This window comes from Mugil cephalus, chromosome 19 (assembly GCF_022458985.1).
Source record: "Mugil cephalus isolate CIBA_MC_2020 chromosome 19, CIBA_Mcephalus_1.1, whole genome shotgun sequence".
NCBI classification, from domain to species: domain Eukaryota; kingdom Metazoa; phylum Chordata; class Actinopteri; order Mugiliformes; family Mugilidae; genus Mugil; species Mugil cephalus.
In genome coordinates this window covers 20686289-20738667 of record NC_061788.1, presented here as the reverse complement: position 1 = coordinate 20738667, position 52379 = coordinate 20686289, and the positions used below count along the sequence as shown (strand labels likewise).

Genomic DNA, 52379 nt, shown 5'->3' with positions numbered 1-52379 from the left:
TATCCATGCATTTCTTGGTTCCCTTGAGAACCGACTTTTCAGGTTTTGAACCTGTTATTTTTTCGGTCTGAATGCAGCTGCCGTTTCAAAATTTGGTTTGGGAACCAGAGCCGGAACAGAGCCCTGCTGGTGTGAAAGCCCTATGTGGGAAGTGCTCAACCGTACAAGGTGCCCAAGGAGTCATTTTAGGGGACAGGTGACTCACTGAAGGTCCATGGATATAGAGCAGAAAAAAGAGCAGACTTTACGCACGTGCCTTTGAAAAAGGATTGGATTTTATTTACAGTGATTTCATCAGAATTACAATACAAATGATTTATAGACCAAGTCTCCACAGACGGAGATTATATTCAGAGCTCGAGGAGGACAGCTGGGCGCTGTGTGTGTATGTTTGACAGTTTTGTGTGTAGTAGCTTTGGCAGAGAGGAAAGTCCTTGGGATGCATCTGCGACCTCGTCCTCTTTTTCTTCTTCTCCTCATCCTCCCTCCCCTTGTTCTCACATTCAGTGACTCTCACCTTTCTTGCCTACAACCTGCATGACAACAAAATCATTGCATCGTGAGTGTGAAACAGAGACAGACCTGAAGATAAATCAATAAAGGCAGCCGCTACTGCTCCATACCCTTTTGAAGTCGCTCATGTTGGTGGCTTGTACTGGAGTACCTATGAACGTCAGGTAGTTGATTTTTGTTGTCTCCTCATCTCCTTGGTTCGACTTGACAAACAACTGGTAAGAAGGGTAGAAAACAAAATGCCGTTTATAATCAAACTAAAACATATTGAAATGGATTCATTTCAGCTTTTCTAAAGGCAACATGTGAGTATGGGTTGATCCCTCACACTCATTAATATCTAAACACAACACAAGTTTCCCTTGTTGAGCTGGACAAAAATGGCTTTGAGACTTACTGTAGTCATGTGCAGGCACTGCACTGGGTGTGTGAGTGACTCAGCAGCACAGCCACACACACTATAATACAGTCCAGTGCTGATTTCCTGCATGTCCAGTAAAGCGGACATTTTTGGGGAATTTGCTATTGTTCCAACTAAACTGTGTAAATCAAGCGATACTGAATCACAAATGCATGGACACAGGCTCAGACACACTCAGTATCAGGACATAAGGCATTCAAGATAAAAATAAAACAATCCAAATTATACAACCACGTACATTTTAGAGCCTCTTTTTCAACAAAAAGTGTGCAAAATAAAAAACAAGTATCTTATTTCTGGGTATGTTGACATGAAAGCAAGAAAATGCATGTGTTTGTGTACGGTGGCTTTGATATACAAACACACAGGATTTTCCATAGTATTACCATTTGCAAACGATAACACAACCTTCATTTAAAGCTGCTTTCTTTCAGTTTAATTTAATAAAATGAGATTACCAGATATTGAACTTCAAGCTTTTAAAGCTGAGCATATAATTCAGGTTGACAGAATTACCATAGTGGGCACTTTATCTCCATGTAAACATTTACTGTTTGGTATTTTTAATCAGTTTTTACTTTTGCTCTCAAATCAATTTAGCTTCTGGTAGTTTCCAGAATTAGTTTTTTTTTTTTTTTTTTTTTAAATCTTTTGTAAATGTTTAGTTTCAGTATTGTTATTAGAATGTGGGAAATTTGCTGAGAACCGTTTTTCATCTCAACAACAAACACTATGGTTTCTGTTTTTTTTTGGTTTCATTTCACTAGAATTCTTTACCAACATAGTATCAGTTTGGTTGCTTGTTGGCTTTTTAGCTACTTCACAATGTACTGTTGGCAGATGAATGAGATCTCTCTGATTGGCTGACCATGTCAGAGAACCAGTGCATGAGAAGATTGAAGAAATTATGAAAGTAGATTAAAGTTTAAAAATGGAACAAACAAAGAGCTCTGTCAATTTACATTTCGTTAATGACGTCTGTACTTTTACAGTCCCTCCGTCAGTAGAACTGGCTACAGGTTATCTCATCCTCAGTACACAGAAGTCAGGTCTCTGAGCTTTTCTTTTTAATTCTTTGACACTTTCACTTCAGTAGCCAGCGGCTACGATATATGTTCAAATACTCTATGCCACAATATCGTTCCTGTCTATCCATTAAATGAATTAATTCAGATTTAATTCTTCATACATGAATGTTACCTGGTATGTAACACCAACACATTCATCTGACAGTAGATTAACTAGAGGAGACCATGAACCAAATGCAGCTGGTGACTGCATTTCAAATTCTATATGACTTTATCAATCTCAGGACAAGCTGTGCTCAACAAGATTGTTGCTAAACCGGTCCTTACCGTAACACTCTGTACATTCTGAAACTTGACGTAACGCAAAGGGACCAAGCTGTCATCTTTGTAGTCTTCCTCCGACAGCTCCAGAGTCTGAGTGGCCTCACTCCGTTCTGCATCATCGAAACCCATTGACCGAGGCAGATTGATGAACACCTTCACCACCTTCGGGGCTTGAGCTGGCAGGGAGAAAGACAGACAAAAGCCAAACGTAAGATATGAGGGAGGGGAGTGGAGGGAAAGGAGAGAGCGTGCTAGTTAAGAGGAGGATGAAAACTATTTTGGTGCTTTACCTCCATATGAGAGTAGCAGAATTAAACTCACCAAAGTCTGAGGACTGTAGCTTCATAGAGAACAGTTTCACTGGCTGGTTGAAGGCCATCGTTATCAACAACTGGACAAGATAGAAAAAAACATGGAAATATATTAGAGAAGCCAACACATGTAATAAATTCTGCTCATCATAAAGACAGAATAGTAATAAATCCTTAAATTGGACTAAAAATGATTGACTTGAGGCGACAGAAGAGAAGAAAATTCATGTTTTAAAAGCATGAATGGGATGAATGTTTTTCTTGGTCAGACACTGAAACATTTAAGTGTTAAGTGTCTGAGTATGATTTTAGGGCTTTTCCACAAAGTGTGTGTTCTGTATTTCATTGCGATTCAGGGAGAAATGGAAACAATGATACATGTAAGCTTGATTTGGTTTGTATTCACGGGGCAATCAAGACAAAATTCTGACAAAATATCTCGAAAAAAAAAAGAGAAAGAAATAGAAATAGAAATAGAAATTTAATCATTACCATCATTAGTGTGACACTAGCTTATATTGCTGTCTATGAACAACATGTTCAGTATGACCGAGCATCTAAAAACATGTATTTATATATGCTGAAAGGGTTTTCCTGCTGCTGCCAAACAACAGTGTAGACTGAGACCATCCCCTCTAACCGGCCTCAGCTCGGTTTCAGGATGGAAATTCACTGCTGCAATCACACTTACCAACCAACCTGACAAGGAAACAGTCAGTGCGTTAACATGCACGTGAAAAAAAACTATTATTGCCGAATATTTACAAATTATAACAGGAGAACTTAAGTGCATGTAAACACGTTACTCCGATTAAAATCAGAGTTCGCTTTATCTGATTGAGACACCCAGATAATGCGATTGGAAACCGGTTTTCTCCGCCATGTATACGGTAACTGCAGTTTCCCAATCGAAAAATGTGTGTGCGCATGTGACCCCTGAACAAAAATATCCAAGAAAGCCAGTCGCAGAAGAAGTTTAACGGAGCCACTATAAGAACCGCAACTTATCTGCACCAGAAATAGCGCAAACATTATGTACGAGATTAAAAATGGACTATTGTTCCTATGGTTGTTGTTTGAAATGCCGGTCTGCCACATGAACGACTCTTGTTCATTATATGACGTTATAAGTCAACCTAAAAACGGGCAGTATTAACATGGTATTATCCCACTGAAAAGACAGGTATCGCCACCTAGTGTGGAAGAGGAGATTAGTTATTTGATTTTCTTGCACTGCATGTAAACTGGGACAAAGACTGTAGTCAGAAAGTCGAATTTCAGGCATAGCTCGATTAAGCTCTGCATGTAAACGAGTCTCCGTTTCAGAGCAATGATGTAGGTGTGAAAGCATCCCAAGAAATCTTTACTGTGAGCAGTTTTACTTACAACACATTCTTCTGGCATCAGAAAGGAGAGAAGGTCTGAAAACTTGCTAAATCTATTTCATGGTAATGGCCTCTCATATCTTTTAAAAACCCATCAAGCCATCGTTCTAGCTTCTACCCGTGTTCATGCCATCAGAGTTTTGTGAAATAAACATCCTCACATTCATTTTCTCAACAATTAAAAAATTAGGAAGAAAGTGGTGAGAGAGACTTTTTTTCTTCAAGACAAGCATCTAGAAAAAAGGCTGGCTTCTAGGAATGTGTCAACAAGTCACCTGTTCATCACAGTCAGACTCCAGGTAAGAGGAGTCTTTAATTAAGCAGTTGTCGAAGCCACAGTCGTCGCTTTCGTTGAGGCACTCGCAGCCAGCCTTGTTGACAAATGGCATGAGGTCCATCTGAAAAATAAAGCAGGCAAGATGAACATTTACTTGTAGTGTTTTGTGTAGTCAAACATTTTTATTTTGTTTTCCTGTCAGACATTCCTCAAGCTGGCCTCACAGTTGATGTGAGGAATCTACAATACGACTCAGTGTCAGATTTCTGCTGTTGACAGCATCTCAACAATATTGAATATTGTGCTTTATCTTAATCAGAGTGTTTATATACTTTAATTCTTTAAATGGCACAGCGTAAGCTACACACTGATTAATAGCACTGGAGCTGAAGTAGTATCTGTCTAGGAGACTATGGCATCGGAGTCACTGCGTTCATTCATTCACATGGAGCAATGATCACAGTTAGCTTAAGTGCTTGGCTTTTCAGAATATTTGTTAGTAAAAGGAAGACATCTAATGACAGACTTTTCTCTTGCTGTCGCCACTCTCAAACTCCACCGAAAAAATGGAAACTGGAAGAAATCCAGCAATGCTTCTTCAACAGGGCATGGGATAAGTATCCATACTTATATACAGTGTAAGCATACACACCACCACAAATACAATAAAAAACATTCAACATAACAATAAAGGTTGTCAAAAACACAGTTCACTCACGTATCCCTTTGGAATGTCAGAGTCCTCATTGTTTCCCGGGTCGTTCTCTGTGTGCTGTTTGATCTTCTCCTCCAGACCTGCAGCGTCCGCCCCCTGGTACTGATCCACCCGGACTCGGTTCCTGAAGAACAAGAATGTCGGTGTGGCTGAGATGTTGTTGGCTGCTGCTGTTGCCTGACAAAAACAGAAATAAATTGGAGAGATTAGCTTTGCAATATTATTAGAATTTATTAAAACACTGTACGGTGTGTGCGAGACAGGAAATGCTGCAGCTGGACATACAGACGGTAAAAAACACAGCTGAGAACATAATTATTTCTGTTCACTTGACTCAGGCACTGAGAAATTCAATGCCTAAAAAACCTTTCAGCAGGTCAGCAGGATTAAAACTCTGAGGGGGACATGGCAGACATAAGACGGTAAGACTCACCGGACAGACATGAACATCTACTTCAAGGAAGACGACCTGTGGGTACTTGTTACTCAACGTGTTGAACGCTGGAGCTATTCTGACGCAGGGCCGACACCTGAGCAGGGAGAGGATGGTAGGTTAGTCTTCTGTAAAATGCAAGTAGTGCTGAAATTAATATTAGATACTACACGTGTTATTGGAGAATTCCATAAGTAGGTACACCAGAGAAACCAGACTATGGGAACTTCTGCACTGTCCCCTATTTACAAAATCTAGTAAGTGTTCAAAAAATGTTCTGATACACCAGATAAAAAAAGTACCTCAGAGTAAGAATGATACTATAAGATCAATGGCTACTTTGTGTTAATGACTATCATCGCCAGAAGGGGGAGACAAAACTTCTAAATATAGCTTTAAAATTTCCATGAAGACATTTTTTACTGCTTATAGACTGCCATTTTCAGATAAAATGTATCAGCAAAAACCCATATATATATTAATCTTGATTGCAAGCAATAAACATGACGGACTCACTACTGCAAACTTCAACCCTTCAATGTTATATCGTCAATTTTAAGCTACATGATCCCCACAGTTACTTCATATAACTCTATTCCAAGGATTTGGTAGTAGGAGCGAGGTTACATATATTACATTTATTGTAACATGCTAAACGAGCTTTTAATTTCGGGTGTGTATACGGCATTTGGCTCTTTTTTAAGTATCAGTGATTTAATCAACTTAATGGGCAGATAACAAATCAAATAGAACCTCATAACAATTACTTAACATACTGTTACGATGTTATTAGGAAACGCAGCATCGTATGTACTGTTTCCCAGGCTATCATTTAAGTCCTGGAACACCCCAAAAGACAACTTACTGTAATAGTGCCATGTCATTCTAAGCAACGGGGCTAGGTAGCTACCGTCTGCTAACGTTAGCGTGCTAACACGGGTTTCACAAGAATGATAGTTGGTCCTGGCCGATAACATGACCAGCTCCAGCTCGCCGCACCTCTACACAAAAAAAAAGACTTAACGACGAGCTCTGCGTGTTTCCAGTCTCAATGCTACAAGTAGAGCCGCCATCTTAACCACCAGGCCTCGCAGCCGGTTTGAAGAGCTTACCCAGCCATTGTGAACTTCACCACTGCTAGCCTGGAGCCGGCGGCCGCTAGCTCTGGTTGGAAGTCCGGGTCGCTCCCGATCACTTTAACACCGACCATGGTGCAGTTTACGGCTATAGTGTAAGCTGGTTCCCCAGGGGACGTTCTGAACAGGAAACTCTCCAACCGAATAAATGTAAAGTTGTTTGTTTTTAGCTTTCTATCAATATATTAGCTAACTGGATATCCGCTTCTGAACCGCACTACTGTTACAGTGAGCTGGTACAGGATGTGGACTCCTGATTGGCTACTACGCAACGAGAAAGGAGGAGTTCCTTTCTTCTTTGCCTGTTGGTAGTTTGGAAGCTGGTGGGCGTTGTGGTGCCATCTACAGGAAGAAGGAAGTGAACTTCAACGAGTTTCTAGAAAGATCAAGAAAAAACTCGTAGAGGCCTACACTAAGTATAAATAGTGAATTTGGAGGCCAGGTCAACACCATGCGCTGTTCTTCATGTTTTTTGAGTTGCTCCTAAAGCGTTTTTGTATGCGTGTCTTTGTCAGGCTGCATGCTTCCGGGGATGGCTGCTGCCCTCAAGGGGTGTCATTGCTAGGGGTGGGGGTGTTTGGTCTGGTCTAGGTGGGTGCTATATTTCTAGAACCACATGAATACCAGGTACAAAGGTTTCCCACCAGAACAAGTCTGTCAGTAATTTTAAAGTTGTGGCGCATTGGTATATGTTTGTATTTCCAAATTGGTCAAGCAGAGTTTAGTTATGACAACTAATGCTAATTAATACTGCAGATTGTTACTGGTACATTCCCGAGAGAGGCTGCAAAAGAACCATTACTATTGTTACAATAATTATAATAGGTCTAATAATAATTTATACTTTTTATACTGTATTGATCCCACATGGAAAAATTATTTCTCTGCAACCGACCTATCCATTTATTCACACAGTGTCTACGCAGCAGTGGGCTGCCACTTGTGTAGCACCTGGGGAGCAATTTAGGGATTAGGTGCTTGCTCATGGCACCTCAGTCATAGACACAGGGGAATACGAACCTGTGACCCTTCAGTCCCAAAGCTGCCTTTTCCCTTTTCATTTCCGATAAACACATTACTATTTAGAGCATGTGTTTTGTTTTAGTAAGATTATATCATTATATGATCATAAATCAATAAAAACTGATATGCATTTCCCTTCTAAAACTAATAAATAGTAAAATTATGTTTTTTTAATCGAATCGTTTGTTATTTCCTCTCTCTATAACTTATTTAAGTATGGTAACAACTGTTTTCAAATTTTCAGCAGAGTTCGATACGACTTTATTGATCTCCAGGGATAAATGTGGTAGAAATATAGACTAATACAGACTACACACTAAATGACTGTAATGTATTTGAAATCTAATTGTGTTATTAATAAGGTTATTCCTAAAAAATATTTTAACAATAAGTTTTAAATATGTTTTGCTAAATGTATTATATTATACTGTATTTTCCAATGCAAGTAACTGAGAAAGATCCATAGGTGGCGCTGCTACTCAACCAATGGAGTTAGTGACAAGCGAGCAAGATCTATCTATCTATCTATCTATCTATCTATCTATCTATCTATCTATCTATCTATCTATCTATCCCTGAACTGTTTGTCTATTCAAACCAAGCTCATATTTATATTTTTTAAACCTGGGTTAGATTTTGAAAAAAAGGACCCCACACCTACTAAATTAGACCAAATTAATTGAAATGGACTGTATGATGACTGAGTTGTACCTGTTTGCCTACTTTTTTAATCTATATTTTTACATTCTACGTTCCTTTTAGTTTAGCCCTTTTCAAACATGTTCGTATGTATATCTTTAGAGTCTAGTTTCATAAGAAGACCACACATACACAGCACTTTTATAAATGCTAGGCCTACAGTACACACCCTTTAATTATTTATTCCATAAGATGAAGAACCACCTTCTCAAACTTTCAAGCTTTTCAGGCGACAAGTTCAATGCTGTTGTCTTTTGTTATTTAATGTATTTAACCACAGTTCAAATTTATTTAATGGAGGACTTAATTTCACATCTACATATTAGGGTGATATGTTCTTCTCATACCATTAACACGCGGAATAAGTCTAAATGAAAGCGGTCAAATGGCATGCTCAGTCTCCAGCCAGCCCCACCTGGACTAATTAACAATTTAATAGGCCCACGCGCGGGTACCTGCACGTCACGTGACCAGAACACCTCAGCGCCTACTTCCTCCCCCTAGATGCCACGCGTAGTTTTTAAACTGGCTATTTATTGTTGTTTTAAACGGTGATCACGTCGGACCGGTCCGGCAGGTTTGTGTGGGGCTGAACAGGTGAGGCAGCGGGGGAAGAAGGGCGGGGAGCCGCCGCAGGAGACTCTACAAGCAGGAAGAAGGAGAAAACATGGTGCGGTGACAGAGAGCGTCCCGGACACCCACCGAGAGCGAGATTCACCTTGTTATCCTGAATTATTCTGAGGAGAAGACACTTGGGGGGTAAGTGCAGACAAAGATGTACACTTTTGGGGGGTTTAACTTTGAGTATTGGGCTTTGTAAGTGTTTAAAAAACATCATGAACAGGATCAGTGGCTCACCTGGGCGGTTGCTATACTGAACTCACCTTTCCTCTCTCAGGAAACTATTGTTTTGTAGTCTTCTACTGAAACCTTGTTTTAAACGCTTTGGGTTCAGAAAACTCACATACAAGTCCCACTGATTCTGGTTTAGACTAGTTGGTTTATGGTTATATATCGTTTTGTAATGTTTTAAACTGAAATCCTTAAAATATCCAAAAAAAGCCAGTGGACTTCTGTTATTTGTAAGAAAATGCTACTTTAAAATCAGTTCGCTGGCCGACATGGAAACTGAATGTGTTTTCAAATTTTACGTGTTTGGATAGTTTCCAAATAATTAGTTTTTCTTGTACTTCCTCCATTCCAGTAGATCCATGAAGGTATGCTCCTGTCAATCAGTACCACAGTGCCATACAGTCGATTAAACAATTGAGCAAATTTGGATGAAAAAACACAACATGTCAAGTTTTATTGATTTCAGAGCACAGTTTATATGTTCTGTCAACATTTGCACAATGTCTCAGCCCAATGAAAGGCTTGTCTGTGTTCTACAGTGTGACTTTTGAATTCTACAAAAAAAAAAAAAACATACCCCTATAAAAGTTAGTACTTTATTAGTACACTGTTACTTTGCTATATCAAAAATGTAAATTGTGGTCTCAACTGGTGCTCGAATAGGTTTGTTCATAATGTGCTTTTTGTACTTGCAAATTACTGAACATGTTGAAATTTGGTGTCTAGCCCGGAGCATCCTTGTTTTCTTTTTTTGTTTGTTTTTTTACAATAAAAATTTCTAGTTAAACTGGTTGCAAACATAGATTCTATCAAGGAAGTAAATATAGCCTCAGAGATGTAACGCATTGGTGTGTTGACCATCCTTTTTGAAGTCAAGAGACTGCTGTTTCTGGTCACTGCCATATAGACTTTTTGGAGCCAGAGGTGAAGACAGAGTTGGACGTGAGGAGAGCAAGAGCTTGATAGAGAGTCCATCACCGCAACTGAGCGTCGTGATGTTGAATTTGTTAACAACAAAGCATGTAGAGGTATTGGCGGAAGCAGGCCCCATCATCAAATCCAAATGACGTGTTACCAGACTTGTATTCTGATAAGAGTTGAGGAAGGCTATTTCAGGCTGGGTGTCGACCAGAAGGGCTAAGGCATTGTGTGTATTACCACCCGTGCACACCACACCTTAGTAATGAACCAGTTTATTGGTTTCTTATTGCAACAAAGATAAGGATCCAGGTTGTGAATTGTCTATATGGATGCTACAGACTTCCTTTTGGTTACAGTACTTGAAATATTCTACAATAACTTTTCTTCTTTCCTCTAGACTGTTACTGACACAACATTGTCAATGCTGTTATCTGTTCATAAGCACTACAAATTTCCTACAGAAACTTTGAGAAAAACATTTGGAAGTGAAGCACTAAATCTAGCTCCTACATGTACTAGTAACGTAGAACAGAACTTCATGGTGGGGCCTGAAGCACAAAAGAACAACCTTGCTTGCTGCTGGTGTTGTGTCTGAACACAGTGGCAGCTGTTTTTCCATAAACAGCAACGTGTTGCTGTTGTCCTGTGCACGAAGAAGGTACTAGCCTTTTTGATTAGGGAAATGTCTGTTTCCTATGGAAATGTCTCACCTTGAGAGCAGTCAAGGAGGATTTGAATTGTGACTTGAGAGGCAAATGGACTGCACGGTCTGATGTGAAGGCATCATGCAGCTGTTTCAAATTTGTTAAATGTTTTCCATTCGGGAAAGCAGACAGATTTATGCAACTCATTCTTCCATCCCATTCCATGTCAGTTTTCTTTCTCTTTCATTCATGGCTTTGCTTTCAACGTTATTGTATAATTTTCCTCTCCTAGTTGTGTACCACAATGTTACTCCTTCACTGCGTAATGAGCCAGTTTAACATACAGGCTTAGCTCACCATTGCTGAAACTGATACAGCTAAGATGTTTTAAAACACTGAATGCATATATATTTTGAATGATCAAAACATTAGCTTAAATCTCAGTTTAATAAGTCATGGAAAATCTAAACGTCGATTCCTCGGAGTAGACAGTAATAATCATGTTTTGCTTATTTATCACTTGTGCTAATATATTCCTGAACAGCTCATTTTTTTTGTCATTTTCCCACCAATGATCGTGACTTGAGGCATTAATTAATCAGCCTGTGTATAATTCAGCCCAAACTCAAATCTGTAATTTATTTAGACAAATGAGGATTCGCCTGATATTTCAGATTGTTTTTTTTAAAAAAAAAGTGTAAATGTGCTTCAATCCTAGCTAATTCCTTTATTAATCTGTTGAGTTGTTTGCATATTTCCCAAGCGGGCATATGTCGGGCAGCCCCAGTCCCCCAGACCCCTAAAAGTAGGACGTTCACTGGTAGTGTTATTTTCTTTTGGTAATTTAGTGACCAAGATATTGGGAAATGTGCACCACCGGTTTACAGCATTCACTGAAATAGGTAATGATCTTGTTTAGGGTCCATGTGTTAATGAGGCCACTTGCAGTAATTTTTTTAAGTCACTCTACCTAAAACCACTTCTGTAAAAAGCATTTTACCCCAGAGGGCTGAGGGTTCAGCCATCCGTACATGTTGTAAGAACAACACAGGCAAATTAGACATCAAACACGATTTGACTGCATGCAGAATGTTGGTAGTGTGCATGCTTGCGGTAGGTGGAAGATTCCAGGTTTCCATTATAAACGAAGGAGTCATTAATTGTGATTTCTGAATCAGCTAAAGAACACCCTCTAATTCCACAGAGCGACAGAGCTTCTACCTCTAGTGGTGCTATCACCTTGCAGGGGTTCTGTTGTTGTGGGATCACACCCTGCAGTGGCAGCTGACACCTCTGCAGACTGACAGTGCACGTTCATTGTCTGGACTCCAGCTGTGAGTAAAATACAGAAGAAGCTCGACTCATTAACCTTCATTAAGCTCAATTACTGGCAACACACACACACACACACACACACACACACACACACACACACACGGAACACAGTGCAAACGAGGGAATGTTTCTATTTCTGAGATCACAAACCCAGCAACTGACAATGGCAATGGCAATTGGCAATGTTTGCCCTACCATTATATTAGGGGGAACCCCCCCTTAAATGTCAAGTTAATTATTTATTTTATTGTCAACGCAGTGCTCTTTCTTATACAACAGGTCTATAAAAAGCTGTAAACCTGAATTTGGAGTTATTGACAGTTGTAGCCCCTAATTTACTCTTATTATAGGAATACGCATTTCTCCTTTCGCCCCCCCCCCCCCTCCCCCATTTTATTGGTCAAATAAAATGGACTGAAGGCATGTGGTGAAAGGGTAATTTCAGTTGAAAACACAAAACCACTGTCTACTCCGTTTTCCACCTGTTTATTACAGACACCGGCTCCAACAGATTCCCCTCAGGTGTTGCAGAAACCCGATCAGCATCAGTCTGACTGATGGCATCTGTTCTCACAGTGTTGCAGGGCTTCAGAGACACATGCTTTACACTGATGTCTGCTTTAAGATCTTATATCTTTAAGTTCCTTTTACAGTATATTTCTTTTGATAGCAGGAAATCTCAAAACAATGTCAAAATCGGATTTCTGTCAAAATAATCAGAGTTTCGGTTTAGTGGACCTCATAAGACCACAAAGAGGCCATTTACACAACGGAAGAAGGAACAGCCATGCAGTCTCTTCAAAGGTACCGCCTGTTTGAGAGGGATTTTCCACATATATTTCCATTATATTCATGAGGGACTGTCCCACCAGAACCAGTCACATCCTTTTATTTACTTTCCTCCAACTTACTCTTTTTTTACGATGTGGATTTCTCTGCTCTACATCCCATATACACAGACTCAAATGTGAAAATATTACTGAGTGAGGAAAAAAATCCACAGTGCATGCCGAGCATAACTCCATCTAATTGATAGAAGTCTGATTGGTGCACTGCAGACTCTCTCATTAACACATGAGGATTTCAATGATACATTCGAAATATAGTTAGGCATTTATTACTATTTAACTTTGGTTTAATTGTTGTGAATCTACAAGGGCAGACCTTCACAGATCTCAAAAAGATTCAATAAGGATGTCAAATGTAAATTTGTAGGTAATTATCTGCCAATCACTAATGCGGTTTCGGGCTTACGTCCGGGAAGTTTTCCTTTTTTCTTTTTCTTTTTTTAATTTTAGTTTCATTTTTCTGAAGTCCTCGCTTGTTTACCCAGGCTTTCTGAGCTCAAGCTGCACCTCTTCCCTCTTCTCAGGTTTCACTGTCGTCACTTAGGTATGTTCTTCTTCCGTCCCACTCAGTGAGACTCTCTTCCCCCTCCCCTGCTCCCTTTGTTACCATAGGGATGCTGCGGGCTAGACACCAAAACCTGTTCTACGAGAAGGGTGATCCTTATAGTGCTGCTTCTCTTTGTCACCCACCCAAGAGGAAAATAGATGATGTGCATATATATATGTTTTTAATTTGACTCCTTTCAGGGTTAGTGGATGTCAGGGCTTGTTGCAGACTTTTTAAACTAGCCCACATAAGTTGGTTCAACATGCTTATATCAGGGCCTCTCAGACTTATTAATTCAGGCATTCCCTTTTTAGAAGCTGAAAGTCCCATTTTTATTTTTCCCTGCAGATAAAGTTAGGTGAAAGAGTCAGACCAGCATGAAACTTGTCTGGGGAGAAGAGGCTGCTTGCTATAACATAACTTAGAAATGTTTCTTTGTTGCTTTGACTTGTCTCTGGATGACCCCTTGAGAAGAGCACCCTGCTTTGCAACTCAGATCTAGAAGCAAAATAGCAATGATTGAATTTTTTTTAACACATTTGCGTCTCACTGCCTGGTTTGCATGGGCAAGTATTTCTTCCTTATCAAAACTATGCATATGTTGCTTTCTGAATAACACTTGCAAACCTGAATCTTTGCATACCAGCTTCAGAGCAGTGTTTGTTGTGTTTTTTGTCTTCCACCGTGAATCAGACCCCCCCCCCACCACCATCCCAGCCAGGGTTGGGGGTGTTGGACTGATCTGAATTCTTATCAAAGAGTGGAAATACACCATATATAAATATTCTAGTGTTTTATGTTGATATTGTAAAAAGCAAACAATTTGTGCCAAAAGCGGAGGATTAAGATTTCCCATGTTGCGTTTGTGTAGAGCTGATGTCGGCTCATTAGATGTCTTAGTATGGTGATTTGCTCAAGGCGCAGCACGCCTTCAAAACCAAGGAAGAACAATTCCCATGCTGTCCTACCCACTTCCCAGAATTCCTCTTGAAGGGACAGGAGCAACTGAAATCCAATGTTTCAAATGATAGGTTATCTAAGGGCCTACATAAGTGAGTGGTTTAAGATGAGTAAGAATTATTATTTGAGGCGTAGAATAAAGAGAGTTGAAATGAAAGCAGTGATATAAAGCCTGTTTGGTTATTTCTGCCACCAGTACCATCAACCACAAGAAGAACCACTTAGCAGTCATGCTAAAACCGGCACATTTACACCCATGCTCAACGCCTTATTCAATAAAGAAATAAATTCAAATTATATTGTCTTTACATGGGTGATTACTATAAACACAATATGCTGTGAGCATAATCACTAGAGGCAGGTCAGGGGATTTATTTTACTACTGAAAGAAACCTGGCTGATTATGCAACCAGGTAGACTATGGCTAACAGTCTGGTCGGCTCACTAATGCATTCAGAATCGACTGTCCAAGGAAACTTTTGACCTTGTTGGTCCTGAGTCAGAAGTCACAACTCCTCTCATGAGGGCTTTCCAACTTACTGCCAAGTCCTTCATTCAGGGGTCAGTGTTTGTTAGTAGGTTCCCTGTTAAAGCTTACCGCCTTTGTGGTCGGGTAATGTAAACGTATATAATACATGTTTAATGAATTTGTGTAGGGTTTACAGGTTTTGAGTGTTGACTCACTGTCTAGTATGGCTGGGTATAGCTAATGATTTCTTGAATCACGGTTTGTGGTATTTTCACGTTATTTTACTTTTATTTTACTGTTATTCCCTCACACTAATCTCGTGAGACTATATACAAGAAGGCAAAAGAAGTAATGAGAGGTTCCTGAGAGAATATCTGGATAGAAGTTGGTGAGGCTCGGGGCTTGATTTGAGGTTATGTTGTACTTTGGTGTGACATGTTGTTGGACAGTTTTGCAAATATTATATCTGTTTTGTTTTCAATATGTGAAGACACCTGATACTTACTCTACTTAATATCAGCTGAAAGGCATTTAGTACTCTGCATTCTTCATTTCATTCCTTTCGGTCCTCAGTCCCTTTTTTTTCTTCTCCTCCCGCCATCCTGGCTGAGGTTTCATGCTCAGACTTGTGTGACCCCACAGAATTCTCTCAAACTGTAGTTTCTTTAAATTGTGACTCTACCTTAAAGCACTCTGTGTGCAAATAAACTGTTATCATCTGGAGCTCAGTTGAATATTTTAACAGCTGCTGTCTCTGATGGATCTCCAGAAAAGAGAGCACCGCTGTTTTATGTGTGTGCGTCACAACTTGGGCATTTTATTGATCTCTGCTCTGACGTTTGTTAGACCTGCACAAAACTTCTATTCACGCTGTAATCTCTGGTAATAAAGGTAAATAAACACCCTTTGAATGAGGAAATATGTAATTCAACTACAAGCAGCTCCACAGCAGATCAACAATTGACCTCATGCTGATACATGACAGAATCACACTCCTATACTCATATTAAATCATTTGATCTGTAAATTCTTACTTGTATTTAATAATTTTTTAGTTAGTTAACCGCTTTAAGGATAGAATATTTTAAAAGGCTCTTATTACTCGGCGATATCGATCTGATACCCATACTTCGTGTAAATACCATTGACTGTAAATACAACAGTTGTGCATTTATTTATATTAAACTAGCTTTTAGTAAGTATATTAAGTTTGCAGCCTCATTTACTATATAGCTGAGCTAATATACAACAAAAAAAAAAACAGAGGACACAATCATACAAATGTGTGAAAATGGTGTTTCAAACACTAAATAATTAGAGAGAGTAGAATAATAAGACCATTAAAATGAATTATTGTTTAATTATTAAGAACTACTATAAAAATGAAACCTTTTCTGTCCACCGCATCATTAATGCCTCGTATTCTGTGTTGTGGTTTAACCTGAGGTGTTTCCAAATGTTTGTTGTGTTGCCACAACTCAATAATTTAGTTACTTTCCACTGTGTTCCTGTTAATGATATGCATTACCTCAAATGACTGAAGTATCAAAAGTATTGATATTTCGATTTGAGAATTGGCTTTAGAACACGAAGTTCTGATGTCGGAAGTATTGATATTTTAGTACTGAAATACATCACTAAGCTGTCTGCTGTCCATATTGTGACTCAGGACGTGCTACGTTAGAGACAGGACCTCTTAAAATGTGCCCTTGATTAGGGTGACCAGACGTCCTCTTTTTCACCGATATGTCCTCTTTTTGGGACCTATGTGTCAAACTCAAACTACTTCAGACTTGTCAGGGATTTTGTTCTGCTAGAGCCTCAAACATGTTCACATGGAATTTGCATTTCTATAATTTCTGTTGTTGTTTGTCCCACACTGCTTATATTGGTCACACTGAAAGGAACAAGCTTTTTAATCATGCTATGTCACTACCTAAACTGATCGTGTACCATGAGTGTTAAACATGTATTTCCCCATAGTCATGTCCCAACATGAAAAGCATGTGGTAATGAACTCGTGGTGGAAACGCTCCTGCACCTGTAGGTTAATGTTGTGAAATATTGTTGCGGCCGTAAAAAGAACACAAAAATGCAGTACAAAGCCATGGGTGTGTCCCATACTCACAGGCACACAAAGTGAATGAACCTTTACCTTTAGAGCTCCATAATGGAGAGAAAACAATGAGCCAGCTCAGACCACCACTGTGCCAGTTTCAATCCAGGACACACACCTCCACACTTCCCCTGTTTAAAAAGTCTCAATGTTGGGGTTCTGGCAAAAGAACCTGGATTCATGTTTCAGCAAATTCATGCGACAAACTATAGTATTTCTATGCTAGTACTGCTAAAGTATTTTGTTACATTGATTCTAGAGATAAATCAATTGTTGGTGTGCTAATGTTTCTGAGGCACAAAGTCCTGACCACCAAGTTTTTAAGGTGTGGAGTGCTGTTTTATGGCGTCAGATGTTTTCTTTGTGGTTGAACAATTACTCGTAATGATACACAAAACATCCATGGCTTCAAAACTTGATAATCATGTCAAACAGGTGGATAGGAATTTATCTTTGCGTGGCTGACATTCATTGTTTTTCCACAAGAAACATTTTGGTCCATCATACCAGGGAGGGTTCAGGTGAAAATGACAACGCTCTTTTCACAAATGCTCTATTCTATTTAAGTGTCGCAGTAAGCTGTGTCTTTTGTAAAATAAAAAGTGGCAGGTTTCAAGGCAACTAAATGAACTCAAATGGACCTGCGCCCTCTTTGTCTTTTTGTGTGTGTCTTTCTTGGACTGTTCAGTCCTTTTTAACTGTGTGTGTTCTTGGAAACTGGACTAATGAACCTTATCGAGTGTGCTAATGGATTTCTCCACACCATTAAACATTGAGTTTGTGGGAGCTGCCAACCTTAACTTGGCACCTGCTAGCCAGGAACAGTTAGTCAGATGTCAGACAGGGATTTCCCACGGAACAGCCAGTTCATTACGTCGTCTGTCTAGAGTAAGATCAGTCTAACGAGTTAATGTTACCATTAGTTTGGAGGTGCTAATGCACGTTCAATTACTCTTTGTGCTACTAATTTAAATTGAATATTTCTGGCTTACTTCAACATACCCTTTCTCCATCTGATCCACTGCCAATAACAAGAACTACAACATCAACCACTTCTAGGAAAGTCGTTGATCCCCTGACTTTTCTGGAAGTCGTGGATATTGTAGTTCTGGCAATCTGTACTTTTAGAAAAGGGAGAAAATGTTATTAGCACATATTTTTAGCAGTGAACTGACTGGGTCAGACTCCTTTATCTGCAGGGTGGTGTATGTGAGATTGGACCTGTGTGTCCAGAGTCTCTTGCCATCCTTCAATCTGAAATAAGACCCAGGTTTCCTGTTCACACTGACATGGTATCAAGTTACTGTTAATGACGGACGCGAAATCAGCTGAGTGAAGCTCATGCAAACAAGGTGACGATCTACAGGGTGTGGGCTCAATTCTCATACATATGCACATTGCAAGGCATTTCAAACCAACACACTGATGTCACCACACATGCATTGTATTAAATCATAAGCTTTTGTTTGTCAAGTCAGAGAGAAAACCTGAAGTGTAGGTCTATTTCTTTAGCTCCATGTGTTTACTTTTTATTGATAACTGGTACAATACAACAGATGAAAGTAGATGTTCAGTTTTAATGAAGAGGATATATACTATAACTTTTTTTAAATACTTTTAAAGCTACTGAAGCAGACCTTAGTGTTACTATTCCACTGGTTGTGTTTACGAGTTTAGTTACTTGACTGTTCTAAATATGTATTTCCTGATTCACCTGCATTCTTCTTTGTGTTCCTGTGGCAGATGAATGTTGCAGGACATACTTGGTACTAAGTAAAGTGTGTAATTTGTGAATATGACGAACTTGATGCGGCTGTGATGACCCTAATCAGCTGACTATCTTTTCATCCAATTCAGTGTTTTTTTACTTTTTTCTACCTCATTTGATAAATGTCTAGTATTCAGTTTATCAAACTAGATGAATTCATTTTTGGGTGAATAGCCATCTACTGAGGTTTACTATCATTACCATGGTGTGAGTTTGTCGAGTCATATGTTCTTTATGTCCATATGGTTGGTTGCTATACCTGAATCTTATGTACTGTATGCTCAACATCCTTAGAATCCAGACAATCCTTAATAACCCTAGCCTGGCATAGCAACCAGATAGTCCTACAACCAATCAAGACGTCCATACTTGACAGTCCAGACTTAACAAGTTGGATTATGAAGTGCAGACTTTGTTGGACGGATGGTTATCAGTGTACTTGATGACATCCTCCACAAAACAAATGTACATCTGGGTATTTGGATTGTACTTGGTCAAGAGGTACTTTGAATTAGATCAATAAGATTCAAATTCAAGTCAACTGTGCTGACCACATCCCTGTTACCCATCTGGCCATCACCGCATAAAGCCCACCCAAAAACTTTGATTGGCCTGGCAGATGCTGAACCAATCATTTCCTAACAGAGTGGTTCCAGACCAGTATTCAAAACAAAATTGTGGGCAGGGGAGTTGGTCTGCCTTTGGACTTTGAGGCTAAAAGGACCCAGTATGATTCCAGTGAAATGGCTTGTACAATGCAGGGGTGTAGGGCCTTGCTGATCACACAAGAGCCTTCCTGCAGCCAAGTCTGTAGTGAAAATGAAGAACGGTTGAATACATTTCACACTTGCCAACTGTTGAAATGCAGCCTTTTCATATGTCCTTTCACAGAATAAAAGCCTCAGCTGTGACCATGATATGGGCGAGATGGCATTCATCATTGGTGTACATCATTGTTAAATATGACCATAGTTATCTAGTTTTTCAGTGAAAGTTTAGTTACCACTATGAAATATAGGAAGAAATGGATTTATTTTGACTATTGGAGCAATATTGAGTATAAAATGTCAGTTTGGGCATGCTGGGCTATGTAGATGCACATATATAGAAGTAATGACCACCAACCATTCAGTCAAGCCATAGTATTTATATTATGTCCCCACCTGAAAATTCCATAGAAAGGGTATTTGACCGATCACAACACTGCTGGTGAAACTACAGTCACAGGAAAATGTTGGTGAAGTCTGATGGTTAAGAGGAGCAATGGCAAAACAATGTTAATGATAAATACTTATCGTTACTGTCTATCTTGTGATCAACTGACACTCAGGGACAGCTGAGGTGCAAAGATGAGTCGGCGGCGTGTAGACTCCCAGGGTTCCCTGGAACCTGACGATGAGGTCATGCCGTACAGCGATGATGAGACGGATGACGAACTGGAAGCGAGCTCTGAGGGCGAAACAGATGAGCCTCCAGGAACCTTGTCGGCCCAAGTAGAGGCAAAACCCAGTGGTAAGTCACGTAAGACGTATGAATCATTTCTTTATTGTTTTGGGTAAGGCCTTTTTGTTAGCCATCTTTTTCAGTCAAATGTGTAGATTGTTTTGTCAGGGTTCTTGAGCTTAGTATACACACTGGAAGCAGGGGAAAACTGCTCGCATAAATCCCTCAAAATGGACAGAATATATGTTCCCATATACTGTATGTTTCCAAAAACTGCAGAGCTTTCTTTAATTTGTTGAATTATTTAGCAAAACAGTTCAGCTTTTTTCATTTTGTAGTGACATATTTAATTAATTTTAAGGATTAATGTTTTTTTCTTCATATTTTGTGTTTCAGAGATGGGCTGGAAGGTGAAAGCCAACGACCGTCCCTATCATCATCTCCCAGAATTTCAAAAAAAGGTCTTCTTGTGCATCAAGAAAAGCAGATACTCTGTGAGTTGAACAGTTTAAATAAATGTACAGTATAATGTACTTGTCTGGAAGTGCATTTGTCCTTTTTCTTATTCCTGGTATAAATTGAATTTTCCATACATACATGGATACACTGAAGCAGTGGGATTAGACTTGCAAAATACACTCTTTCCCAGCGTTCTGATGCTTAGTGTCATCAGTCATTGCATGGGCTGAAACTTGATCGACCAAGTGAAGCCGACCTGTATCTCATCAACAGACACAGTGAGATCCACTTAAACTAAAGCCAGTAGATGTTAGAAATGACATTAGAGCATGATATTGAACAGTCATCTAGTGAATGGATGTTCAGATAGTAGGTGGATTAAGGAATGACTTTTTTTTTTTTCAGCAGTTTGATTTGGAAGAACTTTACATAGCTGTGAACAGTTCAGGTTATTCTGTGCAATCAAACACTCAGCTGTCTTTGGGGCAGCAAAGCTTCAGTTTCTTGGTCAGAGACACTTTAGCAAGGATGAATTTCCTGCTCAGTGGAAACAGCCTGCAATGAGCAGAGTTTAGATGGTTATCGTTTGCTGAAATGCAGCACCACCTCATATTATTAGAATTATTCTAACAGGAGGCATCTAAGATTACTCTACCCTTTTTCCTGACTCATATTTTACTACAATTGTAGTAAACTGGAGATGCTAGGAATGACTGACCGAAATTCCACTTCAGTCCTGACTTCTTTGTTCTTCTCTGCAGGGAAACGGCATTAAGACATACAAGTACAATGCCCTTACCTTCATCCCACTGAACTTGTACGAGCAGTTAAAGAGAGCTGCCAATCTCTATTTCCTGGCTCTGCTCATCTTACAGGTATGTCTAAAAAAACTAATAAGACATATATATATATATATATATATATATATATATATGTCTTATTAGTTACAATTCAGTATTATTTGTATGGTGCAAAATCACAACATGCTACATGTCATCTCAGTGCACCGTAACGTTGTACGGTCTTGGTCTTGTTATACACCTATATATAGGTGAAACCCAACATTGCACCCATAAACAGCACTTGGTGACAGTCGAAAGGAAAAACAAATTTTTTAACAGAAAGAAACCTCAGAGGGTAAGAGGCGTAGAAAAGAGAACAGATGAGCACTGAGAACATGCAACTCCACAGCCAGAATACAAAGGTACAGAGAGAAATAGGGGCCAGAGAGGAGAAAACACAAACTGCACGAGAAAGAATCATAAGCATGTTGATATGCAACAGTAAGATATAATTGTGTCAAGGAGAAGAGGTGTCCGATATGTCATGTGAAGTATCTATCAGAAAATAAAGTAGTGTAGACCTATAGAAGCACAACTAAGGGATCATTCCTGTCAATGTTCATTGATGTATTTTTCTGTAGGCTTTTAAGAGAATTATGGAAAGATCCAGATATCAAGAAATATGAAAGGTCTATCATAGAGCATCGCATTGTCTTTATCATTTTGGGAGAATGATCCTACTTTGGACACTGTTGTACATGTCAATGAAGATATTCATCATTCATCTGAAGTACAACATGTTTCTGAAGATTTTAGAGCCTAATTTAATACGGTTTTGTTAATATGTGAATTTAGAAGTAGGCATTTACATTGGCGTCTTTAAGCATGCAGACATGCATCACCCTTGAGTCACTGATTCATTCTATCTTGCCTCAGATAAATATAATTGGATGTTATCTGCGTAGCAGTGGACATTTATGTTGCATTTCCCGATAATGTCCACTAAGTGAATCAGGTATAATGTGGAAATGATCTCTCCTAACACAGAACGCTCTGGAACTCTGTGAATAACTCTTTTGTATGAGGAAGAATTGGTGCTGACATGAACAAAATAGAAACTGTCTGGCAAATAAAATGCAAACTAATCTATCGGAGGCCCAATGACATGTTCTGTTCTCTGTAATAAAACATTATTAGTGGTGTCAGTTGCAGCATCAAGATATTACAGGCTGTGAGTACTGCATAGAGATGAGGCTGTTGTCTGAGGCTCTAAAAGGGGTTGCTGTAGACTCTGACCATGTGTTTCTGTGCTCCTGTGTGGTGATTATTCAAACTAATAATTTCCTGTGCAATTGGATTCATAAATATTTAACAGGAGGTTGGATATAGGTGTATAGGTGCACCTGGATTTAACTAAGCAAATAGGTACGAGTCTCCTATTGCATAATTACTGCATGGGTGATCATCTTTCAGCTGGCAACAAGTTATTTAACCCCAACTGATGCGATGAGTAGCTTCTCATTTCTTAAACAACTATGTTGATGGTCATGGAAATGATATTAGTCATCTGCATGCGTGAAGCAGAGAAAACATCTAAGGAGATTGAAGCAGGAACTACTAAAATTGGTAAATTGGTGATAAAATTAAAAAACCCATTGCAACCATAATTTTCGAGGAACAAATGTGGTCTTCCCTGATGGCACGGGCAAATTCCAAGATGACAATGCCAGGATTCAGGGGGCTCAAATTGTGTATGAGTGGTTCGGGTAGCACGAGACATCATTTTCATACATGGATTGGCCAACAGTCCAGACCTGAGCACCTTGGAGAATTTTGGGGATGTGCTAGAGAAGCCTTGTGCAGTGGTCAGACTCTCCCATCATCAATATAAGATCTCAGTGAAAAATTAATGCAACACTAGATGAAAATATTGTGACACTGCAGAAGCACATTGAAGCAATGAATGTGTTTGTTTTGCAGATTATTCCAGACATTTCCACTCTGCCCTGGTACACCACGCTGATTCCTCTGGTTGTAGTGCTGGGAGTCACTGCCATCAAAGACTTGGTGGATGATCTGGTAAGACACGTACTTTGGAAAGATTCACTCACACAGTACTACATTCTGTTTTGTAGGTTTTATCTATTATGCAATGTGGTTGAAAACTTAAAAACAAGCTGGGGCAAAGCTGATTTTGAATTAACCTTGAGCTCAGATTTGTATATACACTTTCTTTGTGTTTTAAGCCTTTATTCAGTGTGTTATTTTTGTGACGGGTTTATTTAAAACAATCCTTTCTTCAGGCACGTCACAGGATGGACAAAGAGATCAACAACAGGAAGTGTGATGTACTGCTCAACGGAAGGTAAGAACAAAGTTATCTATTACTGGAAAAACTCAAGCTGACGCTGTATTTTACATGAAACTGATGGATTTTATCACTCTCAGGTTTGAAGAGTCAAAATGGATGGACATTCAGGTTGGAGATGTGGTTCGTCTCAAGAAAAACGATTTTGTTCCGGTAAGATGATTCAGAAAAGATGTAATTGACATCTGATTAAAGGATCAGAAGATAGTGGCCAAACTTGCCATCATTTTTTTTTTTTTTTGTGAGTGTTTAAACTCCTCTAAATGCTTAATGACTGTCACATCATTAAAAAGTGTTATTTTTATCCTCTTCAGGCTGACATCCTCCTATTATCCAGCTCCAACCCAAACAGCCTATGTTATGTAGAAACTGCTGAACTTGATGGGTAAGAGTCACCACTTGCCCTTTTTCTTTTTATACACACAAAAATATCATCCTTATCATGTCTCAGACTTAGTCACTCTTAGTTTTGAACTGTACTATCTAAATTGAGTGTTTTGTTCAATCTTTCTGTCAGACATTTGACGTGTTCCTTTCTTTGTGAGGTTTTTGTTTAACCAGTCCTTTTTTTCTCAAGTATTCAGTAAACAAATTACTCACTGATAAGAAGAGGGTATATTTGTGCAGAGCTTTTGCCAACAGTTAAACAGCCTCTGCCAGCCCTGGCTGTGTGACTAGTTTCACTATATTTTCTGCGATTAAGTAGGTAACGCCTTCAAATCAAACAAACACGTGTACACGTGTCTACAATGAAACCATTTCACAGCAATTGGCCACTAAACTAAAACATACACACCAGTGTCATCATTTTAGGAATTTTCTGTGTGTTTTTAGACCTGTGCGGCATGCAGCTAACCTCAGAGAAATTAATAATCACTTTCATTATTAAACTTTATTCATCCAAACAGGAGGAATTTTATGTTTTCCAGAATATTCTTAAGAGTTTCCATCTTAATTTTATGAACTAGAACTAGAATCTCTGGTTTACTGTTAACTGTGATCCTCTGGAATCACTTTTCAGTCCTTTTGTGCATTTTGTTCTCTTGTTCCAGAGAGACCAACCTGAAGTTTAAATTGGGGCTTCGGGTGACTGATGAAAGACTGCAGGAGGAACGCCAGCTGGCTGAGTTTGACGGTAAACATGGTCCACAACCACGAGCCTGGTTCATTTGCACAGTCCTATATCCATTTTAATCATACACAAAGAGACAGATTTGTTTAAAAATTAAAAATACATAGAGAATAGAGAAACCATTATCACAAGAACTTGTTGTTACAGTGCTATTTGTCACAACCTAATCTACATGAAACAGGTGCCTTTGAATTGATAATACCACAGTGGCAGTTACTCTGATAACAACCCTAGTAGCAGATAACAAGTGAGATAACTTTGTGTTTGCATTATGCAATATGTAATAGACTTACAAAAATATTACTGCTTGTAAATTTCCTGATTCCGTTTTACATTTCTGGAGGGCTCTGGCAACAACAGTAACCCTATATTTTATCAGTGTTTTCTGTGCCAATATTAATTCACGTCCTGTCATGATTTTTTCCTGATGTATACATATACTGTTAAGAATAAGTAAAACCAAAAAAAGGAAAAAGCTGAATTAAAGGGACTAAAGCACAGGGTCAGTAGAACTCGGAGGGAACTTGGTTATGGTTTCTCCTTTAATGCAGATTTTGTAAATGGATCCAAGTCCAGAACATATAAACTTGTCTCAAACATGTATACCAGAGTTTAAAGCCCTTCTCGTATTCTCTGGTCTTTGTTATAGCCCTGATTGAGTGTGAGGAGCCAAACAACCGCCTGGATAAGTTCACGGGGGTGATGCGGTGGAACAGGGAGCGCTACCCCTTGGAAGTGGACAACATGCTCCTCCGAGGCTGCAAGATCAGAAATACTGAAGTTTGCCATGGGCTTGTCATTTTTGCAGGTGTGAAAGATATCACTGCAGATCTCAGAAAGCGGAACTTTACTGATAATGGATAATTGATTCAATAATGGAATCATTTTTTTTTTATTTCAGATTCTCAAATGTGATGTGATTAGCTGTTTTTCTTTATAAACAGTACATTTAGAGATTGGTTGGACAATAATGTTTGAAGACATCTCCTTGGACATTATAATTCTGTCTGATGTTTATGAGTTTTCTGCTCTATTAAGCATTAAATATCTGAGTTGCATCAAATCAAATTTGATCACGATAAGACAAGGTGTCTCAAACTCATTTTACTCCGGCCACCACATACAACCCAGTTTGATCTCAAGGGAGCCTGAGCAGTAACACAATAATCTATTAACCTATAAATAACGACATCGCCAAGTTCATTATGAAAATGTTTGCATTTATTGAACAGCCAGACTTTCTTAAAAAGAAGTGTGATTTCTGCATACTTCTAGGTACTTCTTACTGTTGTGTTATGTCTTACTACATCTGTGCGAACCCTTGGAATAGCAGTTACTTTATGCAGTTAATATCTTCAATGTAATTATTGCACTTTGCAAATTCCCCCAGCAGGCCAGATTAAATCCTCTGGTGGGCCGCTTTTGGCCTGTGAACCATATGTCTCACACCTGTGCAATAAGGAATAATGTTAAGTATTATCAGTGAATGATCAGTAATGATTGATGGACATATAATAACATGTTACTTTAGGAGCTGACACCAAAATCATGAGGAATGGTGGCAAAACGAGGTTCAAGAGGACTAAAATCGATGAGCTGATGAACTACATGGTTTATGCAGTAAGTCATTTATATATTTTTTGTTGTTGTTGTTTGTTTCATGTGTCTCTTTACTGTATCGTCCCACCCTCACATCCTCCCTTGGTAGAGCAGGTAACCAGTGTGTACATGTATTTCTGCCTCCCCTCCCACTGTAGATCTTCGTGGTGCTGCTCCTGCTGGCGGCAGGTCTGGCTATTGGTCACACCTACTGGTACGAGGATATCGGCTCTAAGGCCTGGTATCTGTTTGACGGCAAAGACCAGGCTGCCTCCTACAGAGGATTCCTCAGCTTCTGGGGGTACATCATCGTCCTCAACACCATGGTGCCCATTTCGCTATATGTCAGGTCAGTAAATCCATATAAAGACAGTGTATGGGATCAAGTAGATGTCTAATGCCAGATTCAAATTCATATACAAAGGATTGGTGCATATATAGACAACAGTTAGGAGGAACTAGTCTCCACAGTTGGATACACTTTATGCTCTACTTCTAATTCTCAGGGTAAATGTATCTCAAACCTTGTATACTAAACATTACCAGTTGATAGCAGCTTAATACAGCTTAATAGTTTTTTAAGTTTTCTTTTTTAACAGATGTCCTTTGTTCATGAAAATTTAATTGTAAGTGTCTTCGTCGCAAGAACTATACTCTAATAAGAATACTGAATCAATACAGCAACGCATGACTTGCTCCATTGTAGGAAAGGGGTCTTTTACAAGTCTGAGCCCAGGGCCTTGTTGTTCCAATATCCATCCATGGTGCAGCCAAATGACAGAGCATATTCAAAGAAATAAAATGATAAATGATGGCTGGTAGAGACAGTGGGGAGCTCAAAATGCTTGGTTTTGCATTGCAAAACATGTAGCCATACAGTGGAAAGAATTCCCCAATCAGAAAATATATCTGCTCTTTTTAGAGCAGATGTTTATTATGAATTAGATAATTTTATGTTTTCAGCAAGATGTGAAAGAAAAGCAGCTTTTAAACCTTGAAATGTATCAGGAGTGCATTAAGATTCACACCAACGGTTCATTACAGTCACATGTGGTAACTTGCATTTCTGATGTTCCAAGAAGAAATATTTTCACATTCAGTAGTTAGAGCACCTCTTCCTCTGAGAAGCAGTATTCCATATGAAAGCTGTCTTCCCTATCTGCAGTGTGGAGGTGATTCGTCTGGGCCAGAGTAAGTTCATCAACTGGGATCTGCAGATGTATTTTGCAGAGAAAGACACACCAGCTAAGGTATGGTCTTAGTACTTTATATTCTGTGCTAGTAAGGGCTGTATATAAGATAGTCGTACCACATTTATGATTATGAAAGATCTTAATTATGCATTGTCATACTGTGTATTTGCTGAATTGATTATATTACTACACAGTTCATTCAATTCTACCTGTGCATCTGGTGTATATAAATTCCTTTATTAACTGCGCAGGCTCGTACCACCACCCTGAATGAGCAACTCGGCCAGATCGAATACATCTTTTCCGACAAGACGGGAACTTTGACACAGAACATCATGCAGTTCAAGAAGTGCACCATTGGTGGACGCAGCTACGGTACTGATGCAATTTATTTTGAGGTCGAAAAACGACGGTGCTCTAGTAGTGTTGGAGTCTTATTTGTAGGTATTTAGTAAACCTTTAAGAAGATGGAATGAAAAGATATTAAAGGGAAAGCAGTAGGAAGTTTTTTTTTTAAAAAAAAGTGTAAATGTGTTTAGCAAAAGCTGACTGCACTTATTTAAAATGTCTTACCTTCTAAAGTTCATAGAAGACATGTAAAACTCAAGTTTACTATGTGGCAACAGGATTTTATTAAGATCTGTCAGTCTGGAAGAAGCAGTGTATATCTCTGGATTTGATTCTTTTCAGCTTGGACTGGTTGCTGCTGGTCGCCATGTTCGTGACATGTTGGCCAAACTGGCTGCTCTTTATTTTATTTTATTTTTTATTTTTTTAAAGCGTAGTTCTAATCATATCCTAGATACCCGACTAACTTATATTACTATCTCATACTGTGAGCTGATGGTTGTGAAACCACATTAGATTACATTCTATGATCTTAAAGTCCGTACATTTAAGTTGGTAAAACACGGGAGAAAGAACAGAGTTCAGAAAGCAAATGACTGACACCTGCTGTCACGTTACAGCAATGACGGTTGTCTCATTTACCAAACATGTCAATGCTCCACCCAGCTATACAGGATGTGTTTCATTCTGTTCCTGCCTCTCCACTGGCCTGCGTGTGTTATCAAAAACACGAGCTAGTAATGATCCATTACTAGCGGGAGAGAATGATGAAGATGAGAATAAACAGGTTGCTGAGTAACAGTTGCTGCAGATTTACAACAAAGACAGATTGTGTTAATGTATGTGCAGATGCAAAGTTATCTACAAAGGAAATAAAATGAATAAAAGCAAATGTTCAAGATATGAAATCATCAGATAAAGACAGCAAAATAATGCAGATAAGAAAATTAAATGGTAAGAACACGTGAGCACTGCCCGTGTGTATACTTTTCTTTATTTGTTTTTACGGTCATGAATTGCTACGCCCTGTATTATCGATGTGCATGTTTGTCATTCCACATTGTTGCTCTCCTCCCCACAGGTAACCCAACCACCGAGCAGGGAGTGTCTCTGGACCGAGGACGGGTAAAATATCAATCTAAACACTGACATTATTGACTGTCATCATTAGATTATTAATTTAATGATATCATATGAACAGTCATAGTGTATTTATATCTAAGAGTGAACCCTATTCTGAGATGACATGGCTGAATTTAGTCAAAAAACATTTTCTGTTTTCTTTCAGCCGGTGGACTGGAGCTGGAACCGCCGCGCTGACAAAAAGTTCCAGTTCATGGATCATTACCTGGTTGCCCATGTCCGTTCCCAGAAGGATAAAGAGGCCACTGAGTTCTTCAAACTGTTGTCCCTCTGCCACACTATCATGGTGGAGCACAAAGATGGTAATCCTAAAATCATAGTTTGGGCAAATGTGAATGTATCTGAGTGGAGTTTGACTGAGAAAAACATGCAGCTGTATTTGTATTTAGATAAGGAGAACTTGTTCTTAAGTAAGCATTAAGTCAAACAGCTTTGTGCAATGAAAAAATGCACTACGGGTGCATTACAGCGGGAAATAAAACGGCTAATATTACCTATGGTTTTCTCTCAGATGATCTTGTGTACCAGGCAGCATCTCCAGACGAGGGCGCCCTGGTGACGGCAGCCAGGAACTTCGGCTACGTGTTTCTGTCTCGTACCCAGGACAGTATCACCATCTGGGAAATGGAGCAGGAGATGACCTATGAAATGTTGGCCCTGCTCGACTTCAACTCTGACCGCAAACGGATGTCCATCATTTGTAAGAGTGAACACACTCGTATTCAAAGTAAAGCTGCAGGGAATGCACTTAAAAGATCAGGGCACTTTTATAAACGTGGAAACAAAGCAACGAACTATTGGATTCATACTTAAAAGATGAGTGGACTCATCACACACATGCCAAATCTAGCATAGATTGTCTTAACTGCTCTTGTTTGTTAGCCTTCCTCTTCGAAATGTTGGCTACAAATTGGAAGAATATATAAATATATAAAAAAAAGTTTCCAACTTTGAATATACTTACAATAGTGATACAGAGCTTAAAGCACACAGCACTTTGCTTTGAGACTTCCATGTGACTTGTACTTCCTCTGATCATCTAAATCTCCTTTGTCTCGTGTTTTTCAGTGAGGTTTCCTGATGGCCGCATCCGTCTGTACTGTAAAGGAGCAGACACTGTCATCTATGAGCGACTCTCCCCTAACTCGAAACACAAGGAAACTACCCAGACTGCTCTTGATGTGAGTTCACACGACTTTCTTTTCATTTGATGCCTAGAACTCATATTTTTGGTGGGGAAAGAAACACTGTCTGATTTGTGTTTTGCAGAGTTTTGCCAGCGAGACCCTCCGAACGCTGTGTTTGTGTTACAAAGACATCAGTCCAAATGAATTTGAAGCCTGGTCCAGGAAACACAAAGAGGCCCAGGTGACCATGGTGGACAGAGAGGCTGCCCTCGACAGAGTGTACGAAGAAATTGAGAACAACCTGATGGTGGGTGGAAAACAACTCTACTTTAGTTTGGTTACAGAATTAAATTTTCATTCAGAGTGATGGTTTAATGGATGGATTTAGTAACAGGAAAGAGTATAGGCAAGCAACAAAACTGAATAGAAACAGTTGGGGTTCAGTAAGCAGTCCTTGTGACTTTTCAGCATTATGGTAGTTGGTAAATTAGAACTATGGAATTATGGAATGATGGTGCATTGATGGTTTATTTTTTCATGCCACTAATTCTTCACTACTCAAACATAACATAGTAATAAAATTATAGTAAAAAGAATCTTTCTCACATCCATCCATCAATGTCCTCATTTAGCTGATTGGTGCAACAGCCATTGAGGATAAGCTGCAGGATGGAGTCCCAGAGACAATCGAGAAACTGGCAAAAGCTGAAATCAAGATCTGGGTCCTGACTGGAGATAAGAAAGGTACAGTCACACTGCAGAAAAGAGTGGATCTGGAATAATGTAACAGAGAGGCAACGGGAATCATTGTTGTCACTCAACTCTGTGAAAAAGTAATCACTGGTTAAATTAATAGCTTTGGATTTGTAAACCTTCATGTTTTATGAAGAAAAATGCAGAATGACATAAGAGCTCATGTCATGTCCTTTTTATTTCTTCTCCAGAGACGGCAGAGAACATCGGATATTCCTGTTCACTTCTGACAGACGACATGCATATCCACTATGGAGAAGATGTCAAGTAAGTTGACTGAAATATCACCACCTGTGGAAGAGGTTCTGACAGAGCAGGTACCAAACAGGTTAATTTCAGACATGAAGAAAGCCTTTAGCATGGGACTTTACAATGCTAAATAACACATTCTTCATGGTAAATACTTCAATGCTGGAAGTTCAGAACTTTTGAAAACAAGTGCAGGACTATTGAAGGAATGTTGTTGAACATGACAGCAGAAGCTATTACTATTCAGTGCTGTAACTGCAACTTAATAGTCTGTTGTTTGGGTCTGCAGTGAGAAGCTGAGGATTCGTCAGTCCAACAGGAGATTTGAACCTCAAACTTTCCGAAAGAAAAAGAAAGCTGCAGAGCCTTTCTTCCCTGAGCCAGGAAAAAACGCTCTCATCATCACTGGAGGATGGCTGGTGAGATTTGTTTAAAATAAGGATAAACTATATATTTCGGTATTTATAGTATCTTTCAAATGGCATCATATTGTTACACTAAAAAAGAAATCTTCCAAATTATGTTTTTCCTGAGATCACCCTGTGTGTTTAAGTGTTTCTGTGCTGATATATTTTCCCAGAATGAAATTCTCTATGAAAAGAAGAAGAAACGACGTCGTCTGCATCTTCGTCGTCTGGGAAAGCGACCACCTCCCAGCAACCCTCAGGACGGACAACCAATGAATGACTGGGAAAAAGAAATGAGACAGGTATCAAAAATAGATGAGAGGTCAAATAAATGTTTAATGAGTGGTGCGTCTCTGGTTTAATGTGATGAAACATGGTGATGTGTATCTTTCTTTCACGTTAGATTGACTTTGTGGACATGGCCTGTGAGTGTGAAGCAGTCATCTGCTGCCGCGTAACACCAAAGCAAAAGGCCAACGTTGTGAGTTTGGTGAAAAAGTACAAGAAGGCTATCACACTATCCATCGGAGACGGAGCCAACGACGTTAATATGATCAAGAGTAAGGACATGAATGAATTTACTGAATTTAAAAATGTTTCTTTTGTGCCACATAGTCCTGGGAACCTAATCTCTCTCCCTGTCCTCTGTCTGTCCAGCTGCAGACATCGGTGTAGGTATCAGTGGTCAGGAGGGGATGCAGGCTGTTATGTCCAGCGACTACGCCTTTGCTCAGTTCCGTTACCTGCAGCGCCTCCTGCTGGTGCATGGACGCTGGTCTTACATCCGTATGTGCAAGTTCCTGCGTTTCTTCTTCTTCAAGAACTTTGCCTTCACTCTGGTCCACTTCTGGTACTCCTTTTTCAGCGGATACTCCTCACAGGTTAGCGTCTGTTCAATTAGTGTCATTTTGGTTCTACGCATAGGCTGTATTTAAATGTGGATAATGGTCCCCACTTGGCATTGGCCAAATTGTCATAATGTTTCATATTTTAATGGATTTAATGGTTCATATTTTTAGAGAAAATAATCCACCAATAAGCCAATCTATAGAGTTGGGCCACTGGTATTGTTGATATTCATCCTGGCATTCATATGCACCCACCATCAGAGACTATAGCATTGTTTTCCTCTCTGCAGGTCGCCTATGAGGACTGGTTCATCACTCTCTATAATCTCTGTTACAGCAGCTTACCTGTTCTTCTTGTTGGACTTCTTGACCAGGTACAAAACGACTTTGTCAAACCCATAAAGATTCATACAACTCCCACTGAAATAAAGCCATTATTTGCTAAAAAGCAAGACCTGTGCATGCATGGTTGTGGTTTAAAAGCTTTTCATCAAAATTAACATTCACTATCAACTCTACACATTAAATCTGAGACCCTATAAATCCCTCAATGAAATTTGTGTAACTTTTATTATTATTTATCATCAAATCAAAGATTGTGTTGAAGATGTAATCAGATGGTGTTGGACAAGAAATTGGTGAAAAGCAAAAATTGATTGAGGTGTTTATTGGATTAACACATCATGGTCTCAAAATCCATCTCCAGCCAGCTTTTAAGGGCCGATTTCAATTTTGTGTTCTGTATGCAAATAAACTCGGACATCATCCGGGGTGCAGTAGAATATTTTAACAGCTGATGTCTCTCTAACATTGCTCCAGGACTCAGAAAGGTGTTGTTTTATGTGTGTGCGTCATGACTTAGGCACACAAGTTATTATTTACTCAGCACCGTCCTGATGTTAGACCTGCACGAAACTTGGAACATAACTCCAACCCTAAATAAAGACAGAAAATATGTAACTTAACCACAAGTGGCTCCTGAAAATCTACATGACCGGATCAATAGGGGACATCATTACTTAATAACAGTCACCCCTGTGTACTCACCTTAAATACCTTGTAAATTGCTACTTACATTTGTTTATTCATTGATTCATTCAGTTAGTTAATGGTTTTAAAAGGCTCTCATTGATAATGAACAGATATTAGTTAATATGCTTTTTCCTTTCCTGGTGATCATTCATCTGAAATGCTGTCTTTTAGGTTGAGTCAGCATTGCCTGCAAATTACAAAACTAATAAAGCATTATTTAATAGCGTGAGGAACCATACGAGTACAAGTGTCACAGTTATTATTGCTGGATATAAAAACGTGCTCCATTCCCTCTTGTTCAATACAGTATAAAATAATGAAGCCAGACTTGTGTTAATTCCTGCTTTTCCCTTTGCAGGACGTTAATGACAGACTCAGCCTGAAATTCCCTAAGCTCTACTTGCCCGGCCAACAGGGGACGATGTTCAACTACAAAAGTTTCTTCATCAGCTTGTTCCACGGCATCTTCGTCTCGCTTATCACCTTTTTCATCCCATACGGAGCGTTCCTGCAGACCATGGGACAGGATGGAGAAGCCCCTTCTGACTACCAGTCCTTTGCTGTCGTAACTGCCTCGTCCTTGATCTTTACAGTCAACCTGCAGGTTAGTCACAAATATCTGATTTATGCAGCTGAAACTGAGGTCAGACTCAGGCTAATTTGTGAATAGAAGTTACCTGGGAACCAGACCAGCTTCCCTACCCATAAATAGTTTTATGGTGGAAAATTGTCATCATAGTCATAAAGGCGATAAGAGGGTTTCGAATTCAACACGTAATACTGCCAAAGATTATTATCCTCAAAGCTGTTCAACTTTATTTTATGTTAATGATCTGCTCATCTTTGTCATCTCCTTCATTTTGTTTGTCAGATCTCTCTGGATACTTCGTACTGGACCTTCGTCAATTGCTTCTCAGTTTTGGGCAGTATAGCTATATACTTTGGCATAATGTTTGACATCCACAGCGCTGGGATACACGTCATCTTCCCCTCAGTGTTCACCTTCACTGGTCAGTAACCATTCACCTCACAGTTAACTCACTTACACTTGAAAAGATTATGCATATTAACACTGAAATATAGTAGTATATAGCTTGGTACGAAACTGCAATTATTCAAATATAGAGCAAAATTATCATGGTGCTGGACAGTTATTTGTGAGACTGAAATAGGAGCCTACTATTATGCAGTTAACCATTTTTATTTATTATCAGTTTAATTTGTGGATTGAGCAGTGTCATAAGATGCTAAAAATGAGGAGAAGCAGAACCAAAATGGGCGCTAATTCTTTTAAAAACAGCAAATGATATGACATCTCGTTCTATCATCTCAGTTTAATCCAAAATACTTTTACTATTTCAGTTCGACATTTGAATTAGCCAAAGAAGCTATTTGTTTGGAGAGAAACAGCCAGACCAGTAACACTTTTTGGATGTGCAGAAAATGTCTACACTCCACTTGCACACTTTCTACCTTTCCACATTTTAGTTAAACATCTTCTATCCTACATTGTATCTGTTCTACACTGCATACGGTGTATTTTTATATGCACAATATGTGCGTATGAGAGAGCTCATTCGTCTGTTGCCTTACTTGGTTTCTCCCCTGATACCCCCGAAGTTTGCTTCCAAGATTGTTCAGCCCGTTCAGACACATCTGTAATTCTGAGCTATAAAAGACACAGCTGTCTCCGTGTTCGTCCTTTTGATTCAACCAGTAAAAGGCTCCAGTTGCGTGATCATAAAGCCCCCCCTCTTCTCTCCACTTCTCTGCTTACACATGTATGTTTTGTGTTTGCAGGGGCAGCATCGAACGCTCTACGGCAGCCCTACCTGTGGTTGACCATCATCCTGACGGTGGGCATCAGCCTGCTTCCTGTCATCTGCATCCAGTTCCTCCATAAAACCATCTGGCCTGCTGAAGGAGACAAGGTGAGACCCCTGGGAGTCCATGGGTGCTTGACAGGACAATAACTACAGTTTTACAGCCGGTTTTGGATATAAACACAATGTAGTTAAGTTAGTAGTAACATTAGATGCTGATGAATCCTTTCACAGAATTATATGGATAAAACAATTAACCTGGGCTGAAATTACACATCTTAGAAATATACTTGATTAAATAGGAGGCTTCTCCTCTAGAAAATGGGGATGTAATGATAATAGTATTTCTCTAACATTACCTGCTTATTTCCCATCATCGTCCAGATCCAGAGAAACAGAAAGAAGTACGAGATGCAGCTGGAGGATGAGGGGAAGAAAAAGCCAGCCTTCGAGCGAGGCAGGCGTTCCCGCCGGTCTGCCTACGCCTTCTCTCACTCCCGTGGTTACGCTGACCTCATCTCGTCCGGGAGGAGCATACGACGGCGCCCGGCGGCTCGTGGTGGACCCCAGGACAGCATCAGGGAGGTTCCCCACAGAGAGGCCGAAAACATCTGAGTGGGTGTGGGATGTGAGATGGAGCAAAGCCACAGGGAAATATCTGGGAGTGCCAGGAGGAGTGCCATTTTTCTATGTGGAGTCTGGAGTGGTCAACATCGTCGGTCCCGTTGCAGTTTCAGAAGACTTTTTCTCTGGCATTCCAGTCCTAAATGGGTTTTTGCTCCAGTCTGTGACCTAAGCCCCACTCCATCAAGTTCCACCTCTATGCACAGACTTCTGTTAAAATCCAAAACATGTAAAAGCTCACCGAAGAGACGACCGCCACTACAGGGGTACGAGGTCACACAGCATCTGTGTGACTAATAATGTTATTTAACTCAGGATTTTTAAAATGAAAGCCTTATTTTTAGTCAGTTTATCTGTGCTCAGCACTACCACGGCTGACGTGACACCGTAACGTTGTTTAGTATGATATCTTGGGACGTTTTAGCCTGACCTCTGCGGAGCGTTTGCTAGATTACTTTTAATAAAATTCCCAATAAATATTCAGTAATTCTTACCGTACTACGCTACAATCAGACTGTAATATCTGTTGTTTTGTTTTAATGTTTTATCCTCAATAATGGTAGAATGTTACTATGCCAGGCTATGCAAGAGAGCCAGACGTTATAAAGTGTGTCTTAATTTAAAAGTTGTGAATAGTGATCTTTCCTCCTCTGCCGTATCAGACCTTCCTAGTGTCACCAATCTGATTGACTTTTTCTCTAAGATCGTTATAATACCTCTTTCAAAGCTGATCTCTAATGTTTTCTATACCTCACATTTTGTTCATTTTATTTTTCTAAGGTGCTTTAAAGAATCTCTTCAGGGAACCCGCAGCAGCATCAGTTTCTTTTCAGTCTTTTCCATTGTTCACAATCTAAACTGAAGGGCTCTTTACTTGTAACAGAAAAAGAAACCGCTTGGATCTTGTTTATCTTCTGTTCTGTAAAACTTAAATGTTATTTTTTTTTTCCTTTCTATTTTTATTGTTTTCAAACTGGATGTCCCTTAAGTGTAAAACTTTCTGTGAATTTTCTGTGTGTCATTTGTTGTTTACAATATTTTCTCAGTCCCATAATCACATTTAGCCAAAACTGACACTCTTCTGTTACTGTATCCTCTTCATGCTAGTGTTACTGTCTGCAGATAATATCGTTTTATTACAGAATGAATGAAGGCGGTTGATCACTGCTGTTGAGTAGGGTGTTTCTGTCCTGTGTATGACGGTATTTTAACATGTGGTTGTTAATAAAAGCCAAGGGCACGTTTAGCAATCTGAAAAGTGTTTTTTTATTTTATTTTATTTTATTGCAGTGGTGTCTGCCTCTTGTTCTGTGTGGGTTATAATACTGTGAGGTCATGTTAATACTGCAGTAGAATATACAGCACTGATGTATTTATTTTTGAAAAACAATAACTGAACAAGACTTAAGTGTACTAATGCGATCGTAGAGAGTCGGCTTCAGACGGTAGAGTCACTGGTGGCTACTGCACACTTACAAGCAGGGAACAAATTCCTTGTATATGTATGTACAAGGCTGCTATTCGTCAACCTCCGACCATCTCTGCTCTCAACATACTGTATACGAGTGTGTGTCCTCACTTCACTTTGGGACAAGAGATGCTTTTCTGATAATGGTTCCAATGCTTTCACATCTGTCCTGAGAGTATACAGAGAAAACCCAGTCAAACAAATGAACCAAAGTCTTATACTTGTGTATTTGTGATTTCAGTAAAATGAACCAATATTACATACTTATGAGTTGCAAAAGTAAGTGCACTTTTAGGAATACAAATGAATTTCAAGGCTAAATTAAAATACCTCAGTTCAGATGTCTTTCTAGTCCGTGTGATAGGAGTAGGTGCTGTTCTAAATCCTAAACTCACCAAGCATACAAATGTTTCTATACAGTCAAAGTCCTGACTTTAACCCAACAGAAATGTCGTTGGTGGAGCTGAATCAAGCGGTTCATGTGAGGAAACACACCAACATCTCAAAGCTAAAGCACTTCTGCACTGAGGAATGGGCTAAAGTTCCTCCGAGCTGCTGCAAATGACTGGTCAGTAGTTACTGGAAATGTTCGGTTGCTGTTATTGCTGTACAAGGGGGTGACACCGCATACTGAAAACAGGTCACAAATATACACAAATCATGTGTTTTCTTGAATAAACAGTTGCACAAGTATAATATTTCTTTTTCATCTGTCTCTTGTGTGTTTGAGTTTTGTGTGTTTAATGAACCTGAATGGAACTGAAGGCCACTATTTAACCATTTGCCTCACATGTCTCACTAGTGTAGGTTTTGCAATCTTAGTCACAGTTGTTGCTTTAGCATTTGTGAGCTGTGCCACCTCATAATAATCATGAGCACTAGACAATTCTTATAAGAGCATTTCTTTTCTCTTTCTCTGGGGCACTCTGATCTGCATGTTTAGTGCTACTTTTCTTAAGAGGTTGCGGCACAATTATTACCATTTATGTTCTAAGATCTTAGCTGAAGTACTTGTAACTCCTGTCATGCTACCTTGTGAGAGGATAATAATGCTAATTAAGCCCTTTAAGGGTAGGTTGTGCAACGGTGTCTTGTCAACTGCACTTGTTGCCCTTCTGTGTGTAGCGCTGCATACCACTGATGATCAGTTTGACTGGAGACAGCAAATGTCCCCACATCTATACAGACGTCTGATTCACTTCCCTCTTTAACCCAACTCATTTGCAGTAGAATTCTTATTTCCTTGTTAGCCACCCCGTGTCATCTTCCTCAGCCTCAACAACAACAAATGCAGCGACAATGCAGCTTTTCTGGTTTGCCGTCCCTCACTGGCAGATAAACACAGATCAAATTATTGAATCCACTTCCTGCATTGCTCTCTCTCTCTCTCTCTCTCTGGCCCCGGCTCTCTGGAGAATAGCCACTCCCACTCAGTCAAAGTGTTTCCTGCTTCCGTCACCCTGCACAGATCTGTAAGTTTACGGATGGGTGTAAGCAACATGGTGTGTGGTGCTTATCAGTGGGCTACCGCAAACACTGAGAGAGCTCAGTTTAGCTTTGGCTCTGTTTCCTTCTTGTAAAAGGAAGTGCAGCTGTATCACTCTCACCGTGCAAAGAGGTGAAATGGCGCAGCAACGAATACAGGAAGACCAGGCAAATCATTTCTGTTCGATCTGTTTGGATGAAGTCCAGGATCCAGTGGTCATTCCCTGTGGGCACAGCTACTGCATGAGCTGTATGAAAAGCCACGGCGAAGAGGACAAGAAGAAAATCAACAGCTGCTCTGAGTGCAGACTGGCCTTCAGATCTAGGCCTGCTCCAGAGAAAAACAACGCGTTATCAGATTTGGTGGAGGACTTTGAGAAGGCTGGACTCCAAGCTGCTCCGGCTGAACACTGCTATGCCGGACCTGGAGATGTGGGCTGCGATATTTGCACCGGAAGAAAGCTGAAAGCCGTCAAGTCCTGCATGCAATGTCTGGTCTCAAGCTGCGAGGATCACCTGCTGCCTCACTACGAATGCCCCGTCTTGAAGAAACACAAGCTGACCAACCCCTCAAAAAAGCTGCAGAAGAAAATCTGCTCGAGGCGCCTGCGCTCCGCGAAAGACCGGAAAGAACATGAGAAAATTGTAGAAGTGATCAAGAAGAAGAAAGAACTCAGCGTCTATCAGCAGCAGATCCAGCAGGGAATTGATGGGCGGAAGAGGGACGTGAAGATGCTCCAGCAGGAGTTTGAGGCCATTGGTCACTCCGCCGACAAAGCTGTGAGGGACAGCGATAAGATGTGCGCGGACATGATACGATTACTTCAGAAGCGAAGTGATGAGGTAAAGCAGCAGGTCAGAGCCCAGCAGGAAAGCAAGCAGCGACAGCTCATAGAGCTTCAGGACAAGCTGAATCAGGATCTCGAGCAGCTAAAGCAAATCGAATCTGAGCTGTATCAGTTCCTACAGAAAGAATCGCAACCAGCTCATCCTGTCGACCCTCAATGACACTGACAAACACTGTTGATATCTGGACTATCACTATGTCCTTCTGACCTGAAATCTGGACATGCACATATACCTCAGTACTACTAAATATTGGTTAGTTTGCAACGCACGGGGCTCACCACAAACAGACCAGACGATGCGCTAGAAACGGCAGCTGAGACGTGTGTTTTTTGATTTTTTTGATCCAAACATACTGATTTACTGGCTCTGAAGAGTCACCCAGCATTAACAGCATCTCCCCTGTGCTGGAAACCTATAAGCTAGAGGATATTATTGGTGACTTTTAGTGGACCAACGAGGAAAACGAAACGGTAGCTAACGACCCAGCATCTGTGTTTACCACAGCACATGAATCAATTAAATTCATGATAATCTGACTGACGAGAGGCCATATAAGCATTTTACTGAACTTTAGATGTGTACGTAGTAATATTATACTGTATAATGATGAAGAAGAAAATAATCTTTTGTAAAAATTATCTTATTTTGTGTACTCATTAATGTTAAGGATCCGATTCTGTAAATTTTCTGACGTTTTGTCCTTGGCAACAATGCTGCAGCTTGTTTTATTTTTGCTCCTGTGATTCCTGTGCCACCAAAGGGCCTTGACAGCATCCTGTCTTAATCATGTGGTGGACAGAAACTAAAGACTCACCACTTTAACTTCTTATGTGTGCGAATAATGGAAAAGAAATTTATCTGTACCCTACAGTCGAATGAAATCAAGATCCACTACTGTTATAAATGCTGAAATAAAGAAGGATGAATGATTCAATCTTGATTCCTTTCTTTGACAAAAACAAACCCTATGCAGTGACTCTGTGGTGGGAAGGACTGCTAATTCAACTGAATAGAATGAATGAATAGTTTGAAGGTTAAAGGGTTTTTGCAGACATACAGATTTTTGGCATATACACGCTGATCATGCACCTTCCTAATATTGTGTAGGTCTCCCTTTTGCCTCCAAATCAGTTGTGACTCATCAGAGAAAGGACATGGGCCTTCTGAGGGCGTCCTGTGGTGATTAGTAACATAATGTTGTTAGTGGGGGCCATTTTTGTGTGTGCGTCTGTGTCAGGCTGCATCCTGCTGGGGATGGGAGTATCATTGCTATTGAGTCGGGGTGTCTGGTCTGGTCTAGGTGGGTGCTACATGTCTAAGTAACATCCGCATAAATACCAGGTCCAAAAGTTTCCCAGCAGAACACTGAATCACAAGATGGTCGATGTTATTTACTTCTCCTGTCAGTGGTTTTAATGTTGTGGCTGATTGGTGTGTTTAATAATCCCCTACTTTACAGACAGTTCAAAAAGTCTAAATGTGGCAATGTCATCTCCATACCACAATTTCAAATTTAGGGAATAAAATTACAGCGAAATGATTGGTTTATGCAGCACGCAGATCGACAGCAATTACTGGTCTGGAAGAAATGAAAAACTGCTCAAAATATTTCAGTATTTATTTAGAATACAAAGGCACAGAAAATACATGTTGATTTATTTATTTATTTTTAAAGAAGACACATTAGCAAATGGGACAGTGACATATATGGATTTTACAGGGGAGATTAAAAAACTCATTAAAAAGAAAATATTGGAAGATTGGTAGAAAAATTGGGACGGGGACAGTAAGGGCACACTATGCTATAGTGTTTTGTACAAAAAAAAAGAAGAAGAGTTAATGGAAGAAGAGAGGAGGTGGTTTATAAATATTTAGATTACACTGGTAGAAATGAGACACAATTTCAATAGGGAAACTCACAGCCATGCACACATTATGATAGAACTGGAAATGCTGGACATGGCACAACACAGTGTCAAAAAACAAAAGAAAACATTGGTCCGGTGTTCCAGAAATGTTGCCATCACAATGTATCTGTAGTTCTCATCTACACACTGTGAAGAATTCACAGACATATCGATTAGAAGGAAATCTTTCAGACTTTAAACCAATCCATATTAATCCGAGAGAACATGAGCTATACAATCGCAAAGACCCTGGTAGGCCGAGGAAGGCGTCAGCTGGAGATGACAGAACCACATCACCTCGATCTTATATCCGACCCCTAGTAACACTCTTCAGGAGGCTGGCATGTGCTCAGGGACCAAGGGCTGTGTGAACAGAAAAACACATTTATTGCAGTCATTTATACTAAATCTCAGAGGGGAGAGGATAGCCGGCATCCAGTGATGTCCATGAATTTCAGATTTAAATAAGTCATTCCTTAATAAGGAATGTGTTATTTCCCAAATATATTATAATAAGTTTATAATCCAGTCTATAATATATAAACTGGACAGATGCAAATATATCTGTCTGCAGCAGACAGGAACTGATTATTGACTTGATATTTTTTCCTTCATACATATATAATTCATACAGATTTTTATTGATTACAATAAATATATATCTACATGCTGACAAGGCATTAACTAAGGTTTATGTGTTTGACTCTTCACGCGACATCACATTTGAGTTTTGTAGATCTTGAAGCGGTAACAAAGCAGTGCATGTTTCAGCCGCTAGGTGTCAGTGCACGACTGTGTTTGTCTCTTCCAGCTCTGCTCTGAGTGGCTTTGATTCCAGCGAGAGATCAGTGCGTAGGTCAGCCATGGCAACATCACAAATGTGAATCCATATGGGCACGTAATTTATGTGCAGAGGGGAAAGTCAAATTAAGTGTGTACAGTGTGTGTCTTCAGTTCATTGTTGTCTTACCAATCAATCTTTTTTGTGTCCTTATGATGGGTTTCCTCATTTTGCATTTTCCGCACTTAGCTTACATATATACAAAATAAAATTGGTCATTTTTGTTCCACATATCCCAATCAGCACGGGAACTGCTAGAAATTTATCACAATATTTTAAAATGTCAGTCTTCTACACATGCAGACACAGCTTTGTCAGGTGAAATAGGATGTAAAATAGTAATAAAAGACAACAATGCTGGGGGGAACTACTTTGAAGTTTCTATTAGACTGGAAGACAAGTTTCATAGTTTGAATAAGATAATACTTTCAGATCACTGTTGCAAAAATGGAATGGATATGTGTTTAGCTGGGCTCACACCGTTTGATTTTAGTAAGCGAAACTTGAGTGCTCACACCGTAAGCTTTAATCAGCTGGTCAGAAAAGGAACATTCACCCTGATGACCCACCCCCAGAAGAGTTGCTCTTTTACCACAAAGGCCTGATCTAGAAAATTTAAATCAAAACAAAGAATTGCAGACTAGAAATAAGAAACATTAAAGAAAAGCAATGCAGTCACATTTCTTTTGTTCAACTTGGACTGATAACAATGTTAGATGGTTTGCAGTGCCATGTTTTTGTGTGTGTCAAAATGAGTCCAAAACCATACTCGATGAATCGATGAATGAGATGAATGACTTAAGTTTTCATAGATGTCTCTGACAGAAACAGCAGCACTGCATTATATTTTGCAACGTGAAAGTGGTGGACTCCAGCAGCAATGAAAGCTACTAAAGAATATAATAATGTCATTACTGAAACTCAGTGAAAAATGTGCACCAGAAATGCTATCAAAAGTGGCCGCGCAGCTGTTTATGGATTAATTACAGCTCTGCTATATATTTTGAAAGAAACAAACTCCTAATGCAGCTTAACTTTGGCCACAAACGGATAAAACCAGCCCGAGGAAAAGCAAACGGTTTAATTTTACAACATAAAATGACATTTTAACATTTAAAGGTTTCTAGCCTTAAAAGCATCCTGCACGAATGACATCAGTCTCAGAGTTTTTTAAAGTTGAGATTTATTCGATTCACCCCTACAACCAATAAAACTGCTGTAACACCGTTAACTGCATGTTAAATCATCTTTTTTTTGGCTGCTATCTCTCAGTCTCTCTGTCAAATCTGCATCAGTTCCACATCAGAGGCCTCCAGGCAGACTTAGGCGGCGCTCCATATTTACAGTGGCAGGGGGATTGGGAGGTTTTTGACTAGATCCCATTTGTGTGAACCTATTAGTGCTCAGCGCTCTGAGCTCCCTCTGATACGCCTCTGAGATTAGGCAATGGTATTACTGTAAGAGGATCGACTTGCCTCGAGGTGAGGGCCGAATATACGGAGCGAGAGAAAGAGGGAGCGCAGAACACACACAAAGACGGGAACGTGCTCACACAGATAGGACCACACACTCCCCGGGATAAAATCAGGACCTGGCAGTGAGAGCGGCACAGAGGTGGAGGAACACACACGTTTCAAAATGATGAACTGAAACCAAGTGATAACGGCGCTTGCATTACGATCACGCAAGACTTTAAATGGTAAATCATCTCTTTCACTCTCCTCGACGCTGAGTCCTTCCTGCTCCCCTGGCTCAGACTGCGATATGAAAACTCAGTGGACACACAAAGACCTTCCGTCCAGATAGCATACGCCCCGAACCCTACTTTGTGGGAGAATTCCACCTGAAGGGGATCTGGTCCTGGACCAACTTGATATTGCATTAAAAGTGTTCATCAGCTTTTGGAAGTCACCGCACCTCTTTCTGGGTCTGCAGCCATCTACATTGTTCTTGCCAATCCCCTGGTTTCCCAACTTGGATTTTTGTCCTACGTGTGTGTGAAGTGACAAAAATGTGACACTATCATGAGTCATAACTTATCCTGGGTCTGCACATAGGATCGATCGACTTGAATTGGTCTGTTAATGGTACATAGTCTGTACTGTACATCAGTCAGCCACAACATTAAAACAGACAGGACACATAAATGACTTTGATCATCCCCACCCCACAGGAATGATACACCAGGCCTCTGTGACATCACAGGAAATAAGACTTAATGATAAATCAGATAAACACATTTTTTTGTGTGTGTTTATTTACAGCAAAATCATTTTTTCATGTTAGTTGCCACCGGAACCCACATAAATCAAAGGAAATGCTGCTGTGAACTAAACCTGTAACCACCTATGACAATGTGGCAGACACATGGTTTACTTGGCTATTGATTTCCGAACTCGTCAAGCTGATATCTGCAGACACGGTGGCATCATTAAAAAGAAGTGAGAAATAAAGGAGCAGTCAACCGGTCAGACAGGCTGTGAACAAGTCAGCAGATGATCTAAGCCGTGGGCTTTATTGACAGGAAAACTGTGTCAGAGTTGGAGCACGGTGTCAACGCACTGTGATTATTTATTTAGTTATTCTACAGCTGACAGCTTTCTCTCCCGGGACAAATCTTATTACTGATAAAAAATGACGGACAAGACTTTTACATAATATGAAATCCTTGTTGTGTAATGAAGACAGCCTCCGTTGCGACATCTTGAGACGTGGATGTCTCATTCAACAGTTGTCTCATTTCATTTTGACTGGCGAGCGCATGTGTGTCAGGAAGAAGACTGAGATTCAAATGGGAAACGCAAACTCTCAACCATTCACACATTATGATGTACAGTAACTGAAAATTACCCCCCGGCAAAGGGAGAGAGCAGCGTGTCATAATTTATGACTTAAAAAGCATGAACTTTTCAGCGCACAGTGGCAGAGATGGCACTTCATGTTTACGGCAATCATTTCCTTAGTGAATGATTCATGTGGCTGTGGCGCTTATGAATCTTTCAGGGAACAAACAGAAACACTGACGCTGAGAGCTTTACACTCCTTCACTGGTCGCTGCCTCAACAGCCAATCTGAATGTCTGGAAATCCAGGACAATGACATGGGCAATAAAACATAAAACGTAATTTAATGCGCAATCAAGCATTTTGTATAACATGCGCATTTCTGTGGCATTCCTATTTATACAAATCCAAATATGTGCAAGATCTGTGGTAAATAGGGGCTAAGACAGTCTGACTGTAGATGGTGTGCGTGTCACAGTCAGTCAGGTGCCTGGGTGCATTGCTTTCTGAATCTGAGAGCTGTTTTAAAGTCTCCAAACCTCTTGGAGGCTCGGTGCGTCTGTGTTTGGGCGTGATTCAGATCGACCTCAGGTTGCACTACGGATGTCAGTATGAAAACACTGCAAGTCCTGATGCCACCTCCCTCAAACATCACATCAAACATCGAAAGATACCGGCTGTCCACTAAACTGACTTCAGCTGGCTCTGTTGTTTCCTCTGGAGGATATCAGTGGTGTCCAGGTTATTGGAGGTATCTACCATGTCCACTACCTTCACTAGTGTGGTATTGGCAGGGTGACAGGGCTGGGAGACCTCTTGTTAATGCACCACCAGTTCCTTTGTCTCCCCCAGTTAAAGGTAGCAAGCAGGCCCCTGAACTCCTCAGACCCAGCGAACAGTGGAGGACTCAACTGAGAACCTCTCTGAGAACCATGTTCTTGAGTTGAACCAGAAGTAGGATATCGGTGATAATGGCGTCACGTTAGAAAGCAACACTTGACGTGTGTCCCACTAGTCACAGTGGTGAAACTTAGAAATGACTTTAAACACAAACATATGCCACCACATTAAAACCACTGACAGGTGAAGTGAATGATCGAAACATCTTGTAATAATTCATTGTTCTGCTGGGAAACTTTTGGTCCTGGCATTCACTCATGTGGATGTTACTTAGACATGTAGCACCCACCTAGACCAGACCTGGCACCCCCCACCCCATAGCAATGACACTCTTTGACACAGACACACAAAAAGGGTTTAGGAACAGCTAAAAAAAAGACATGACGAACAGCACAAGGTGTTGACCTGGCCTCCAAATTCACTAAATCCCAAACTGATCAAGTATCTGTGGGATGATCCACAGAGGCCCCTCCCCTCCACTATAGGAGCCAAACTCACAACTGTTTTGGAGGCACATGGCAGACCTTAACATCATTAGTGTAGTGTGATACTGTAGTTCGTCCGGTGAACACTAGATGGGTCTTTCTTGGCTGGCAGAACCAATTGAAGCAGGACATGTGTGACATCTTTATCACCAAAGGAGTCACTACACAGGGCTTTGCATCAAAGTAGTGAATACACTCTGTGTGTGTATGCGCCTTTCACCAAATCTGTGTGACGATATATATATATATATTCAGTTTTATAGATATGATCAGAGAGGATGTTAGGTGTGTCAGTAAATGTGGTTACTATGGAAGCAGGCTATATAAAAATGTTGGATGGGCCACTCTCACCCTGATATTCGCTGACACTTCTCTGCTCAGTGGAGCCGTGTCCTCCTTTAAAAATCACATTTATGTGTTGCCTAGAAGCTGCAGTCGCCTGGTGGAAATCTTTCATCTTGCCTGCGTAGTGCCCTTCAGAGGGCCCTACCGGCTGTTTGGATTTTAGCCAAGGTTACTATAGAAACACACAGAGGGAGAAGTGGAGGAAAACAGGAAAGGCTGGCACAGGCTAATGGAGAACACGCTCATTGAAAACAAAAAACCCTTTTTAAATTCTGAGCAAAAACATGAAAGTTTTATTTTTGCCATTGTCTAATCAAACTGAAATCATTTGAGAAAGCACATAGATGTATTTACTGATGACTGATTAGCTGCAGGCTGAGTTGATTCATTTACTAAACATCTAACTAAATACTCAACAGATTTTCCTTGTACACAAAATATATTCTTTACAACAGACACTACGATAAACTTTTTTTTAAGTATTTGAAATAAAACTGATTGTCTCAATAGAGTCGATCAAATCGGCGGAATGAATGATCGAGTGACTGTGACTGTGATCCAATCACAGGCTGACACTGGACGTGTGCACGCCGCCTCAGAGGGGAGTTATGTTCTTTGAGGTGAGTTTGATATTCATGACAGATACCTGCACGGATCACAGCTGAAATATTTAAATGGAGCTGAGTGGGACAGTATGGAATGGACTGACAAACCAACAAACAGATGAATGAATTAAAGTGCTGATCAAACGAATTAAATTAAAATGTATGTCTGACTGAAGTCAACCACGCTGAATGCACTCGACATGCATATTAAAAAGTACATTAACATGAATTAATGTGCACATGACTGAGAGAGCAAGAGAGGTAATGAATAAATGGATGAACAAATGAGAGTGAATGAATGAATAAGTAAATGTGGAATCTGAGTGTGTGAACGAAGAAAGTGAAAGTGGAGAAATGTTTAATTGATCATCATCAAAATGCAAATACCGCTGTTATAATTGATCACTAAATACTCCTTGGTAATGTTGGCAGTGAAAGTTCTACATTCAAACTATCTAAGACTTGTTATCACTGTTAAAATACATTATGTGACTGTATTGCTACCTATAGATGAAATACACTGAAATTCAACAGGCTTTCTAAATTATTATATGCACATAATTGCACATCTATAAGGTTGTCTGAAATGTGTTTTCTTTTGTTTTGTTTTTTATTGAAAGACATGGTACAGTGTTGAAAAACACAGACATTTATGTCATTCTACAAACAATTAAAATGTTGTATAGTAAAATGAGAAATGAGCTTTGCCTAAACCAAGGTTCTATATGACTCATGTGGTTCATAAATTGTTCTATTGCTATGCGGAAAAAAACTGTTTGTCCCACATTGTCCTCCCTGTGTGAACTTTTTTTTATTTTTTTTATTTTTTTGTGGATACATATGAAACAAAACAGGCTTTGGTCATCACACACACTAAATATGATGATAATTATATTAAACTAATTGAGGAATTATGAGGAACAAGGCACAGAGTTGCTGATTCATTGTCACCAATTTAAAGTCTACTCGACTTGTACCTACATCCTGTTCATGTTGTGGTGAGAAAAAAAAAAGAACTAGACAGTGACTGTCAGAATAAGTTTTTCTTCCACTTTTCAAACAAAACAGAACGCATTATTATGGTGAGACAAAAAGGAAGAGAAACTGGTGAAACAAACTCATCTGATTGATGCTTCGCCTCATCATTGGAAAGCTGAAAAAGGCTGAGGCCAGCTCAGCCCTGTGATTTGTTACTCATCTTGACAGGCATTTTGATGGAAATATTTGTTTCTGACCCTTGTGCCAAGTCTTTTGGACTCTCTAGTTGATAAAACCATCATGTTGGCTGCAGAGTAACACTGCGGTGCATGCCACCCAATAACCAAGGTGATTCTGTGTCAGTTAAAAGTGTAAGGGTCCAGAAACACCAAATGGACATATACATGAAATACAACAGTGGCAGTGTTGCCCATGTCCAAGGCAAAAAATTGCACTTGAATTCAATGCAAAAAGTCAATGTATGTTCTGTGCTGTCTTACAAGTCACTGAAAAGTGAAAAGCTGGGAGGAGCTAGGAAGACAGGAAGAGCTACAAACCAGTGCATAGAATCCAAATATGAAATGTGTTGGTCAGTTGGTTTTTAATACTAGTTTACCTTGCCATGAAAGTATTTGTGTATTTGAATGTTCAGATAGAGTGAAGGTGAAAAACAAGAAGAGCCTTTGTTTATCAGAACAGTCGTCACCAACAGTCTCAGACATTGAGTGAACATCCTAAATCGTCCGAAAAGGCACTGGGGGTTGGACTTGATAGATATGGGACGAACTGCAGATACCAGGGCCACAAATGCTCAGTGATGGTCGGACTTTGGCCAATAGCAGAGCGTCCGTTTGGTTTGTCACGGGCCTAAAACAAGATTGAGTCAGATAAATAGAGACACAAGCATATTGTTGGTCTCTTGTTTTAATGGGACAATAGAACAACGAATTGCAAAAATAATGATCTAAAACCGGTGCTATGCATTACAGGAAATTTTCATTTAACTGCTTTCTTCTTTTTGTTTAGCGTAATTCTTCCCTCAGCACATTTTTACCGCACAAGAGTTCTCGTTCATTTGACTCTGAATATCTTTCTGTCATACTCAGACACAAGGACTTTATAATTATTACACATTTCTAATATTAAATCCCATTTAGCTCTACACAGTTTGTGCTTATTTCAAGCATGTTTGGCTCCACTGGGAATCTAATTCTCACCCGGGCAACGTTAGTGCCTTGCTCATCCGATTAGGGACAGCAGATCAGTAAACGGCTTCACCCAAGGGATCATGAAGAAAAAGGAGTCTTGAATTTGAACTGATAAATCAAACCGATATGGGATCATTATGTAAATTATAACCTGAAAGGGCAGTTTCACTTAATACTGTAGGTGAATGTTTGTGTGGGTACGTCTGTACACAGGGAGGAGAGGCAGTTATGCCTATAGACACCCATCTCTCTCTCGCTCTCTCTCTCTCTCTCACACACACACACACACACACACACACACACACACACACAGAATGCATTGTACTCTGCCAGCTGAGACCCAAACAATAAAAAACAACTAATAAGAAAACTCCTTTCACATCCCTCCAGGATAATCCTTTTCCTTCTTTCATTTTTCCTCCACCTCTCTCCCGCTTTCTCTCTCTCTCTCTCTGTGTCCCCTCTCTTCATCTGTCTTTGTGGTTTCCTTTCTTTCCTTCTGCAAATTATCGCCCAGTGTTTTAGCTCCCCACTGATCCAGGCCCACGTTTGGTCATTTTATGGCACTTTTGCCAGATGCTCCATTCTCTCGTCAGACCTTTGCAGTCGTAAGGCACCACCAATCAGTAAAGCTGGCTTTTTGTAGCAATAAAAATAGATTTCCTTTCATTCTGGTCGCTGAACCAGGCTGAAACTCACCTGTGCCGGCCTCTAATGTGAAACCGGTCAGCTAATACAGTCAGAACTGAAGTCATTGGCAGCTGCAAATAAAGGCCACAGCATGGAGAATCGTCCATTCAGAGGTAAAAGTGACAAATAGAAATAGATCAAGTAGAAATAAGAAATCAGTTAAATGCAGTCCAGATTCTGAAATTACCAACTCATTCCAATCAGAAGGCAGGCTCAGGTCATGTGTTCCTGTTTAACTGTGTAAAGTTCTTCCTTGCTGTTTCCTGTCTTGTGTTACTTATTTACTTACTGTTTTTTTCCTTCTTTGTTGGATTGGTTTCTCCCTGTGTGCTCCGCCCTCATTAGTTTCACCTGTGTCTCACATGTATGTAGCCCTGCATTTCCCTTTGTTCTCCGTTGTGTCGTCTGCATAGAAATGCTGATGTGCTGGTCGGACGAAAATTATGAGAAAGACAGTTTTGTTTCATAAGTATTTTCAGCCGGGTTGGCACTAGCTCCACCACGACACCCCAGCCAGTTACAAAGTGGTCCGCTCTCTGCTTTACTTATTCCATTTTCTAAAAAACACAGACTTTTTAGAGGCCATTGGTGATGAAATGAATTTTGAAAGCTGAGGTCACTGATTGCATCGTGTAAAAGAAATGTTTGTTACAGGGTTGCGTTTAACCTTGGTTTAGTTCGTGTTCACAGGACAGACAAAGTTCTCACACACTCTCAACACTATGTTCTTGCAAACATTTTTCTGATTGGTTCTAACTTTGCAGAGAGAAACTGGATAATAGAAAATTTCAGGAAAATAGGAAATTCCCCCTCTCGCACCTGCCCCACCATTTAGAAGTACTGATCTAGGCAGAAACAACTTGTTTATATATTTTTTTATGAGAAGTTGCACTGCCAGACACCTCGGTAAAGTGTGCACGCTTCCAAAGATACATCAGGTCAGTTACTGGGTTCTATATTTATAAGGTATTGTTCTGTTGCTAATGTGCGTTCACACTGCAGTTGAACCGCTCTGGGAACCAATTGAGCTCAGGCCGCCCCTTCTCACTGAGCTATGCTCGGTTGATTTGTTGTTTCGGAACAACGACCTAGGTGTGATTGCACCCCCTAAATAGCACCATTGTGTTTCCTTAATGTTAAGAAATGAGTGGCTAAATACAGAATTGCCATAAAAAAAGTCAAACCTTATATTACTTGTTTTGATTTTGTGTTGTGAAGGCAGACTGTAGAGGGAAGAAATGAAAAAGACTAACAGATACTGGAAATGAACATTTTCTTGTCAACATTTGCAATTTGGCCTCCATGACTTTACAACAGTGTTGGTGGAATCATCTTAAGGTGAGGTAAGGATGCTCACTGCTCGCGCTTACACATAAATAAAGGAGAGCCATTGTTAACAGGTCCAAAGACACAAGACGAAATGCATACTGTGCTACCATGCTGCATATTCATCTGGGGAGTTGTGTTAAAAAGACCATGTTTGAATAAATAATAATATTTTTTTTTGATAAAAACGGACAGGGGCTTTAGATTAGTAGATAAGTAATGGTTGAATATACAACTACGTGAAAAAAAATATAACTAAAGTTGTGAACAGGAAGTAGTAATGACCTGTATTGCTAATGTTCCAAATTGATTCAGGAAAAACACCATGCAACTAAATCTGAAAGTATTTAGTATTTATTTAGACTGAAATATGTGTTGACAAACTTTTGCTGTAAGCCTCTAGTGAAATCATATTGTTTTAATGTGCTTGGACCTACACTTTTACAATTCATTG

At 39.8% G+C, this 52379-nt stretch overlaps 3 protein-coding genes across 4 annotated transcripts; 2 read left to right on the top strand and 1 right to left on the bottom strand.

Moving 5' to 3' along the window:
• Nucleotides 1–253: 253 nt before the first annotated feature.
• On the bottom strand, nt 254–6806 carry txnl1 (thioredoxin-like 1). Its single transcript, XM_047570571.1, has 8 exons — nt 6520–6806; nt 5408–5504; nt 4978–5151; nt 4258–4380; nt 2608–2677; nt 2290–2462; nt 624–728; nt 254–533 (listed from the first exon to the last, which is right to left on the bottom strand). Exons 1-8 carry the CDS (start codon nt 6615–6617, stop codon nt 504–506), a joined length of 870 nt encoding a protein of 289 aa, XP_047426527.1. The 5' UTR covers nt 6618–6806; the 3' UTR covers nt 254–503.
• A 1983-nt stretch (nt 6807–8789) lies between these two features.
• atp8b1 (ATPase phospholipid transporting 8B1) lies at nt 8790–37313 on the top strand. 2 transcript variants are annotated; one of them, XM_047570206.1, is made up of 30 exons: nt 8790–9024; nt 20056–20237; nt 20565–20662; nt 21389–21502; nt 23390–23488; nt 23713–23774; nt 23858–23930; nt 24092–24162; nt 24830–24912; nt 25559–25717; nt 26441–26529; nt 26667–26857; nt 27674–27758; nt 27953–28076; nt 29131–29174; nt 29338–29494; nt 29704–29892; nt 30261–30373; nt 30462–30626; nt 30952–31063; nt 31264–31339; nt 31611–31740; nt 31902–32030; nt 32132–32288; nt 32386–32609; nt 32867–32950; nt 33967–34212; nt 34480–34618; nt 35409–35539; nt 35816–37313. In XM_047570206.1, exons 2-30 carry the CDS (start codon nt 20075–20077, stop codon nt 36044–36046), a joined length of 3738 nt encoding a protein of 1245 aa, XP_047426162.1. In that variant the 5' UTR covers nt 8790–9024; nt 20056–20074; the 3' UTR covers nt 36047–37313. The 2 variants fall into 2 exon arrangements, with proteins under 2 accessions (XP_047426162.1, XP_047426163.1); XM_047570207.1 differs by lacking the exon at nt 8790–9024 and adding an exon at nt 11905–12016.
• Nucleotides 37314–39014: 1701 nt separating this feature from the next.
• Nucleotides 39015–40791, top strand: LOC124997113 (E3 ubiquitin/ISG15 ligase TRIM25-like). The gene has a single exon (XM_047570700.1). It carries the CDS (start codon nt 39147–39149, stop codon nt 40014–40016), a length of 870 nt encoding a protein of 289 aa, XP_047426656.1. The 5' UTR covers nt 39015–39146; the 3' UTR covers nt 40017–40791.
• The last annotated feature ends 11588 nt before the right edge of the window (nt 40792–52379 follow it).

Bases quoted from the DNA above. Each gene is read 5' to 3' on its own strand.
- LOC124997113 (XM_047570700.1), top strand. From the start codon at position 39,147: ATGGCGCAGCAACGAATACAGGAAGACCAGGCAAATCATTTCTGTTCG.
- atp8b1 (XM_047570206.1), top strand. From the start codon at position 20,075: ATGAGTCGGCGGCGTGTAGACTCCCAGGGTTCCCTGGAACCTGACGAT. The intron at 34,213-34,479 runs GTTAGTCACAAA...TTTGTTTGTCAG, and splicing joins TCTTTACAGTCAACCTGCAG to ATCTCTCTGGATACTTCGTA. The intron at 35,540-35,815 runs GTGAGACCCCTG...ATCATCGTCCAG, and splicing joins GGCCTGCTGAAGGAGACAAG to ATCCAGAGAAACAGAAAGAA.
- txnl1 (XM_047570571.1), bottom strand. From the start codon at position 6,617: ATGGTCGGTGTTAAAGTGATCGGGAGCGACCCGGACTTCCAACCAGAG. The intron at 2,463-2,607 runs GTGAGTTTAATT...TCTCCCTGCCAG, and splicing joins GCTACAGTCCTCAGACTTTG to CTCAAGCCCCGAAGGTGGTG. The intron at 534-623 runs GTATGGAGCAGT...GTTGTCATGCAG, and splicing joins ACATGAGCGACTTCAAAAGG to GTTGTAGGCAAGAAAGGTGA.